Source organism: Diabrotica virgifera, chromosome 5 (genome assembly GCF_917563875.1).
Source record: "Diabrotica virgifera virgifera chromosome 5, PGI_DIABVI_V3a".
Classification (NCBI taxonomy): Eukaryota; Metazoa; Arthropoda; class Insecta; order Coleoptera; family Chrysomelidae; genus Diabrotica; species Diabrotica virgifera.
In genome coordinates, this window is record NC_065447.1 from 119,440,856 (window position 1) to 119,512,944 (window position 72,089).

General features: G+C 32.6%; 1 protein-coding gene and 1 long non-coding RNA gene across 2 annotated transcripts; both read left to right on the forward strand.

Annotated features, from left to right (window-relative positions):
• Positions 1 to 19,668: 19,668 nt before the first annotated feature.
• Positions 19,669 to 21,826, forward strand: LOC114326136 (uncharacterized). The gene is made up of 3 exons (XR_007697953.1): positions 19,669 to 19,911; positions 20,547 to 20,705; positions 21,621 to 21,826. It is a non-coding gene; the product is annotated as an uncharacterized LOC114326136 (long non-coding RNA).
• Positions 21,827 to 23,020: 1,194 nt separating this feature from the next.
• LOC126884324 (BRCA1-associated RING domain protein 1-like) lies at positions 23,021 to 57,288 on the forward strand. The gene is made up of 2 exons (XM_050650263.1): positions 23,021 to 23,627; positions 56,269 to 57,288. Exons 1-2 carry the CDS (start codon positions 23,130 to 23,132, stop codon positions 57,187 to 57,189), a joined length of 1,419 nt encoding a protein of 472 aa, XP_050506220.1. The 5' UTR covers positions 23,021 to 23,129; the 3' UTR covers positions 57,190 to 57,288.
• The last annotated feature ends 14,801 nt before the right edge of the window (positions 57,289 to 72,089 follow it).

Below are 72,089 nucleotides of genomic sequence, written 5' to 3' on the forward strand. Positions count from 1 at the left end.
GTTTGTTAATAAATTTATAAATAAATAGGTATATTATATTGGTGACTGATTTGATTTTAAGTATTTTACTATTATTAGCAGTTTAGTAATAAATTTATAAATACATGATATTGGTGTTGATTTTGAGTATCCTTTAAAATTTATTTTATATCTCATTCTGTTAAAAGGACTTCCATAACTAGCAAAAATGTATGAACAAAGAAGTTATTTTATAGGACAAAAATAATAATAGAAAAATTAGCTTTATAGTGTTTTTTTTATTATTTTTTTTGACAGTATGTTTAAGTAAACAAATGCTGATGACACGAAAATGAAAGTGTAATACATACTTTTGGCTCAAAACTTTATAGATTATGGGCCGGTACTTATGTCCCCGTTAAACCTCGGTTAGCTAATCGAGACAGAAAAGTACCTCTTTGGGCCTCTTGCGTTGTAATATAATGTATAATCATAATATCATCATCATTGGCTCCACAACCCATGGTGGGTCTTGACCTGTTCCAGAATCAGCTTCCTATCCCTCACCTTGGTTTTCCAATTTCGCACTCCTAATCATAATAATAAGTACAATTGTGTTTATGTCTATGTTATGCATACATTTCTGTCCTGATTAAACCCCGGTTAGCTAATGGCGGTTTAACCGGGACATAAAGTACCGGCCCTATATCTAATATAATAAAGGATTAAAATTCCAAAAACCTTTGTGTTATTGTATTAACCTGTTTATATTGTTAATACCATACATATATTATGTTACATCTGTTGAATTGAACTGTACTTTTGAATCCAGAATTTTAACAAATCCTAAACTTTTCCACAATTTCTCAAGCATGATATTTGTGCATTCAAATTAATTGAAATTACATCTTATATATCTATACCTACTAAAAATATTTATTTCTACACAAAAATGTCTAAATTAATAATTATAAAGAATGTCTATGTGATTCTTGTAATTAACAGTTTAAAATTATTTACAAATTATATAGCTTCAATAAAGGTCCTCCTTTCATATTAATTTGGGTCAAACCATGAATAATCTGTATCTGAGAATAAACTTTTATTTAGGAGTCCTTTTTAATGAATAAAACAGGAGATACACAACCAACTTAGCTTGGATCTCAGACCGAGCCAGGTCTCGTAAATTCCACGGCTTCGCGCAATCGTACTTGAGACACTGTGTCAGGTGTTTGGATTCTGTTTGAAAATTTACTGATATTCTATGTTGTGAATTTTTAAAATTTTAAGTGTGGTTTTTGACCGTTGTGAGAAATTATTTATTTAGTTTTGTGTTTATAATTTAAACTCTTGTTTTATTTTCAAAGTGTTCTTTTTGTTGTAACTTAAATAGGTCGAGCTTAAAATAGGTCGATTTAAGCTAACTTACCTTAGTACAAAAGTTGATAATATCCGAAATACAGGGTGTTAAAATGAAACTTTCAGCGCTCATTTAATACGTTCAATTTTTTTATCCCCTACTCTATATACTTTTTGAATAAAAATTTTTTTTCTCTCAATATTTTTACTTAAAAAAGGTATACTACATTCATCTCACTAAACTCAACTGTTTTCAGATATATGCATAAATCTGCGATACAACCCATATATAGCACACAACGTCCGATGAACGTCCATAATAACGTACATTTAAAGTCCAAACGTCCATGGACCAAAACTGGACGTAATATGTACGTCCATTACGCGACGTCCAATTGACGTTTGATTTCAAAATACATTGGATATCCATTTGTGGTCCATGGAAATTTTACACAAAACGCGTCTATTATTATCAGTAATTAATAGTAATTATATATAGCTTCTTGTTTTAATCAAAGCAATATTATTAGTAGAATACAAGAAGCTTCTAAAAATGTAGTCACATATTTTTTCATCATCGAATTAAAACACTGAACCACTAATAGTCCTGTCGCCAGGGGGGGTACAACGGCCTCGTTAATTCAGATGGACTTACTCAAGTTTTTTTTATGTATTTTGACCCGTAGAACACGAATTTTTTGGGTAACAGTTGATCCGGATGTCGATAAGATTGTTATAGACCAAGAACTTGAGGAATCAAATAACAGCGATTTTTGGCAAAACAAAACAATATTTTGTATTTTTTGGGCCATTTTAAGTAAAAAATATTTCTACAAGTTTTTTCGTAGGATGCACAGTTTTCGAGATAAACGCGGTCGAACTTTAAAAAAATCGAAAAATTGCAATTTTTGAACCCGAATAACTTTTGATTAAAAAATAAAATAGCAAGTCTGCTTACCGCATTTGAAAGTTTAAGTCAAATTATATCGGTTTTGATTATTTGCATTGGTAAAAATTTATTTTTTTATTGTTTAACAAAGCTATAAATACGTAGGGTTTCCCGTGCTTTTACATGCGTTTTAACGCATGTAACGTAGAAATAGTCTTGATTGCACTAGTACCTATTCTACCTACTCGTTCGATTTTAAATGAGAAATCATAGAAACATCACTCACGCACTAGTTGTTTGTAGCTTTGTTTAACAATAACACAATAAATTTTTAGCAATGCAAATAATCAAAACCGACATAATTTGACTTGAACTTTCAAAGGCGCTAAGCAGAATTGCTATTTTATTTTTTAATCAAAAGTTATTCGGGTTTAAAAATTGCAGTTTTTCGATTTTTTGAAAGTTCAACCGCGTTTATCTCGAAAACTGTGCATCCTACTAAAAAACTTGTAGAAATACTTTTTGCTTAAAATGACCCAAAAAATACAAAATATTGTTTTGTTTTGCCAAAAATCGCTGTTATTTGATTCCTCAAGTTCTTGGTCTATAACAATCTTATCGACATCCGGATCAACTGTTACCCAAAAAATTCGTGTTCTACGGGTCAAAATACATAAAAAAAACTTGGGTAAGTCCATCTGAATTAACGAGGCCGTTGTACCCCCCCTGGCGACAGGACTATAAAATTATTTTAATTAAACCTATATAATATTAAATGATGATAAAACGATGGTAAACTTTTTCAGAATAACGGAGCTACATCGCGCATCGGTAATTATAGAACTTACAATAATTAGACACTACCAATTTAAATCTTAAATGTGCATTTGTAACTGTTAAATTTCCCGCCAAACTAAATGAGAATCTTCTTGACAACGTTGTCGCTCTTCACGCTATCGCTCGTAAAAGGTAGTATTAGGTAGGTACTCTTAGGGGATTATCGCTGTTAATTGTGGAATACTGAAGGAGGATTTATTTATGATAATTCACAGAATGGCAAACCCGCTTGCAATATACAACCGTACTGACTCTAAGTTCTAAGAAATAATGTTTGGAAGGAAACAGAATACTCAGAACAGAACAGAAATAAACCTCTTTTAATGTGCATGCTTCATAGAGCGCCATTATCTGAATTTTGTCTTCATTAAGTTATTACATACAATATAATATATCCTGTGATATCTTTGTGTTTGCTGTTTATCGTGCAAGTGCAGTCGTGCATTAATGAAGTTCCTATAATAAAGTATACATAATTAAGTTATAATAAAGAGAAATAAAAAAGGTATTTTGTGTAATATTTTAAAGTATAAGTTTAGTATTATAGGAACTATTTCCTATACTTAAAGGCTTTTTGCCCATGGCCATGCCCATGCCCATGTATCCCACATAACAATGATGTTCGCATCATGTTCTAAGCATATCCTGCCAACATTCGTCGAAGTATATCCTTTTTAGTATATGCGTAGTACAAGCATAGCATGTACCATAAAAAACATTCTAAATTTCATGTTCTTTGCATGTGCTTCGAAGAATATTCTTGCACCGAATATACTGAGCACATTCGTGTACGTAGTATCTCGGAATGTTCGTAAAAGTTTATTCTTAGAATATACCTTAATCGAATATTCTTAGTATATGCGTAAGTATATGCAAAAGTATATGCTTAACACATACTTGTATATACTTTTAAAATATCTTAAAAAGAATATACTGTATGTACCTATAGGAAGAAGAATAATGTTAGCCTATAGATTATCAACTTCGCGTTAAGAATAATTAATAAAATTTAGGTACATATTTTGGTAGGTACTACTGAACTATCTAATTCATCATTTTTTTAAACCGTTTTAATTGTATGGTAAAAAAGTTTAAAACTTAATTCTATTAAAGAAAAATGAGAAATTCTCGTTTCGTTTTCAATTGAAATGAAAATTCCACACCTGTAATTTTGAACCAATCAAAATACGTTATTTTGACAGATCACCATGGCAACGGAGGTATTTTATCGGAAATTTTTTGCTCGTGGGGTACCCAACAGCGAATTATAGTGGAAATTTTTTGACGTTTACAATAACAGAACATTTTTGACAGACTGGTTTTTATTTGTTTACATAATTTAGTTTTGATTCATTTTCTATCACTTGTAGTTACTCAAAACTTATGTAAAATTGAAGAATATACTATTTTCTATCTTGAAATGGTATTCCCATTGTAGTAGAAATTACGAATTTGAAAGCCTAAATAATTGTTGACAAAGCTATGGCGCGCTATTAATCTGTTCATGCAGCTTTGGATTTTCAAATGCAAATTTGGTGTGGAATTTTCTTACCGAATACCACGCGAAGTCAAATTAATATCCGGAAATTTTTTTTTGATCATGAATATTTTTAGAAAATTTCCCTCGTCTGCGACTCGGGAAATTTTCAAAATATTCATGATCTCAAAAAAATTTCCGGAAATAATTTGACCTCTAGTGGTATTACTATAGTGAATACACCATTTTGATTTGAGTTTATACCATAAAAATATTTTTACCTATAATTTTCGGGAATCCGGAAACGGCCATTCATTGTTATTCTGACCCTTGCATTGCAAATTTTATACCTGCACAAGGGAAGGGGGTAGGTAACAAAAAGGCAAAATATGAAAATAGTTTCCAGTACAGTTAAGGCATTTATGGGCATTTATGTCTACGCTGTGAGGACGAAGCGACTGTATTTCTAGCTAGAAGGACTAAAACATTTTAAGAACATAAAAAGCAGCTTGAAAATAATAAATTCATATTGGTACTTCAATATTTCCTAAATACCTAGTAAGTAAAAGTATGTATAATGTATATAGATACCTATAAATTTTAGTAATTTACATACATATTATATTATATATTTGGCTATTATATAATTATATAAGCAGCATTTTTATTTTGATGTGCACATAATAACTAAATATATTACTTATATTTTATATATAGGCTACTTACCCATATAATATTTATTATACATAGGTACCTATATAACTAACTAAAGTTTATATATTTTATACTTACTTTTTACGTAATATTGTAGAATGTAATAACTATACATTCTCATATGCAATTAGAATATGTAAATATAATATATTAGTAGAACCTAGGATGAGATTGGGTGATGTTGAAAACATACTTCTGAGAAATATAGCACATCCTTGGAATATTCTTCCCATCCCATATACTAAAAATATGTGCGATAGTACATTCTAAGTATATACATAGAAGGTATATAGCACTTCCTTGGAATATTCTTCCCATATACTAGAAATATGTGTCCTAGTACATTCTAAGTATGTAACTAGAAGGTATATAGCACTTCCTTGGAATATTCTTCCCATATACTAAAAATATGTGCGATAGTACATTCTAAGTATATAAATAGAAGGTTTATAGCACCTCCTTAGAATCTTCTAAAAAGTATGTTCTTGGTATATACTGAAAAGAAGTGCGGTAGTACATTCTAAGTATATACATAGAACGTTTAAGTACTGTAATGTAGTATATACTCAGTATATGCTCTGCACATTCGCAATGGTAATTACGCATATTCTAAGTATATACTTTTTCTGAAAAGTATGTTCTATGAATCTACTAAGAACATGAAATTGTTATGTGGGATGTATTCAAAAAATTATGGACACTAGATTGCTTTTTGAAAAGTGCCCTACAAAAATGTCCATAAGACGTACATTGAATGTACATCAGATGTACATTGAATGTACATAAGATGTACACTGAAAGCTTCAACAACGTACACTATACGTTTGTAGCGGACGTTCTATGGACGTCCAATTTTGTAAACTCTGGACGTTCGTTGGACGTCCATCGGATGTCCATTGTACCTTAGCGGACGTTCCAATGTACACAGATGTACGTCCATTGGATGTCCATAAAACGTACTTGTGCTATCTGGGAACATAATTTTTTGCATATCATTGTAGTTAGACCCGAAAAATAAACTTGAAACCATAATAATTGTGCCAGTTCTCATATTTAATATGTCATTGCATCGCAAATTCCATTTGAAGAAATTTGCGATACTTACATTTTTGTCAATTTTTATGATTTTAAGTTATTTTTCGGGTGCAACTACAATGATATTAGGTACTTATGCAAAAAAGTATGTTGTCTCTCATATTTAAAATGCGTTTATCTCGATAACGGTTGAGTTTAGCGAGATGAATGTAGTATATATCTTTTTAAGTAAAAATATTAAGAGAATAAAGGTTTTGATTCAAGAAGTATGTAACCCCCGCTTATCAAATTTCGTGTTATTATCCCATGCCTGCTGTTAGGAAATAAAATAATGGAGTAGCTACTTTTGCTATAACTACTCAATCTCAACTCTTAGCTACTCTACCTACCTACATACAATTTGTATTATTTTATCAAAAAAACAAGCATTTACTCTGCAAATTGTATATTTTGCTTTGAATTTTCATATGAAAAAACCGCGGTATTTATCTTGTACTTTTTTGAACTAGGTGCAATACTTAGGTAATATTAGGGGAAAGTGACCTGTGATGGCCCTGTGCCTGTGTTGGCCCTGATTCTTTATTTTCTAGTATGTAACTCTGGTTGCCTAATTTGTTTACCGTATGCTTTCGATATCGGCCGCTTAGTTTGTAAACGAATTTTGTTGAAGCATCAGTGTCTAATGTGGCTGCTATAAAAAAAAATGAATCCGGTAAGTAAATGATGTTAAAAATTGATATTTGAAAATGCATGTTACGTTTGTATCTAAATGGATAATGGGATATCATTTGGAGAGAGAGATTTTAGTTAGTTCTTTGTTACATATACGATAGTAGTTTTACGGTTATGTTTTCATATATGGAAAGTTTTTAGTGTTTTTGTGTCACACTGCATTTTGCCTATGATGGCCCCAGGTTAGTATACCTACGATGGCCCCGGGGCCATCATAAGCATATGCACATTTGCACAGGGACCATCGTAGGAATAGATATAATAAAACTTTTTTATTTCAGAATAACAGACAGCAGTGGGATGAAGAAAATATGGCGCAAGCATTAGAAGCATTACGAAATAAAACAATGGGTTATACAACAGCAGTAAAAACCTTTAAAGTACCTCGAACTACTCTACGTAGAAGATTTAAAAATGAACAAGGCAGTATAAAAGGATATTTAGGTGGACATAAGCCTACATTTGATGTCGATGTTGAAGCCGAAATAGCAAAGCATGTTGTTAATTTAGAAACCAGGCTTTTTGGTCTTACCAGTACAGAATTAAGAAAGCTTGTTTTTCAAATAGCGGAGAAGCATAAAATTAACCACCGATTTAATAAAGAAAAAGGCATTGCTGGTAGAAAGTGGCTGAAGGGGTTTCTCGCAAGGAACCCACAGATAACTGTTAGAACTCCCGAGCAGACATCTATCGCAAGAGCAGAGGCTTTCAATAAAGAGAACATTAGGAAGTTTTTCAGTTCCATTATTATTATACTATTTTGTCTTCCGCCACATTGTTCCCATCGCGTCCAACCCCTTGATGTTGGCGTTTATGCACCACTACAAACTTTTTATAATGCTGAAATACAAAAATGGATGAGAGTTAACCCAGGACGGACTGTCACTCACTTCCAAGTGGCAAAACTTTTTAATAATGCATATCTTAAGGCTGCGACTCCATCAAATGCAATAAATTCTTTTACAAAAACTGGAATATATCCGTTTAATCCAGATGTTTTTCAAGACTGGGAATTTTCTGCTGCTTCTACAACAGATAAGGAGTTGGAAAATATAGCTGAAGAATCACAACTCATAAATTCAAACAGCCAAGAAAAACCGCAAAATGAAATCGAGGATCCTATCTTAAATGAAAGTCAGCTAGTGAGCAATAATTCCATTACAACAATCTTACATAATTCCCAGGGAAATGAAAATGACCACATTCCAAGCACATCCAAACACTACATACGCAGAGAGCAAATTGAAGAATTGTCCCCTCTTCCCAAGGCAACAATAATAAAGGAAAAGAAAAGAAAACGTGGAAAGACAGGTGTTATCAACAGCACCCCAGATATAGAAGAAATCAAGGAAACCAAAAAAGAAGTATTAGAAAGAGAGAGAAGAAAAACAGCAAATGCAGCCAGAAGAAAAATTGATAAACTAATAAAAGAAGATAGTCCTGAGGAAGTAATGTATGATCAGAACGATAGTGATGAATCAGATACAGCATGTCTATACTGCAACGAGCTCTATTTTCGTTCTCGTCCTAATGAATTTTGGCTAAAGTGCCAGAACTGCAATAGCTGGTGTCACTCGGAATGTGCTGGTGTTCCTAGGTCAACAAAGACTTTTATTTGTGATGTTTGTCAGCCAGAAAAGCATTTCTAGCTCTTTGCTGTTAATTTTTTTAACGTTTAAATATTTTTATTATAAAATAAAAGTACCTACCTATTTCGTAAATACGTTTTTTTATTTGACTGTTTTAAATAATTTTATTTATAAAACACGATTTCAAATTTTTTTTAAGGGGGCCATCATTTGATAACATGTGCCTATGACGGCCTCTTTATTTTTTAAAGTATTTTTATATTTTACTCTAAACTAGAAGTAAATAATAAAGTTGATTATGTAGCAATGACAACAACATATTATAACATCATTTTTCACCAAAGCTTGTTTTTATATTTCAACTAGTTTTAAAGTTATAACAAAAAATGTTTAGGGGGGCCATCACAGGTCACCTTCCCCTATTATTAATAAAAAAAAATTATATTAAAATACAATGTTAAAAACTTTAATAATATTGGCATTAAAAACTTTAACATATTATATTATAGTATATTATGAATCGGTAGAAACGATTATAATATTTAAATTTGGTAAATTATAACTCTACTCGAACTAACAGCAATAGTGCAAGCTATGAAATACGTACTCGGCTCTAACCACGACAAATTTATAATATGTACGGACAGCAAAAGTGCAGTAGATAAACTTAAAAATGTTAAAATAAATAGATCAGTTAATCATATTGAAGCAAAAATCCTGTATTTACATAATGAGATACAAATCAAGAATAAAGTCGTCATATATCTATGGGTAAAGGGACACGCAGGCATAACAGGTAATGAAATGGTGGATGCCTTAGCAAAAACAGCTCCAACATCAGGAGAAGAACTAAATCTTAAACTACCCCCGTCCGATTTATTCTTAAATCAAAGGAACAAAATAAATGAGATGTGGCAAAACCTATACAGTGCATCAACAACTGGAACAAACTTTTGTAAACACCAGCCAAGGATCCCCAGAAAACCATGGTTTCACAAAATACCAAACAGAAACTTTATCGCCACAATAAATCGAATACGTGCAAACCATGCACTAACACTTTATTATAAGCACAAAATAAAAATTACAGACGATCCACTGTGTAGTTGTGGTAAAATGGGTAGGGGAAGTATGCCTGAGACGGCATACTGGCTGAGATGGCATATCACGCGTTTTTCGTAAACTATTCCAAATTTGGTGCCTAGTGTGACAGTTTTCAGTTCCTCAAGTTAAAATTTGTCAACATTGTTGAACTTATGCATGTTAGATTTATTTTGACAGCAGTAGCCTTTGGAATGTTAATTAAGTAGGAAAAAATATTTAATAACTTTTTTTGTATCACATTATAATTCGCGACTCTTTACTCCTAAGTTAAGTGTTTAAATTTTGTGATGTTCTTTTACCTTATGCCTATCACGCCTGTATCGATTTATATCTTAAAAATATGCTTAAGAAAATTAGGTCAAAAATCGGTATGATTGCAATGTTGCCTGAGATGGCATAGTAAGCATGTGGATTAGATGGTATATGTATGCCATCTCACCCTAATGCGTTTTTACACTGCATTAATTTTGTTATATGATTGAAGTTTATCGTTACAGTTATGAGTCGTTTTAAGAGGAATTCGAACCGACAAAATCGATTTCGTCGATGTTGAGACAAGTGACGAGGAAGATGCTGCTTGCATTTTTTATAATGGCCTCTTTTCATTATCTCGTTCTCGAGAAACCTGACTAAGATACATTACAGATACTGACCAAGACTACAAAATAATTATTTGTGACTTATGTCGAGATTAGTGCCTTTATTTCAAGGGTATGCCATCTTACCCACATGTATGTGGGTGAGATGGCACATGTAATACTTTACAATTTATTTTTTCAGAAAAAAACTATAATATATAGGTTGTTAAAAAATAATATTATATTTATGTAAATGGTCCTAGCACTGACTTTGATTTTTATTACATGTCTAACTCTATCGGTTATCGATTACAAAACATTTAAAAAAAAGTATGCCGTCTCAGGCATATCTCCCCTACATTGGTACATGTTTTACTTGAATGCCCAATAAATATTGTAAACATTAATAATCTATATAAAAACTTAATTCACTACAAGATAAACCTTCCAATAGACCTAAATTGTATTATTTTTTCAGGAAATAATAATATACTTTATGTACTTCATCAACACATCATAAACTGTAAACTAAAATTGTAAAATTACTAACCAATTTTGTAAGCAATTCTGCAAAACAAACTAAATGTAAAGCATTAAAGGAAAAAAAAGGTGAATACAAAAAAAAATAAAAAAAGATAATAAAAAAAAATAAACCAATTAAAAAAAAATGAACCAATTAAAAAAAAACAAAAAAAAAAACAAAAAAAAACAAAAAAAAACAAAAAAAAACAAAAAAAAAACAAAAAAAAAGAAAACAAAAAAAATAAAAACATACACACAAAGAGGGCTAAAACCTCCGCGGCGTTGAACCGGGTTGAAGCTCCAGCGCGGAAGGAAAAAAAAATTAAACACCTTACACTTTACTAATGCTACATATTACTAACAAAACAAATGAATACATCATGCTCAAGTTTGATACTATGAAACAATTTACACAAACTATTTATACAATCTAACATAGTCTGGCTAATTGGTCCTCACCAAAGCCATAAATTCCACGAAAAAAAAAAAAAAACTCTACTCGACCAGCGCCCGACCACACAACTCGAAACACAAGTACGCAAATACGGTTGCGTGAAGCGTGGCTCGAAGCCGTGGAATTTACGAGACTAGCTCTGTCTGTAGACCCTTGTACCAACTTAGGTCCAAAATATAAAAAATATCCAATAATCCAATCAAAGATGTGACAAAAAAACAAAATACAAGTGAAGTTAGACGCGTTTCTTGTTTCTCAATGTAATTTGACAAATTTGTCCTTCAAACTATCTCGGAAACGGCAACGTTGGAGTTGAGGTCACGCATGCGCAAATTAGGGAGCACCACTGTATCTTTAGCCGCACCTCAAAAACTCTGCTTTTTAACGTTGCCGTAATCGTTATGCTTAATAAAGTTAACCATAGCGGAGCCAAAATCATCGGTTATTTTAACATATTAACTAATTAACATATTAACTAATTAACATATTAACTAATTAACATTGACATATTTTCCTATTCGACTCAAAAAATACTATAAATTTTACCAGAATTTGTACATTAAAATTGTGGTTTCGAAAGTGGAAAGTGGTAGGGTAGGTAGTCCAAGAATCAGACTACCAACGTCATTAATTACGACGTTGCCTTTTTCACTTCATTGCTTGTAAAGTAAAGGTGGCTATGGCTGTGCCATGGCATGGCCATGATGGACCATGGACCTGCTGATGGACAGGTACGATTAATTACAGGGACCCGATCCGTCAAATGTCCGTAAACTGCGCATGTGCGAGGCGACGGAGTTTGAATGTGTCAAACCCTGGTCAAACCACAGTATCATAGATAAGGGATAACAAATTTAACAGAATACATCACCCAATGTATTCTGTGTTAATACTGTGGTTCAACACTTCAACTGAAATTTTTAATTTAAGGTGCATTTAAGGGGGATCTTGTTTTGTAGTCGAAGGGTTATTATTGTACTTTAATCTTTGATATTGTTGTTTGTATGTCTTTAAAAATCACAATATAGTAGTTTATTAATAAAAAATTTAAAATATGTATTGTGATTATTTACAAATTTAACTACAGAGATATTTTATTCATATAGGTACCCCTAATTAAAAAAAGTATTGTGATTATTCACTAATATAACTACCAGGATATTTCATTCATCTACCATTAATTCCCCTCTGCTATTAGAGGGTAGGTACTGCAAATTTGTAAGTGCTGCACAAACTTGAAAAATAAAGCGAAGTTAGAATATTACCATAAATTGAAAAACAGTTAATTCTTCCGATTGCTTGTTCTACATGATTTCTTCCTCTGGTCACTGCCCTAATACAAGAAGTTACTTGTTCTTTAGTAAACTGTGGTACTACCCTTAACTGCAAGAATTAAATCACCAGGTCGCATTTGATGCACGATACCACCCTCCTGGACATTTTTTGTCTGATGTAAAAATAACTAATTAGGAGCAAACAAACCTTTGATACTATTTAGCTATTTGTTTATAAACCTATAAGTTGGTTTTTGATGTGCCAATAATGTTTGTTTTTGGTATGTCACTTCTGTACAATCCACAATAATATGTAAAAGTGCTGTAAACTATAGGTGAACATAATTTATTTTTAAGCTGTGATGGTATATTTTTTATTAGCTGGATGAACAAAGTTTCATGCATAACGATTAACAATGTATACATAATATTTGCAATAGTCCCTTTACTGCAGCCAGGTATGTCTGCAACAAATTTAAACGTAATTGCATCAATGTCATGAATAATTTTATTGATCTTATTTAAAGTTATACATACTGCTTTAGGCACGATTGGGGAAAATGTTGAGGATGAATTTTTATAAAAACGACAGTATGAAGTACATGCACTAACACACAGTATAAAGTTAGTTGCTAAATCTTTTAAGTTATGTATATATCAATACAAATAAAGTGTGAAAAAGATATATCAGTGTTTTTAGTAAATATATTTCTTGATAATTTTTGGTCTTTGGATTTGTCTTCTTCGGGAATATGATAATAAGTATTAAAATATGATGAAAAGAAAATTAAAAACAATCTTAATATTATTTGTAAAATCTGTCAAAATATTTCATTTTCTTATCAATTTTACAGCCATAACACACTGACTTACACGGTGGTCATGATTGATAACTATAGTCAAGCAATGTTGGCTGCTGTTATATTTTGGATAACATGTTGGTGACTGCTTAGGAACGTCTTATGTTGTTGTTTTGCCTTACTTTTTTTAATTTTTGGTATTTTAATAAAAAAATTTGGTAAGAAATAAGTATTAAAATTAGTTTAATATTTAAATAAAATACAAATTTTTTTTTATTACATATTTTCATTTACAATCTGCTTCATCGAAGCTATAAGCAAATAGTTTGAATGTTAAATACATGAGGGAGAAGCTGCCCTGTGGCAACCCTCCTATTATAATTTTTTACATTTGATCACAATATGTATATATTTAATTTATTAAATCTGTTGGCCATAGTTTCTTCAGTCGTCTTGCGAATTCGGGAGGAGTGTTCAGCAGTCTTGCTTCATCATTTGGATGACTTCTCAGTCCATCAAGGTAGCTCTTTGTGATCCTTGGAATTTCTTCCTCTACCAAGGGTGTAGCTGAGTCCTCGTGTAGGGTTTTATTGCTTACATACCAGGGTGCGTTGAATATCATCCTCAATATTTTTGATTGGACTCTTTGTATTATCTTGATATTTGATGGCTTTGAGCATCCCCAGAGTTGAACACCATAGGTCCAAATTGGTTTTATCATAGTTTTATACAGGAGCAGTTTATTTTCAATATTGAGTTTTGATTTTCGACCAATAAGCCAGCTCATTTGTCGTATTTTGATGTTGATCTGGGTTTTCTTGGCTTGGATGTGCGGCTTCCATGTTAATCTTTTGTCAAGGGTTAGTCCCAAATATTTAACTTGTGTGCTGGCTGGTAATTGTGTATCATTTAGTGTTATTGTTGCGCATACATCTCTTCGGTTTGTAAATGTAACTTGGGTTGACTTCGTTTCATTTACTTTCACCTTCCATTTGTTGAGCCATGTTCCCAATTGGTCAAGGTGGTTTTGCAGTTGTGCAGACGCGATAATAGGGTCCTCATTGACAGCGATTATGGTGGTGTCATCAGCGAATGTTGAGATTTGGGTTGTTTCAGTGGTCGGGATATCTGCGGTAAATAATAGGTAAAGGAGAGGGCCCAGGACACTACCCTGTGGTACACCTGATTTAATGGGAAAATATGTGGAAGTTGCTGTGTTATATTTTACTTGGAAGTAACGATCTTCAATGTAGGATTTCATGATTAGGTAGTAGGGGGTTGGAAGAATACATTTGAGTTTGTATAAAAGTCCAGTATGCCATACTCTATCAAATGCCTTTTCTACATCTAAGAATGCCGCTGTGCAATATTTTTTTCCTCAAAAGCAGTAAGGATTTTTGTTATAATTCTATGAGTCTGTTGTGTTGTGGAGTGTCTCTCTCTAAAACCAAACTGGTGTGTGGGTATTTCTACATCTAGGTTAATGTCATTCTTCAGTCTACCAAGTAGTAGTCTTTCGAAGATCTTAGACATTATCGGCAACAAGCTGATTGGCCGATAGGATGATGTTTTATTTGGAGGTTTACCCGGTTTGTGAATCATTATTATTTGCGCAAATTTCCATGTGATTGGGAAATATGTCAGTCTGATTGCACTATTGTATATTGTAGTTAGCATGACAAATGCTCTTCTCGGAAGATGTTTCAGTATTAATCCTGTTATTAGGTCAAATCCAGGTGCTTTGTGGTTATTGCATTTTTCTATTTCTAGTTTAACTTCTGATGTATTGAATGGTGTTATTGGAAGCGTCATAGGGCAAGCACTATCCAGGAAGTCTCTTATTAAGTTTCCATCATCATTATTCTCTACTTGGTGTTCTTTAAAAATACCAGCTAAGTATTCTGCAAATGCTGAAGCTTTTTCCTCGTCTGATCTTCCTTAAGTACCATCATCTTTCTTAATTGGCGAGTTGTGTTCTGTAGGTCTCTTTAAGTGTTTTGTTGCCTTCCATATTGAGTGATCTTCTTTAGACAAGGTACTAATGTAGTGTTCAAATGTGGCATTGCGTGCTTCATTTAGCGCTGTTTTTAATTGTCTGGTTAATCGATTATATTCGTGTTTGTCATTAATGTTGCGGCTTCTTTGCCATCTACCTCTTGCTCTTCGTTTTTCGACTATTAGTGGTCTAATATAATTCGAAGTGGTATTTTTGTTTTCTTGCTTTGGAGTTGATGGTGTAGCTCGATATGCAGCTTGCTGAATTTGACAGGTGAAGTGGTTTATAGCCTTATCTATGTCATCTTTTTCTTTGAGTCTGATTCCAAGATTTATATTCGTGTCAAGCTGGTACTTGAATTCACACCAATTAGTTTTAGGGGAAGTCAACTTGGGTATTTCAGGTCGTTTGATTATGTGGGTGCTGATTGTTGCTATGATTGGTGTGTGGTCCGACGAGAGATCCCAACTTGCTTCTATGTTTGTGTAGTTTGCTGCAATTCCTTTTAGGATAAAGAAGTCGAGTAGATCTGGTAGTCTATTTGTATCGGACGGCCAGTACGTTGGTTGTCCCGTCGATAAGTAGGTGCAGTTTGTGTTGTTGATGGCATCTAGTAGGCTTCTGCCTTTTGGTGTAATGAGTCGTGAACCCCAATTCGTATGCTTAGCATTCCAATCACCTCCAACAATGAATTTGTTACCTAGCTTGTTGAATAGTTCTTCGTATTCTTCAGTTGTGATTCTATGTCTAGGAGGGCTATATATTGCAGCAATTTCGAAGTTCCAAGGCCTGGCTTTTATATTAAGTATTGTTGCTTGTAGCTTATCTGTTTTATGTTCCGGCATTTGATGATGTTGTATATTGTTCCTTATAATTATTGCAGATCCTCCATGGGCTGTTCCATCTGGGTGACTAGTGTGGTAGACTGAGTATTGAGGTATTTTAATTACGCTTCTTTCTGTGAAATGCGTTTCGGATACAAAGAGGATGTCTATTATGTTGTCCTCTAGGAATTGGATTACTTCTGCTTTATGGTTTGCTAAACCATTTGCGTTCCATTCGGCTATTCGAACAGATCTAATGAATTTTATTAATTAATGTTGTTAGCGTGGTAAGGATCATGCTGTTTTGATTCATTAGTTAAGTGAACATTGCTTTAAATTTGTTTAAGAATAAGTTCATCTGAGACCCTATGTCGGCTACTTGATTTCCTGCTCTTACTGCTTGGGCATAGGATTGGGTTCCATTCTGTTGTTGGTACTGTGATTGTTGACTCTGATACTGTGAAGTTGGTGCTGGGTTAACATTTTGATGTGGGTTCTGATTATTATGGGTTGACTGATTTCCGCGTTGTCTATTATTTCTTACATTTTGCAAGTCCTTGTAAATTACGCAGCCTTTATAGTTTGCAGTGTGTTCTCCGTTACACAGGGCACATTTTGCTGGTGTATTTCTGGGTTTTGTACATTCTGGCGTTGGATGACTTCCTCCACATTTCACGCATGCGTAAGGTCTTGTACAATACGCTTTTGTGTGTCCATAACGTTGACAGCGCTGACACTGTGTTATATTTTTCTTTCTGTGAGGAGGTTTAAAGCTGACTTTCATATTGCCGATAGAATCCAGTGTATAGATGTGTTTGTTGTTTTCTTTCGGTTCTAGGTCCACATAGAACATTGACAGTGGTGATTTATTGACTCTGTGTAATACGTTAATGATATTACGGACAGTATGCCCTGATTTAGCTAGTTCACTTTTTATTTCTTCAACTGGCATCGAGTGGTGTAAATTTCTTATAACTACCCTATAAGCTCTATCTTGTTTTGCTTGGTATGTGTGGTGAACTATTTTGCTACTATTTAAATGCTGTATAAGTTTTCTGTATGACTCAATAGTTTTTGTGTTTATTTTTATTGTATCATTTGGGAGAGCTTTCGACTGGTAGTCTTCTGCTTTAATGACTGTCGATAGGTTTTCAGTCATCTTTTTGATATCATTTACCCCATAGATAAATATAGGTGGAGGTTTAGGTGTTACTGGTGTGTTATTATTATCAGTTAGGTTTTCTAATGGTTCAAATCTGTTGTTTGTACTCACTTGCATTGTTGTTGTGTTATCATCTTTGGGGTTTGCTTTTCTTTTTTTTGTAATTTTTTTGACTGTTTGCCAATCATGGACATTTTCTATGGTTTCGTCGTCTTCATCGCTTGAGTTTTCCATGACAAGTTCCTCTCCACTGAGGATGTATTGGGAAGCATTTGATGTATTTGGTTGATCCATTTGAGGTGCAGGGAGGTTTTGGTTATATTGGTGATTATTGTTTGGGAATGGAGTAGGCGGGATATATTGGTTTGTTGTCTGTTGGCTGCTCGGGAATCCATAAAATGGAGGCGATATTACTGGAGGTTGTTGAGGCTGTGTATATATTTGGGGCACATTATACAACCCCCCATTTGGCACTTGATTTTGGTGGTACATTTCCTTAATATAGTACGCCACTGAGTTAAAAATTAATCACATAAATAGTAATTTAGAATTAATCACTCAAATCGTTTTTTAATTATTATTTCACTAATTACCATAAACTAGTCCCGGCCGATAGCCGAGACCGGCACAAAAACTTGGAACTTGGATCTCGAGAGCGATATGGTACGTCTTTACTGCTCGGAATCCAAATACACACTAAAATACAAATAAACTGTTTAAAATGTTTATTTCATTGAAATCATATAATAGAAGTATAACTTCTTAGGTGCCTACAAAATACAACATTCTTTTTTTTTGTTAAAACTGTGATATTTCAACCATCCATGATCCATGATAATATTCTAACTGAATATTACTTAGCATATTAAATATTAAACAATATTTCAATATACAGTAGTTGTTATTCCCATGTACACTTTCACTAAATTGTGATCGTTATTGATATGCTGAAATGGAAATCTATACTAGAATGCTATGCTGAAACAACGTTGTAACCGCATTTTATAGTTATCAAAAAAGACAATAATACATTATTATTGTACCTGCGATATATTTTTTTATAAAGGCACAATCATTGTTAGTCATATCATATTGCTTTCAATTTTATAAATTACACAAAATCAAGGATTTACACACAACATAGTACTACTGCATTTCTTCAGCATCTTCACCAGTCCTATTTGAAAATATGGTGAGAAGATTTTCTTTATCTTCTTTATAAAAGTAGCAGGAACATAAAATGAGTAGTTTTACTCCGTTCAGCAGATTTCCTAAAAATATGGTGTCATTATACCCTAAATTTACAATTTTAGATATTTTAGTACTTACAATATCAATGATAACCATTCGGATACCCAACACATTACCATTTTATAGAAATTAAATAATAATAACGTACAAGCAATATAAAATATACCATTTCTACAAACAAAAATAAAACTTGACGTCTATCAAATGTCACAAATATCACGTGTGAATTTAACTGACACTGACAGTATTGGCGAGGAACCGCAAAGTGGGCGACGCCTGGTGGCGAAATTGAAAAGCATCAACTCAAGGAAAACATTGACTTTGCCATTAACTTGTGTACATATTTGCGGTCAGTTTATGTTGTAATTAACAATAATTTCGACTTAAAAAATCTATTGCAGTGTTCCTCAGTATTCATTCCTATTATACTCTACGTAATGACCTAAATTAACCAATGCCAAATCACACATTTTGTTAATTTAACGTTTGTATTAAACGTAGCATTTTTTAATGTTTAAGCGACTGCAAAATTAAATAAATGAATAACCCTAACAACACACAACATTCCAGGAATGTACTACCAAAGTTCTATCAATATTTGAATGTCCTGGACATTTAGGGAACATTCGGTGAACATCTGATTAAATTATTCCTGGAATGTTACCCTAAGACATTCTGTGAACATACTACCAATGTTCCTATATTTTAAGTTGCGAAATAATACATACGTGTAAGAGATACAACATTACTTATAACATACCAGACAAACTAAGTGACATTTTAGGCCTACAGTGCAATAATATGTCAAATTTAAAGAGTTTCCCAAGTTCAATGAATACAATATTATAAACATACAAATGTAATAAAAATTATTGTTCGCGAATATTCAATTTGGAATGCGATTTTGTTAATAAAAAAAATACTTATAACTTATGCAAAACCCAAGCGAGGCATTTATATTTATTTCTTTTGCGTTCATTTTCAAATTCGCCGTGCATATATTTTTGTGCATGGCGCTTGAGAGGGCATCACGTGACTAAAAACGACCAACCAACGACCTCGCTTCGGCCATCTTGGCATCTTAATCTTGGCGACCTTGCCGTTGCCCGGCCTTGCCTTGCCGTGGATTGTTGTTTGTATTTTGTATTATTTGTGCTTTTTAAGAATATTTTTTAATTCGGATACTTTTATAATAGCTTTAATAGTATTATTAACATAGTGCATAAAATGGTGTCCTGTTTTTAACGCAGTTGGAGTAGCAGAAACAAATGTAGATAAAAAAATCTGCAGGAATAACGTTTCAATTATGACAGAAGCTCAAAACAAATGACTGTGAATGAAAAGCCCTATTAAAAGGTTAGTATGCAAATATGTAAACGAAAGCATGCCCTGTATTTCAGAAAATAAATTAATACTATTAATACCCTAATAATACTATTCATAAAAAATCTTTTAAGTAACGTAGATATAACAAAGTGAATAAAAGGCATAAATCAGAAGAATTATTATTTTATTTTATAAGTTAATAATTGGTCATATCCATTTATTATTTTAATAATAATTGTGAATAAGCCACAAACTTCGCTTATTCCTAACTAAAATAGTAAATAGAGATAGGTAATAACAAAAGGATTTGTAAAACTAAAATAATTCTTTTTGCGTTTTTGCTAGTGTATGCGTTTATAAATAGGATGGTAGACCACACACTATAATATGCAGTACCAACTAATGAATACACAGAATATTATAGTCGATTTGCTAAACTCAGTCTCAGTACTAATTACTGTAATTTTGGCAAAATTGGCCAAAAACAAAAAAAATTACCTACTAAAATCACTAGCCAGTTGTGTCTGAGTTTGGGGAACCGACTATACTAATAAACAATTTCTAAGCTGTTTTATAATAATTTTGTGAGTTCATTAATCATATTTTTTATTTAAAACTAAAATTTGTTAATAATGCTTAGTAATGCATATATTTTGTATTTTTAGCTTTCCAGAAGATCCTGCGAAGAAGACAAGAAAGTATAGATTAGATTTGTTAATAGAGGAGTATGTTCAAAACACTTTTTAGAAAAAGATATTGACAGAACTTCACTTTCATCTGTTCGTTTGAGAGACTGTGCTGTTCCAATAGCTTATGTCACACAGGTATATGCATAACCTAATTAATAATACAGTCCGTACAATATAGATACTGTTGTAATTCATTATCTACATCGGAGATCTAAGTTGACATTGTTGCCCAACTACAAAAAATTTTTGAATTCATTTTAAGTCAAATATATCACATAATTATTGCGAAGTAGATTATACAACAAAACAGATTAATATTCAATGTAAATAAATAAAAACATCAGAAATCGAAAACAAGAATTAAGGTATAATCTTATGTTACAGTTATTAAGGTACCAAGGGTATTATAGGGATATACGTTGACCGAAAGCGTTATTATTATAATACCTGTGGTGCCTTCAACGTTTAATGTCCGACTAAATTATTCTTTATATGCGAAAAATTTGAATGAATTTTGAATTGATTAGTTTTTAAATAAGTACATTTACCAGTAACAGTAGTAACGTAATTGTGGTAACCATAGTTTTAGTTAGGTTGATATTTGTCAACTTGACAGTATCTAAGTCGTTATTTAAATTTAATGCCCAAGGGCGTTATATCGTACTTAACAGACTTCGAAATGTCATTATTTGTCAAATAATGTACCAGTAGGACATTAAAGTAAATAATAAAAACAATAAATATAATGAATACTAAATACTTATTTGTTTGTGAAAAATCTATTTCTTTGTGGCTTTTTTGTAATTAATTATTCTAATGGGGAAATAAGCCACAATTTACTTGAAAAAATAATTTTATTAAAGTTTCTACTTCCACATCGGATGTCGTTGTCAAAATACAAAATGTTCATTATTATTATTTTATTTATTAAATATTATTTAGTATTTATTTTTTTATTATTATTATTTATGCATATTATTACCTGTAAATAATATTTCTTCTGATTGTTAATTGTAAAGGATAGAAAAATTACCTTTTATTTTCTTTTAGAATCAGCTGAGAGAAGTGGTCTACAAAAAACCAGAAAGGAAACGGAATATGTGGCTACGAAAAGCAAAAGAAAGGTTTACAAAGCAAATGTGACACATTTTTTTATAATATTTAGGAATGTCAGCAAATTACATTAAAAAATGTATGTAAAGATTTTTTGCAATAAAAATGTTTATATTTATCAAGGATGTATTATTTGGTATGGCCATATATCGTCAGTGATGTGACAGTACCTCCTATCTGTTTTTTTTCAAGAGATTTGTAAGATAGACTAAAAACTTGTTTCGGCCACCTCCTGTTTTCATATATTTTTTGACTTGTTTTGCAGTAAATTCAACTATCTATTTACTACAAAAAAAAGTCAGAATACGTACGAAACCAGAAAGTGACCTTAAAAAATGTTTTTCGTCTCCTGCAAACCTCATGAAAAAACATATAGGAGGTATTGTCACATTACTGACGATATATTTCAGTGAATGTCTAAAAAATATACTGTGAATGTTCAAAGAACGTTCGTAGACATTCATGGAATGTTCTAACAAGACATTCAGTCTAAAAATATACTGTGAATGTCCAAAGAACATTCATGGAATGTTCCAACAAGACATTCAGTCTAAAAAATAGACTGTGAATGTCCAAAGAACATTCGTAGACATTCATGGAATGTTCCAACAGAACATTCTAAGAATATTTAAAATGCTGACACAGCACTTTCCTGGTACTTTCCAGGGACATTCGTGTGCATTTGGGGACATTCCAGGAATGTTTTCAATGTCCTGTGTGTACATTCTAGGAACATTCATGGAATGTTTTGTGTTATTAGGGAAAAAGTAGTATATATTATATACATAGAATGTACATTGTTATGAAAAATATCCCGACCACTTCGTAATTTCCAGAACACAATTATTATAAAATAAATTCACCTACTTAGTTTCCAAGTTTCCAGTTTTTATTTAATTAAAAATTGTTATCTGTCGGTGTAAAATAAACTATAGTGCACCTATTAATTAAATTAAAAACAAAATTAGAAATCCTAAGATAGATTAATAATTTTTAGTACGTTGTGTGATTATCGGGGGCCAGATTTTTTTATGAAAAAAAAAGGTAAAAACAAATCAGTAGTTATCATCAAATTTTAATGAATGCATACAGATTAAACATAATTTTGATTGTTTAACTTATAAGATGTCTTAGTTGCAAAACTTAGTGGTTACTTTGGCAAAACACTCCTGTAAATGATTTTAATTTAACGTTTTAGAACTGTGAATTCAAATGACAAAATGAATTGTTTTCCTAGCGTTGTCGTCCATCTTTGAAATTTTGAGCGACCTCTGTTGGAATTTAATTTTGCGAATACCTCTGATGGACAGGCGCAAAATATTCCCGCTTTTTTTAGATTTGGTTTTTAACCTAACAAATCGTAATTCTAGTAAAAAGATGTAAAGTCGAAGACAGTGTTAATCGTGTTAATTGAAGGATTATTAATTGTAAATTTGTATTTTTGTAATGGAGGTTAATGAACTTTTTGAAAAATTGAAACAAGTTCAAACTTTTCTTCAATGTCAAGAATGTAATGATCAAAACAAACAACTTGTTAGGCTCAAGATTTGTGGCCATTATATTTGCAAGGCTTGTTTTAAAGAAAGTAAACAAGCCTGTCCAGTATGCAAAACGGTTTTTAATGATAACAATATTGAATGGGATAATATTTACAGTGCAACAAAAGATATTCTTGAAAATCTTAACGATTGTATAAGTCACCTGTTAAACAAGGACTCTCCTAATGAACAAAAGAAATCTAGTTCCACATCAACCAGACCAGACAAACTTACATACAAAAATAAAACATACCACGTTAATTTTATTGATAAACAGAAAGTAAATAACAAAGGAGAAAGTGCTCTTCATGTCTCTTGCAGAAGAAAAAAAATTGAAGTAGTTTTTACTTTATTACAAAAAAAAGTAGATGTTAATGCTCAAGATTTTGCTGGTTGGGTTCCTCTTGTAAGTATTATAATGAAATAATTTTTTTTTATTTCTACTGATTTATTTGTTGTTTGTATATATTTTATATACATATACAGTCCGTCTAATTTACTTACCGTTGTACGTCATTATCTACGTTAGAGATCTAAGTTGACATTGTTGCCCAATTACATAAAAATTCTTCAATTGCATTTTAAATCAAATACCTCACACAATTTTGCGGAAGTGGATTATACAGCAAAACAAATTAATATTCAATGTAAATAAATAAAAACTTTAGAAATAGAAAACAAGAATTAAGTTATAATCTTACGTTAAAGTACATAATAAATACAGTAAATATAATGAAACAAATTATATTCAAATTATAATTATATTCAAATACTTATAGTAAAGAATATAAACAAATATGAAGTGTCATCACCGCAACTGTCAAATAAATGTTACCAATGTATGCCAAAATATCACCTTCGTTCGATTATAGCTACAGTGTATTCCGAACAAATGTGCTTCATAAAAACGCTTTATAATCCATTTATACAAATTAAATGAAACATATTATTGTGTATTTCTTTAAGTTAACATTTCAATGCGTATATAATAAAATATGTCTAGTGGCTGTAATGCCAGTGTACTCGGCAAAGTGATTCTAAAAAGAACACACCTACTGTCTAAATATTTTGTGGTGGTATCATGTGACGTCACAGGCTATGACGCGGATGACGTGCAACGGTAAGTAAAGTAGATGGAGTATAGTTTCAAAAGTGCATCACCTGAAACTATGCTCATTTTCAAAGTTGATTTTCTTGTGAACGGACTAAGGGATTTCGCTAATTTTTATTTATTATTTTAGATTTTTCTTTGGTATTTACACAGTTGGTCAAAGGTTTCTCAAACTTCTTTTTTGAACTTATACCAGGTAGAATATTAGTTATTAGTTTACATTGTTTCTTTCTGTTATTCAAGTTTTGTCAACCCTTTGAATGCTGATGACGCTTAAAATGTCATACTATTCTATTGTCAAGTGCTCATGATGGCTTCAGGCATCATATGCACAAAATTTATTTACAGCAACAAATTAGATATCACCCAGGTTACATTAGTCATATCTCATCAGTAATGTAACTGTCATCTGTTATTTATTGTTAAAGTTTCAGTTAAAAATTAAAACACATGTTAAAGAGCCGTCTATTTTCTTTGTTTTTAGAAATATCAGAGAAATTAAAAGAATAAAATGTTCACAAAATATGAGACTACAACATAATTTCAATGTACCTTTTCCTCTCTACATGGTGTCTCAAACTTAACATAAGAAAAACATTTATTTTCTTCCACCCGGTATAAGTAAAAAAAAGAAGTTTGAGTAAACGTTTGTAAACTGTGTAAGTACCACATAAAAATTTAAAATGATAAAAAAATTAGCGGAATTAGATGCTGCATAACTTTTGAAACTACGGTGGACTCTCTCTATAACAAACACGGATATTACAAGGTTTCGCTTATAACAAGGTACACTAGATATCCCATGAAATTCCTATTGAACTATAACACCTCTGTAACGAGGCATATTTGGTTATAACGAGGAAAAATGAAATCGAAGAATGTTTCTTTACCTGTTTTCAGCACAGCAATGGCTATAAATAAATACCCCTAACTGCCTGTATATAGAAATGCACAACATCTGTGATATTATCGAGGCCAGTGCTGTAATAAAATCCACCACCTGTAATAAACTTCTTCCTTTATCAACCAATATTGAATAGCTATTGTAGGAAATTTACAATTTTACGATGTTGAAGTCTGATTGTTCAGGTTGACCATCGACACCTAATAAACTACATAAGAGGCATCAAAACATTTCAATATTATTGTTGTCTGATATAACGAGATCCGCTTATAATGAGGTAATTAGTCCACCATTTCAGTTCTCATTATGGAGGGAGTCTACTGTATATGTAGTAGCAGTAGACCATGAATAATAATCTTAATAATAATTACGTACAACAACAAAACTAGTCCAAATTAAAATCTATTTGTCAATAAACCACAAACCTCTGTTTAATTCTTTATTTTTAACTACATATTCAGTTCAAATAACAAGAGTTCAAATTAAAAAATATCACTGGTCACCATTTACTTTGGGGACTGCGGTAGTACTCTTCGAACTTACTTTCGCCAAGAAACGTCCCTGGCGTGCTGCTGGAAGAGAGAGTGAGTTTAGTTGGTAGATGTTCGACCTAACCTCAGCAACATTCGAACGTTATAGCTCGGACGAATCCAACAGTATCTGGGTCCTCTTTCCAATCTCTTTAGAAGATTCTCACCTCAAAAAAAAATTAAAAAATATGCAGTGTGCTTCATTGTAAAACAAACCTTTTATTGGCTTTAACTCTTTTCAGCACTCCGGATTCAAATTTGAACCACCAAATTTTTGCTATATGTTACACAGTGGTCCACAAAATGAACCACTTACTAATCTATTTTTATCAATTAAACCTACGCAAGAGGTTTTTATTACTTACTCCCTCTGTCCCTATTAAGTATAATCATTAATTGGTAAAATTCGCATGGTTTAGTTATCAGCCAAACTCGAATGGTTATCAGTTGTTTCTTGAAAAGTGAGGTTCCTCTTCATTGATGAGATATCAATGACGCCTTACCAAATGTTGAGTAGGATTGAGTCACGTTGCAGACAGTTGAAGAATGGTGATGAGCTATTTGGTAATTTAAACGTTATTGTCTGTGGAGATTTGTTGCAATTGCCCTCCGTTCCTCCAGGCACTCCAATTTATAAGTAGCCATGTCGCTATTTTTCTGCTGTTAATATGTGGAGCACATTTAGCCTTGCAGAATTGACGGAAAATATGAGACAACAAAGAGACACAACATTTTGAGAAGAAAACTAGGTACCGTTAATACTGTGTTTTGCATGCACAGTACATAAAATACAAGGCTGTACCGTGGATTGTGCTATTGTCTATCTCGGTAAAAAACTCTTTGCCAAGGGACAGGCTTATGTCGCACTTAGCAGAGTGTGTTAAGTGCACTTAGCACTTAACAAATGCACAATCCGCAACCGAATGCTTATTAGTTCCAATGCTTATGGAATTCCAAATTAAATTTGAAAACCAAGTAGGCAATAGACATAAAATTTTATTAAATATATTTTGATGAATAATAATAATTTCCAATATTTTCCTTAAGTTATGTGTTAAACATTTTCTTTGATTTATATGAGTTTAAGGTCGATTACAAAATTCTTTTATGACATAGAAATTGAAACAACAAAATAGTTTATAATTTCATAGTGGGTCCTATAAATAATAAAAATGTTTTATTATAAAAAGTTCTTTTTTATAAAAGTATAATTATTGAATAGAGATCCGTGAAGTTAGCCCAAAAAAATCGGGAAAAAAATGTGACCGACGATATTCGATTGTCCATTGCTTGTCCACGTTTGTCCACTGTGTTATTTTGTTAGTCCACCCATCAATTTTTTTTATAAACAAAAATGTTTTTTCGGGCTAACTTCACAAATCCACAAATTTTCGAAAATTCAAAAACTCTCTTGCTATATTCAAGTCAAGTCATTTATTCATGTCAATGTACAAAAGTACTTACATATGTCAAAAAATAGTATACAACTTTGGTTCACAGATATAAAATACAAATATAAAAACACAAGATATAAAATACAAGTATAAAAACAAGGCATAATATGAAATAATACATACATCAATTAAGACAAACACTTTCTGGGTTCCTAAGAATAAACAAAGTACAATTCACCAATTCACAGCCCAGTTCCAAACATTAAAGTTAAAATTTAAAAATTCATCACTGCTGTAAAATGCTTGGCTTATGAGAAAATTCTTTAGTTGTTTTCTAAATTGTAAAGTTGGTAATCCAGTAATTTCATAATGTTGTTCTGAAGCTATTTTCTTGTGGCATTTTGACAATTTTAACTATTTAGAATGGGAAATAAGCCACAATATTATTAAAAAATGATTTTTATTAACGTTTCGACGCCCAAATCGGGTGCTGTTGTCAAAATACAAAATACTATTAACATAAACAAAAATGTTGTTGCTTAGTAAAAAAAATTCTTCTAATAATTTATTTAATTTGACTCATTTATATCGGCAATTCAGATACATATAATACATTTTAAAGTAGAAGACTTTAAAATGATATTGCCAATATTTATGAGTTGCGTTCCTGGGACGACTTTACTGAAAGATAGTTCATTCGATTACATGAAATCAACCTCAACTCAAGAATATCCGTCACCAAAAAAAAAAAATCATAGCATGTGATCTGTCTTTAAAAAGACAACCACATGCAACGGTGACATTAACATTCTCGCGTTAGAGATCTCATAGTAAATCACGAGGAAAAAACAGGAAAAACCTCATGATACTATCCTGAGTTATATAATATAGTAATACTATCACGAGGTTTTTCCTGGTTTTCCCTCGTGATTTACTATGAGATCTCTAACGTGAGAATGTTAATGTCACCGTTGCATGTGGTTGTCTTTTTAAAGACAGATCACATGCTCTGATTTTTTTTTGTGACGGATATTCTTGAGTTGAGGTTGATTTCATGTAATCGAATGAACTATCTTTCAGTAAAGTCGTCCCAGGAACGCAACTCATAAATATTGGCAATATCATTTTAAAGTCTTCTACTTTAAAATGTATTATTATGTATCTGAATTGCCGATATAAATGAGTCAAATTAAATAAATTATTAGAAGAATTTTTTTACTAAGTAACAACATTTTTGTTTATGTTAATAGTATTTTGTATTTTGACAACGGCACCCGATTTGGGCGTCGAAACGTTAATAAAAATCATTTTTTAATAATATTGTGGCTTATTTCCCATTCTAAATAGTTAAAATCAGTAATTTCAGTAGGCAACTTGTTGTAAAATGTTAAACCATATGAGTTTGGTCCGTCTCTACTTCTTTGGAGCCTGGTGTAGGGCAGTATTAAGGCATGCTTATTTCTGGTTTCATATTGGTGTACATCCTCATGTCTTTGATGACAATATATATTTTGTTTCACATGAACAAGACTTTCCAGAATAAATAGCGAAGGCAGAGTCAGTATGTGCAGTGCAACAAATGCTTGCCGACATTCTTTCTGATAGGACAGGCCAGCAATTATCCTTACTATTCTTCTCTGAATACGAAAGACATCTTTGGCTCCAGCACTGTGACCCCATGCCAAAATTGCATAGCTGATGTGTGAATGACACAGTGCAAAATAGGCCTGTTGTAAAGTGAACTGAGATACACACTCAGAAAGTCTTCTAATCAGAAAAGTTATAGTTCCTAACTTAGCAACAAGGGACCGTGTATGAGCCTTCCAACATAATCCTGCATCCAAGTAAACTCCCAAAAATTTCATTTGTTTGTCTGCATCTCCGGATGGAAGCTGTCTTGTTGAAAAAATCAAAGACTGGGTTTTATTGATGTTTAGAAGCAACATATTTGCTGCAAACCATTGTTCTGCCTTATCTTGTGCTTGCTTTGATGCCTCTATTGCTACCTTACAATCCCAATCTTTGCAGGTAATAGTAGTATCATCAGCAAAAAGAGTAAATGAACTGGTAAGGTCTATCTGTGGAAGATCGTTAATATAAATTAGAAACAAAAGTGGTCCCAATATTGAGCCTTGAGGTAATCCAATATTTATAGCTCTCTCTGTCGACCTCACTCTACCCACCTGCACACTCTGCTTTCTATCGGAGAGATAGCTGGAGATCATTGCAATGCTACTATCTCCAAACCCATATCTCTCCAATTTCCTAAGAAGCAGTTCATGTGAAACACAATCAAAAGCTTTGCTCAGGTCACAAAATGTAGCCGACAGATAGCAGCTCTGCTCAAAAGCCTCTTGAATCTTCATCACTAAGTCCATGATGGCTTTTGTCGTATTTAGACCCCTCCTAAAATCAAACTGACTATTTGTGAACAAATTTTTGGATTCAAAGTACTTAATAATCATTGCTGCCATACATTTCTCAAATACCTTTGATATTATAGGAAGGAGTGATATTGGCCTATAATTGGATGGGTCATCATTGTCACCCTTCTTATTGATCAGTACCACCACTGCTTTTTTGAGCAGATCAAGAAAGATGCTTTCCTTAAAGCAGTGATTTATAAGTGTTGTTAATGGACCAGCAATGAGATGTTTCACTCCTTTTATTATGTTAACCGAGAATCCAAAGTAGTCTCTACTTTTCTTGTTCACCATATTTGTTAAAATGTCTTTGGTTTCAACGAGAGAAACATCTTGGAAGAAAAATTCTTCCCCAAAGATGGTGACATTAAAATCCAAGGGATTGAAAAAGGAGGGTTGAATCTGGGTTTGAAAGTTACAGGCGACATTAGTGAAGAAGTCATTAAATTCATTAGGTGTAATTTTTGTTTCTAACTTACTTTTGGACTTGTTTCTGTGTTCATTGATATATCCCACATACACTTAACTGGATTGGATGCAGTTGAAATAAGGTTATCATTGGCCCTTTGTTTAGCAGATTTTATTGCTAATTTGTAATCTTTTTTGTGATTTGCTAATAGAGTTTTCTGAGCCAATGTAGGAAACTCATCATACTGCTCCTTTAGTAAGTACAGTGTTTCCCTCATGGACTTCAAATCATCGTTGAACCAGTTTATTAGTCGACTTTGATCTCTACGTTTTTTATAGGATTTTTCAGGAAGAGTGTAAGAAAGCCTTACTTAATTCATTATGAAATGCAAAGAATTTAGCTTCAGCAGGCAAGTCAGAATCTTTAAGAAACTCCCATTTTAAACCTTCAACATATCAGAAAAAAGAACATTTACCCTTTTGTGTAATTGGTCTAAAAACAGATCTAACAAGTGCTGGATCATTACCACTAGTAGGCACAAGGAAATCAAGAAACTGGCCACAATGATCAGAGAGTGCAGTCTCAACAACCTCCAGATTACAGTCATGATGATCCAAACTCAGAAATATATTGTCCAGACAATTATTCCCCCTTGTAGGTTCAAAGACCAACTGAGATAGTCCAAAAGAGGAAAACAAGCTACATACTTCAACACATTCTCGAGTCGCAGACAGTATATTGTTTGTCCATCGTTTAATGTTTGTTGCTCTCTTGCTATATTGTTTGACAAACGAATAGTTGGGATTCTGTCCCCGAATTAACGTTTAAATACGCATTTAAGCGGACGTGAAGTTAGCCCGAATTAAGAAATAAAAAAAATAATTACAATCTCCAGGGGGGTCGTTTCGCACTTTAAGGGGTTGGACAAACGCTGCGGAGGGGTGGACAAACGGGTAGTTGTGCTTCTGCCCCCAAATTAACGTTGAAATACGTATTTAAGCGGACGTGAAGTTAGCCCGAATTAAGAAATAAAAAAAATAATTACAATCTCCAGGGGGTCATTTCGAACTTTAAACAAACAGACAAACGTTGCGAAGGGGTGGACAAACGGCTACTTGGGATTCTGCCCCCGAATTAACGTTTAAATACGTATTTAAGTGGACGTGAAGTTAGCCCGAATTGAGAAATAAAAAAATTATTACAATCTCCAGGGGTGTCGATTTGCACTTAAGGATTTGGACAAAAGCTGCGAAGGGGTGGACAAACGTGTTGTTGGGATACTGTCCCCGAATTAACGTTTAAATACGCATTTAAGCGGACGTGAAGTTAGCCCGAATTAAGGAATAAAAAAAATAGTTACAATCTCCAGGGGGGTCGTTTCGCACTTTGAGCGGTTGAACAAACGCTGCGAAATGGTGGACAAACGAATAGTTGGGATTCTGTCCCCGAATTAATTTTTAAATACGTATTTAAGCTGATGTGAAGTTAGCCCGAATTAAGAAATAAAAAAATAGTTACAATCTCTAGGGGGTCGTTTCGCACTTTAAGCGGTTGGACAAACGCTGCGAAAGGGTGGACAAACGAATAGTTGGGATTCTGTCCCCGAATTAATTTTTAAATACGTATTTAAGCTGACGTGAAGTTAGCCCGAATTAAGAAATAAAAAAAATAATTACAATCTCGAGGGGTTGTTTCGCACTTTAAGCGGTTGGACAAACGCTGCGAAAGGGTGGACAAACGAATAGTTGGGATTCTGTCCCCGAATTAACGTTTAAATACGCATTTAAGCGGACGTGAAGTTAGTCCGAATTAAGAAATAAAAAAAATAATTACAATCTCCAGGGGGGTCGTTTCGCACTTTAAGGGGTTGGACAAACGCTGCAAAGGGGTGAACAAACGGGTAGTTGTGATTCTGTCCCTGAATTAACGTTTAAATACGCATTTAAGCGGACGTGAAGTTAGCCCGAATTAAGAAATAAAAAAAAATGATTATAATCTCCAGCGGGGTTGTTTCGCACTTTGAGCGGTTGGACAAACGAATAAGTAGTTGAGATTCTCTCCCCGAATTAATTTTTAAATACGTATTTAAGCTGATGTGAAGCTGGCCCGAATTAAGAAATAAAAATAATTACAATCTCTAGGGGGTCGTTTCGCACTTTAAGCGGTTGGACAAACGCTGCGAAAGGGTGGACAAACGAATAGTTGGGATTCTGTCCCCGAATTAATTTTTAAATACGTATTTAAGCTGACGTGAAGTTAGCCCGAATTAAGAAATAAAAAAAATAATTACAATCTCCAGGGGGTTGTTTCGCACTTTAAGCGGTTGGACAAACGCTGCGAAAGGGTGGACAAACGAATAGTTGGGATTCTGTCCCCGAATTAACGTTTAAATACGCATTTAAGCTGACGTGAAGTTAGCCCGAATTAAGAAATAAAAAAAATACAATCTCCAGGGTGGTCGTTTCGCACTTTAAGCGCTTGGACAAACGTTGCGAAAGGGTGGACAAAAGAATAGTTGGGATTCTGTCCCCGAATTAACGTTTAAATACGAATTTAAGCGGACGTGAAGTTAGCCCGAATTAAGAAATAAAAAAAAAAAATTACAATCTCCAGGAGGGTCGTTTCGCACTTTAAGTGGTTGGACAAACGCTGCGAAGTGGTGGATAAACGGCTAGTTGTGATTTTGTTCCCGAATTAATGTTTAAATACGCATTTAAGCTGACGTGAAGTTAGCCCGAATTAAGAAATAAAAAAAATAATTACAATCTCCAGGGGGTCATTTCGAACTTTAAACAAACAGACAAACGTTGCGAAGGGGTGGACAAACGGCTACTTGGGATTCTGCCCCCGAATTAACGTTTAAATACGTATTTAAGTGGACGTGATAGTTAGCCCGAATTGAGAAATAAAAAAATTATTACAATCTCCAGGGGTGTCGATTTGCACTTAAGGATTTGGACAAAAGCTGCGAAGGGGTGGACAAACGTGTTGTTGGGATACTGTCCCGAATTAACGTTTAAATACGCATTCAAGCGGACGTGAAGTTAGCCCGAATTAAGGAATAAAAAAAATAGTTACAATCTCCAGGGGGGTCGTTTCGCACTTTGAGCGGTTGAACAAACGCTGCGAAATGGTGGACAAACGAATAGTTGGGATTCTGTCCCCGAATTAATTTTTAAATACGTATTTAAGCTGATGTGAAGTTAGCCCGAATTAAGAAATAAAAACAATAATTACAATCTCTAGAGGGTTGTTTCGCACTTTAAGCGGTTGGACAAACGCTGCGAAAGGGTGGACAAACGAATAGTTGGGATTCTGTCCCCGAATTAATTTTTAAATACGTATTTAAGCTGACGTGAAGTTAGCCCTAATTAAGAAATAAAAAAAAATAATTACAATATCCAGGAGGGTCGTTTCGCACTTTAAGCGGTTGGACAAACGCTGCGAAAGGGTGGACAAACGAATAGTCGGGATTCTGTCCCCGAATTAACGTTTAAATACGCATTTAAGCGGACGTGAAGTTAGTTCGAATTAAGAAATAAAAAAATAATTACAATCTCCAGTGGACAAAAGAATAGTTGGGATTCTGTCCCCGAATTAACGTTTAAATACGAATTTAAGCGGACGTGAAGTTAGCCCGAATTAAGAAATAAAAAAAAATAATTACAATCTCCAGGAGGGTCGTTTCGCACTTTAAGGGGTTGGACAAACGCTGCGAAGTGGTGGATAAACGGCTAGTTGTGATTCTGTTCCCGAATTAATGTTTAAATACGCATTTAAGCTGACGTGAAGTTAGCCCGAATTAAGAAATAAAAAAAAATTACTATCTCCAGGGGGGTCGTTTCGCACTTTAAGGGGTTGGACAAACGATGCGAGGGGTGGACAAACGGGTAGTTGTGATTCTGCTCCAGAATTAACGTTTAAATAATTACAATCTCCAGGGGGGTCGTTTCGCATTTTAAGGGGTTTGACAAACGATGCGAAGGGGTGGACAAACGGGTAGTTGAGATTCTGCCTCCGCAGAAACTTTCATTCTAATGGAGGCTGAAGTACTTTTTCAGCAGTACTGTCCTATTATCCGTAAGCAATATATATATATATATATATATATATATATATATATATATATATATATATATATATATATATATATATATATATAATTTTTTTAAATATCTGTGGGTGGACAAATAAAATTATTTGGTGGACAAACGATGGACAAACAATATTCGCTCCGAGCGTTAACAAAGTGTCAAAGCAAAATCGACCGACCTGCTCATGGTGGCGGTTGCTTGAATATTTGTAAGGACGCTTTATTGTATGTTTAAATGGGGCATTTTAAAAAAAAATGCCATATCAGGTTATTTGTTGTGTTGTTCACTGTAAAAATACATGGAAAACTAGTGATGTGAAAAACTTTTATTTTTCTCATTTCCAAAGAAAAATTAGCTCAAAGAATAAAATTAATTAACGCTATTATAAGGATTAAGTGAGGTTAACTTTTTCATATATACAAAGGATATGCCAATATACACATGATATAATAATGTTATTTACGTTTTACACACACTTTTTAGCTCTGATAAATCCGAATTGCCTCCAAAAATACGGTATGTCCTATATAACCTCACTATTGCAAATTATGTCAATAAATCTTTATTAACGACAAGAAAGATTTTTGTTGAACTATAAATGACATTATAAAAGAACAACTAATGAATTCTAACAATTTGTATTCGTTTATTATCACTAGAAAATAAAATATTCAAGTTTAACAAAATAATCCCATAAGTCAATACTAAAACGTCCTTACAAAACTGACAGCGTGTCACGTGACTGTAAATTTCTGTAAAAAGAGGGGAGACGCATGGAGCCAATAGCAAGAGAGTTTTTGAATTTTCGAAAATTTGTGGATTGTGAAGTTAGCCTGAAAAAAAATTGTTGTTTATAAAAAAAAAATTGATGGGTGGACTAACGAAATAACACAGTGGACAATCAATAGACAATCGAATGGCGTCGGTCACATTTTTTTTCCTGACTTCGGGCTAACTTCACGGACCTATTGAATAGATAATAACAGCTGCATCCAAAGTTGAACACAGGCCTCACTAATTTCTTCCAGTTATGTTGGTCTTGGGCTTCTTGTAACCAATTCCCAGCAACCCTTTTGACATTGTCTGTCCATTGTGTTTTTAAAACTTTAAAAGGGTAAACCCTGTAGTTGGCTGTATACCTTTGTTAAGACAACGTAGAATGAAGTAAACACTTCTGTTGTATGTAGGTATATAATTTATTAAAAAATTCTTAAAATTTATCCACAAGGGAGTGGAAGTACAACAAAACGTTTTCGGTCAAACTGGCCATCCTCAGTGTAAACGTCCAGTGTACAAGTAATTGAAACTAGCCACTTGAATAGGTGTAAAACCTCAAAATAACATTATTGCTACATTATGAGCTGTGTAGTAATCGACAATAAGTCGATGTCTTAAGATTAAAAATATATCACATGTGGATGTATGTCATCCTTGCTCGGAATTTACACAAGGTTGTGATCAGGTGAGAGGTGGTTGTTAACCTGGTGTATAATATTGATAAAATATAATATTTTATATTTGCATATTAAGTGTTAGACCATGCACAGCTATTTATGACGAATAACTTTCTTCATAAAATTAATAATAAAACAGTTATCATAAATAATAAGTGAACATTTAATGATGTTGGGTATAATTAATTTGAAACAATATTTAAAAAAAAACAAATTTTCGATTAGAAGGATATGATTACATATTGGGACAAAGTTTTTAATTCCAAACAACTTTTCTTTATAAAAATTTTCGATATTGTGGAATATAAAGGTACTTTACTCTTGAGTGAAATTCATATTTTTTGACATACCTCGTACAAAATTAACAAAATTTGATATTTGATGATTGCATCTTATATGATATTATATACGATGCAGAGTATTTTATTAAGAACAACTTTTTTTTTTTTCGTAAAACTGATATTAAAAAAAGTTATCAATAGGTTCCAAGTTACGCAGACATACTGTATAAGAGCTAAAAAAAATTTTTTTGTTGAACATTTATTATTGTTGAAGCTTATTATTGAATGTATTTTAGGTAAGTTTTACAGAAAAAAGTTTTGATCACTCTGTATATACATTTTTTCAGCTGGCAATTTTCGGTTTTTGTAATACAGTTTTGTTATCTTTCTTAGTTTTCTCAAAAAGAAATTGTTTATTTCATTTTTAAACTAAAATAATTCAGTGTTTTTTAAAGAATACCTCCTAAGCTTTAAAAAAATATCAAACAAATTGTATTAGATTTATTCAAACTTGAGTAATAACGTCTTAAAGTGGTGGGAATTCTGTAAAACTACGAAGTTTTCAAAAATTACATTTTTTGAGACATCGTATTATTTGAATTAAATTTTTGAGATTTTTTTTGAATGAAACATCGTTTAGTAAGATGATTGAGAGGTAAGTTGTGCAAATTTGAGAGTTTTATAAGTAAAATTGTATTAGTTACACATTTTTAAATCATTTTTAAACAAAATTCATGTAAGGCTCACTTTCCGCCCACACCGTACTTATGTCCATACATTTTATTTCTTTTTATTACAACCATAAGATAGCTTATTTCATCTTCTTTCATGTCCAATTTGTAAAATTTCATTTGATCCATTAGCTAAAGAATTACATTAAAAAAACTCAACCGTGCACTTCTTCCAACGCTAGTTTACAGTGCGCCAATATGTGTGAGAAGGGTGACTTTAGCGCTATAAATAAAAAATTACAGAAGCTAGAGATTTAATTTTAGAAAAATCTTTAGATAAGGGTTTTTTTGTAAAATTTTCTGAATTTTTCAATGGTCAAGTCAGTTTTTTTCTAAAAATTATATTTTCGGGGTTATTTAAAAAAACATCTAACTTCGCTGTTCATTTGTTTAATAAAAAATGAAGCACCCACTTCTCGAGTAGAATTTTTTGATATGTTGTTTATTAAACATTTCTTAAGAGGATCGGTACGTATTTTCGGCTGCAATGCTATTCAAATGGGGATTCATTTTTTTCGAATCCTGAGAAAACTAATAAGTATTTTTGAAAAATGTAAACGCAGAATGAAAGATCACGTTATTAGCGAGGGCCGAAAGTCCCTGAGAACTTCTATAATGTTTATTTTAATAAGTTACAGGGGTGAAAAACTAAGAGAAAATTTAGTGTGATTTTTAATTTCAAATATATCATTCAAAATAAACTTTTTATTTATTCTAAGGGACTTTCGGCCCTCGGTAATAATTTAGTCTTTCATTCTGCGTTTAAAATTTTCAAAAATATTTATTAGTTTTTTCAGGATTCGAAAAAAATAAACACAATGCCGTGGTAATATTTTCCAAATCTATCTTTGTCTTACAACGCACTCAGCCGAATATAATATTGTCAGCATATATTGTCAGTCAGACACTGACAATCAGTGACAATTTTAAATATTTGACATTGCATCGGGAATATGTTGAGTTATTGATTAAATATTATTGATATATAATGTATTTGATAAATAATTGATTTAAGACGTGAACTTAATAAAAAGTTATTTATTGTGTATTATTTGTGGAAGATCCAAGCAGAGAATACATCAGGATAATATATTCTGTGATCCAAGTATTTTGTTGTTAAAGATGTTCAAAATTGTAAGCGTTCCATAACAATATATTATTAAAAAATCACTTTAACACTTTTTCTCTTTTTTTTTGATTGTGTCTTTGTTGTACAAATAAATTATTACAATCACTGAATACATAGTTAGTGAAACAATTATCACATTTTTTAACTGAATTAATAATTTGCAATTATAAAAATAACAGCTATCCAAGAACATTCAAAACCCATCTCTTTAAATTAATGATGACATTTTCAAGTAGAATGACATTCTAGTAATGTTTACATATCCATACCAGTGTGAATTTTACTACACGTAATTTGCCGTGTAAAGACAGAAAAAGTAGGGATACACGTAAAATATTTGCGAATTATGTACCCATAGCCTTAATGAAATTACAAAAATTTTTATCTTGTTTGATTTTTTCCGAAGTGAAAATCTAAATGCACTCCCCTAATATGTTTCTCAATACAAACACAAATACAATAGTACAATAGGTACACAACAATAATTACAATAGTTTTGAAATTAAGCTATATTTAATATGAAGGTATTTATAAAAACAGTACTTACAGTGTTTTAAAGCTGTATTTTGAATCAAATTGTGTACGAAATGAAGTAAAAATACAGCAACACAGAACTGTCATATCAGTAGCGTACGATTGTCTAATATATTTAAATACAATTATTATTTTCTGAAGTATTTAACTTACTGTTTCATAAAATGTATATTATTAATAATAAAAAATGTTTTCGGATATTCAATTAATATAGTTCTAAAATTCTCAATGTAATCGCGATTACGTTTTTCTTATTATAATACCATGTTGACACTTTTGCAAGATCGGTCAAGAGAAATGTCAATTTTAAAGATGATGTTTATTTACATTAATTAAGATTACAAATATTTCGGCGCATTATTAATATATTTCGGCAAGAAATGAAAACCGATTGACATCATTAATTAGCATAAAGAATTAGAGATATTATTTGTACAGTAACCAAAAACAAAGAAAATATCTGACAAGTACTTAATGACATTAACGTGGCCATGATGAAAAGTCACATTCTAATAATTTGGCAGTGCTCTGACGTCAGAAATTTTGACCTACGCAATCTTGTTTTTGTAGTAAAAAGACTATACCCCTACTTCTTCTGTCTGCTTGTGGTCTCCACACTATAATTTTTTAGGCCCACCTCCCGTCTCTAAGTTTGGTTGCTGTGGCCTGGGCTAACTACAGTGTTTCATAGTAAGTCATGACTGGAAGCACACATTGGTTGAATGTCTTCTTTTTCAGATAATTTGGCATGTTACTCTTGAAGATGTCGGATAGAGCTCCAAATGCGGCCCATGCTAAGGTGATTCTTCTTTGTAGTTCGCCAGTTTGATTGTTCTTGGCAATTTGGATTTCATGCCCTTAGTATTTATATTTATATGGACCAATGCTGTTTCGTTAAAGTCGACTTTTGGATTTTCGCTTCGTACCAGGTTTGTCATGTATTGTGTCTTTTCAAAATTTATTTTTAAACCAAATTTCCCACAGATGTGTCTTTACCCATGAGTAATAGCTCATTACTCAGTAATAATTTATTACTCACGGATTCAATTATTAATCATGTGATGAATGTCTAGTGACATATGTGACCGATACACTTCTCCAAGAAATTAACGCATCACCTTAAAAATGGTTAATTTTTGATGTCTTGAATTTCCTAAACCTGTTGTCCGATTTACTATATCTATATTTACTTTTATCTATACTACGGGAATCATCCCTAGAGAAATGTTGACATCAGCATTTGTGTGTTTGCCAAAGAAAGTGAATGCCAAAGAATGCAGTGACTACTGAACCATAAGCTTAATGTCACATACCTTGAAAATTCTGCTGAAAATTATCCACACCAGAATACACTCTAAACTGGAGCTGGATATTAGTGACACTTAATATGGGTTCCGCAATGGTATGGGTACCAGAGAGGCATTATTCTCCTTCAACGTGCTGACAGAGATGTTTGGATGTTAACCGTCCTCTTTACGTCTGTTTTACAGACTACAATAAAGCGTTTGATAAAGTAAAACATGATCGACTCAAGGAAATTCTGAAAACTAAAAACCTAGATGAAAGAGATTTAAGACTAATAACACACCTCTATTACAATCAGCGAGCAATAGTAAGAATTGAAAAAGAAACATCTGAAGAAATGGAAATAAAGAGAGGAGTCAGGCAAGGTTGCATACTATCACCTCTATTATTTAACGCTTATTCTGAAGAGGTAATGCGAGAAACTCTGGAAGATGAAACAGTCGGCATAAGAGTAAATGGAGTCTTAGTTAACAACATCGGATATGCAGATGATACAGTACTAATAGCCGATAGTTTACAAGACGTGCAAAGACTCATGAGTAAAATAGTAAGGTGTAGTAGGGAGTACGGACCCTCTCTCAATTTTAAAAAGACGAAGTTTATGAAAATTAGTAAAAAAACCATAATAATAACGAAATCTTGATAGTAGAGAGCCAGCAGATCGAAAGAGTAAAAAAGTACACTTACCTAGGAACACTTATAACAGAAAATAATGACTACACTGCAGAAATCAAGGTCAGAATCGAAAAAGCACATTCTTATTTTATGAAAATGAAAAAGGTCCTATGTAGCAAAGATTTAACATTAGCTCTTAAGGCTGATTCTCATTATAACGCAAGGCAAGTGCTCGGCATGTGCAAGGCATCGGCTCGGCAAGATACATTTTACATAAAATCTTATGCACTGCACGGGATGTAATTCACACTATGCGTGACAGGCACCGGCAAGCGACGGGCTTTGCATGCGACGTTCTTTTCGAAACAATCTTTGCCTAGCACGTGCCGTGAAGGTCACGACAGTGTGAATACCTTACCGGCAAGCAATCTGCAATATTGGTTGTTTAAAATTGGATCTACGAAAAAAGGTCGCCAACAATTGGTCGAGCGAAAAAATGTCGCGCACATTTGAGCGCGTATCAAAAGGTCGCCGGCGAAAAAACAGCGCCGACGAAATAAGGTCGCGTGCAATTGATCGCGCGAAAAAAGATCGCGTCAGAAAATATGTTTTCATTTGCATACTTTAACTTTCCTTCACACTTAATCCAGGCTTAGGTCAGATTTAGATGATGCAATAGAACTAAAGGATTGCTGTTAAATAATGACCCAAACAGTTAAATATTTTCTTATTAGTCATTTTAACCTATTGGTAAAAAATATTTCGTCAACCCAATATTGACTTCTAAATGACTTTAGTTTTATTTTCCACTTTAAATAATAGGAAAATAATTGGAAGTAAATAATCCTATTTGAAATTGATCATGTAAAATGTTCGACCAATTTAATGGTCGAATTAAGGTAATTTTAACTGTAAATGTTGTAGGGAAAGTACCTAGAGGTATTATTTCACGACTTGGCAGTGTCGCAAAATTTACCCTTGGTTATTTAAGAGTAAGTTTTAATATAAGCTTAATATATTTTACAGGGTATATACTACATATAGATAGGGTAGGTTAAGGGCTACCATCTTTATTAAAATAAAATTTCCCAAATAAAATAATGATATTGTGGTTAAAAATTATGTAACAGGCACAATTTCATTAATACATTGTCACTGGTGAGTACTTATTGAAGATATCATAGTTAAAGAATACATTTATATTAATAACAGATTTGCATACTTTAACTTTCCTTCACACTTTATCCAGGCTTAGGACTGGCAGTTAGTAACTGGCGTGTTTAAAAGTTTTTTTAATTTTAATTTTTTTATTTTTTTCTAATTTTTATTTTTTTTTTTTTAATTTTTATTTTTTTTTGTTTTTTTTTAAAATTTTTTTTTTAATTGTTTTTTAGTTTTTTATACTTGCAGTTGAAAATTTTGGGCAATTCCTCTTAAATATTCTAGATTTGGCCGGTTCCCGTATTGCAAACAAATCGTTTTTATTCGCCGCGCTGTATCTTTATAAATTTTTTTTGAGGTTGTTGGTTTCCAGCTATGTATTGCTCCACTTTTAATCGATTTAAACTCTCTTCTTTCTTTAGCCCCGTAATAAACTTCCATAGATTTGGGTGTGCTGCATTTAATATCGAGGAGAAGCTGTTGTGCCAACCTTCGACAGCATTATTAGTACGCGGTAGATCTTCCTCTATAAATTCGAAGCAATTCCAAAGATTCCTTGGAAACATTGGCGGTCTTCTTTGTTGTCGTCGATCCAATCTGCCTATCCATACATCCTCAAAGTAGTTTATTAAAGGTGTTAGTAAATTTTCATTTTGAGTGTAAAACTCGCTGTCCAGTAGCTCTCCGAATGTTGCAACAACATCTACTTCAGGTACGAAGGCTAGGGCTGCCAATTGTCGCAGATGTAGAGCAAAATTCGCGTCTTCTGTATAAACTTGTTGCAGTCCTGTACCTTGCATGTTTCTCCACAAACATTGTGTGAAATGAAAGAAACATCCACGGATTCTGACTTCAGGAAACTCTTGTTGTAAAGCATTAATTGCTGCTTTTTCATAATCCACCATTATTGTTGTAGGACGTAAACCTGGTCGTAACGTTTTTAATTCATGGAAGAGTCGAGTGTATGTTGCCTGAGTTTTATTAGGAAGTAGAGCAAAAACAGTTGGAATAACGTTGCTATACTGTACGCCATGTATTGTATACAGCTGACCAAACAATAGAGGAGTACATGTGAATGTTCCATCGGCATACCAGTGTTCACAGCTCGCCATCAAAGTTAAATTTCTTTCAGTGGAAAATATTAAAATTCTCTGTTCGTTTGGACCACTGTCAAATAAAAGAAACGGTTCGCCGTTATTGTTTCTGGTGTATTCTTCCGGAATAATAAGCTCTGTTAAGCTTCTTGGATTTGCCGGGATAGCTTCCACTCTTTGGCGTGTGTTCTGAATAGTTCGCTTTAGGGATGAAATAGAAGGTAGCTGCCCAGTTGCACCCACAGACACTTCTTGTGAAACGGTAGCTATGATTCCTTGTGTTGTTAGTTCAACTTGATGAGCCAGTTCTTTCATTCTGTTACAAGCCTTTTTTGCTTCTAATATTGACGCATCGGCAACGTGGTTGTGACTTGTACTTTTCACTACTTCATCTCCCACTGTGTGAACTCTCCCGGTACATTTATGCTTATTGTACTGAGCGCACTTCCAAATTGTCTTTTGATCAATCGTTTTTTCCTTTCTATGGATATATCCATTATACACCAACATATTGGCACCTTTTTGACTCTTTACGTAAGTTAAGACCATCTTGACAAATCGACAAGCTAATGAATAATGAGATATACGATATTTTTCCCATCTTCTTATACATCCAAAATACATTAAAAAGTAATAAAAGTACGTTTCACGAATATGGAATAATAATTACCACATTAGTGAATAACGCACAATTAGACAAAGAACTTTTGTACAATATTTATTTTAGCATTTCCAATAATGTCTTATCGTAATGACTTCATGGAATTCCTAATAAATACCTACACAATAAGGTGCCCTTATCTAAACTACTTATTCTTCACTAATCTGCATAACGACTTTCTACTAAGAACCAATTATGCTAATTACCGGTCTCTGAAAATACCAAAAATAGGTAAACTGGTACCTGGTATTCGTTTGTATGTAATATATACTGTAAATAGAACTATTATTACTGTACATTTTTAACGATATCCGATTAGGAAGAGCAAACACTTTTAAACACGCCAGTTTTTTGCTGACAGTCCTAAGCCTGTAAAAAGTGTGAAGGAAAGTACCTTTCTGAATTTAGATCCATATATTAAAATTATTCACGTAAAACAAAAAAAATACTTTCTTCATGTTAAAAATTGTTCAATTTTCAAGTATATTCACTTGAATAACCTGAAAATACCATATGAAATAATTTCCCATTCTCCTATATTTCCCATCTTCCTACACATCCAAAATACATTAAAAAGTATTTAGATATACGTTATTTTTCCCATCTTCTTATACATCCAAAATACATTAAAAAGTAATTAGATGGAATTCCAAGACTAATCGGCTCATAATGCATAAAGTTAAAGTATGCAAATAGAATTTCTTTAGAACCTTTTTGAAAACCAATTGAATGGTTTTAATAATGTAAAACATGACGCGATCTTTTTTCGCGCGATCAATTGCACGCGACCTTATTTCGTCGGCGCTGTTTTTTCGCCGGCGACCTTTTGATACGCGCTCAAATGTGCGCGACATTTTTTCGCTCGACCAATTGTTGGCGACCTTTTTTCGCGACACCTTTAAAATTAGTTTTAAAAGACGATAGAGAAAAGAAGTATTTTGTTTTTGAGGTCCCTGAATATGCGCCTATTTTTCTTCTTTTTTGGCATCCTAACTCTGAATGGGTCTTTGCCTGTCTGGCTATGTCCTTCCATTCGGATTTCTCTTGTGTACTTTTTCTCCATTGTCTTATGTTCATGGTTTTCATGTTGTCTTCCACATCATCCATCCCTCTCGTTTTGGCCCTTTCTTTTTTTTGCCTTTCTATCGGCTCCATTGTAATATTTTCTTTGTTGTTTATTCATTGTATTTTCTCTTGCTATGTCGCAGCCATGACAGTCTTTGACTTTTCACATATTGTACAATATCGTAACCTTCATTAAATTCATTAACCTCGTTGTTTCTACTGATTCTCGACTTCCGTCTTCCTCTTGCATCGGGCCATATACTTTTCTCAGTATTTTTCTCTCGAATGTACTGAATTGGGCTTCATCTCTTTTCCTCAGTTCTTAGGTTTCACAACCATACGGGTCTAATCGATGTTCTGTAGATAGTCATTTTGGTTCTTTTGTCTAATACTTTCGGTGTCATCAATATTTTAATAACATACCCCTCTGGAAATACGGGCATTAATTTCGATCCTTACGGAATTCTTCTGATTTCGGTGGCCAGATATGTGAAGGCATAAGGCATCCACACGTTCAAGAGTATAGTTGTCTATTGTGATATAATTTTCATTGTCAGGTGTTCTTTTGACGGTCATGCAATTCGCTTTTGCTTCGTTTATTTAAAGCTCCCTTTTTCATGCTTCAGTATCAATGTTTTTGAACACTTCAGTTAGTCGTGCTAAAGTGTAGAACTACATCGTCTGCATATGCAGTAATTTGTACTGTCTTGGTGTTTCATTGGTTTTTCTGATGAGTGACTCAAGAACTAGGTTGAATATTATGGTTCAATATGCAGCCATAAGTTGTTAAATTCATCCACTGTCATTCGGTTATATTTAAAAAAAATTGTCTGATCGTCTAAAAGTTCGGAGTGTAAGGTTGCAAATTCTCCTTCTTTTGTGCGTTTCTTTAGCATTTTAAGCACTCAACAACGTCTTTTTCTATTTCTGCACTATTTGTTTCCATTTTCTGTTTCTTCGTCTAATATTAGAGCAATTTTTATTAACGTTCAATTTCAACATTTTTCACTACACAAAGCAACCAAGCCGCGGCCAGCCTTTCGCAGTGTGAATTGGCTGCGAAAACCTTGCCCGTGCCTTGCCGTTGCCGGTCCGGTTCCTTGCACGTCTAATGAGAATCAAGCTTTAAAGTACGCCTAACAAAATGTTACGTATACAGTTTACTATACTATGGAGTGGAATCATGGACGTTAAATGTAGAGACAATGAGACCACTTAACGCCTTTGAAATGTGGACCTATAGAAGAATTGTGAGGGTTTCCTGGGTAGAATCTCGGACATGTGATGCGGGGCGAGAAGTATGGCATCCTGCGACTCATAATGCAAGGAAAGATAGATGGCAGAAGCATCGGAAGAAGACGAATTTCACGGCTGAAGAACCTGAGAGAATGGTTTGGATGCAGCTCAAAACAACTATTTAGAGCTACTGCCTCAAAAATTAAAATAGCTATGATGATTGCCAACCTCCGTAGCGGAGATGGCACCTGAAGAAGAAGAAGTTGTCCGATTTAAGTGATTTTTTTAATACATGATATAGCGTTATTCTTTAACAATATTGCTATACTGATATTGTTGCTAGATAGGTAAATTGTCATTGTATACCGTATACCGAGTGTACCAACCAAACTGTGTTTTTTCTTAAAGTCGCAACACCCAGTGGAATATTCTAGCATTTATAAAATACTGAAATTACGGTACTAGTACATTTTAGAAGACCAAAAATAATCATTTTTTCTCAGAACCTTTATTATATAAAAAATATATCTTTTTTCATTTATGCACACTGTCTAATATTGTAGATCGCGCCACAGTCAAGGCCTCGAAAAACAGTAATTCCGATGGCGGACAGTTAATCTCAGGATTGGGATCTCTGAAAAAAAAATCGTACGGCAATTGAAAAATAAAGGTTTCTTACGTGAAAATTTATTACCGTTGGTGAAAAATCCCGCAAAAAAATATTTTACGGAAATTTGAAAAAATTTTGTGAAAAAATCGCCCATTTTTCTTCACTTTTTCATGGTTAAAAAATTTTTATTTTTTATTTTTTGATCAAATTGTGGTAAATTGTCACGTAAGAAACATTCCTTTTTCAAATGCCGTACGATTTTTTTGTTTCAGACATCCCAATCCTGGGATTAACTGTTCGCCATCGGAACTACTTTTTTTCGAGGCCTCGACTTTTGCGCCCTCTACAATATTAGTGTACGTGCATAAATGAAAAAAGATATATTTTTTTGTACTCTCTAAGAGTTAGATATCAATATGTAAAAAGTTTTATGTTCCTTTTTAATAAAGGTTCGAGAAAAAGATTCTTGAAAAAAATGCTTATTTTTGGTCTTCTAAAGAGTACTAGTATGTACCTTAAAACCCAAATGGGGTTTTCTTAACATTTTGTTTATTTAATCATTGGCTTATGTTGGATAATAAAAAAGTTACATAGTTTAACAACTAGCCATGTTTTTCATCAATATATCCTCATTTTCTGCTTAGTTTAATAAACAAGCTATGAGAAATTATCAATTTGATAAAAGTCAAATTGTTAATAATTTCTCAATAGCTAAATTTCATTTGCTCTATTCTAGGGTGGAATACTTACAAATTGTTATTGAGCTTTTGCCTTAACCTCTTCAGTCCCAAGAAAAAAGTTTTTATTATTTTAACAATATTTTCTATTTTCTCTCCTCATTTGTGAAAAAAATAAATGAAAATCTATGAAAACTATAAAAAAATTATTTGACAGACATAATATGACATGTCCAGCATAATTGACATCAGGACTTAGCTTTCATTTAATTTAAGTATGAAACTGAAAAAACATTCTGGTTCAGGAGAAATACACATATATATTTTTCATTTTGTACAAAATAATCTCGTCTTCCTAGTGCATTCAAGAGGTTTAGGCAACGCAATAAGAATTTCTATTGCTGACAGAGCATATTGACAAATGGTCATTACTGGTTTTTCTTACATCTATAGGCGGTAACTGGAAAACTGTAGATCTTTTTACAGGAATTATGGGCACTTCATCTTCAGATGTCTCCGGTTTTCTTGAAATAGACGCACTAGCTTGTCTCCCACTTGCAGGCTTACCACTTAGAGCTAGTGACCTTCCAACATACAGCTTAAATTCCTGTAAATCCATTTCCTTTGATCATTATCGCTATCTTCACTGACGAAAAAATCGTTATCTGTCAAAATAGCCTCCGATGCACTTTCCATCAATATCCTTTTACTATCTGGAACTAAACTTAAAAAATGTGAGTATGGTAACATATTTGGCTAACTAAGTCCCAATGTCCAAAATGCTGGACAACAAGTTTAGAGGGCCGCTAACGTGCCCAGTTGTAATTATTTTCAAATATATATTTACCACAAATACGTCCAATCATCAAGTAACATACATTAAAAACAATCAATACTTTAAAGTACAGAAAAGCACTACAACTTACTGTATTTTTGTGGAGCCACCATCATAACTTAAAAAGTTTCACCACGTGTAACAACAGACTACCGAGGTAGGCGCTATTGTCGAATTTTTCAAATGAGTAAATTTGACTGATAAATAGGAAGTCCAATATGCTGCAATATAGGACGCAGCGATGCCCAACCCGAATAGTCACCGTGTAATAAATTAGTAAACATTGTCCAGCTGGCTGGACCTATGGACTGAGGAGGTTAAACAAGACTATTTAAAAAATACAGAGCTAAATATGTTGCAACATAGAAATCCACAACCACATAACGGATACATGCAGTTTTGATGAGACAAATCTGGTTCGGACGAACGAAATCTTTGAGAGCCCACCAACCAATATTCAATATACCAAACACACGAATCAGATCTGCAATGCGCTCGACGTATCAAATTCGCACGTTAGTGGAGTAAAATATTGTATTATATATGGTGTAGATCTGGTTCGTGGTATTTTAGTTGAGCTAGAATATCTGAGTGCGGACTGACCTTTTAAAAATGTTTTCTGAAAACAACAAATGTAAAGCAATTGCTTGCAAAATTGCACCATTTTGTCGTATGCTTTATTTTTCATATTTTTGTTTGTATATTCCGTGTTACCGTGTTTTTGATTTTTCATAAGCAGGGATGGTTACGGTCTATTAATTCTGATTTGTTCATCTGTAAATTTGTTTTGTCCACTCTGTCATGTTATTGAAACTCGTATTGCTCGTATTTGAACGGCTCACGGCTCGTCTCAAGCCCATTAACGGACAGGTCAAAACCTGCAGATTAAATTTGCTCACATTTTATGAAGCACCATACTTCGCTTACGACCAACCATAGACGTACGGATATCTTTACGAATTTGATCAAATTCGACGGATAATTCGCTTTTGCATGGGTCCTTTTGAAGCTATTTATTTAGGTCCAAAAGTAACTCTTGCAATTGCTAACAACAATTTACCAAAGCCAGTAATACATTCTCTTCAACTAAATTGTTTAAAATTTTACACAGAGGCATCCAAACAAATTTACAAACACGTTCCATTTTTTTATTTATCTAATGCCTCGACAACTAATGGCCATTGGCATGGTAGGTACGGTGAATTTTTGCAGTTAGGTACCTAGTGTCATGTGTAGTGTGTGTGTTGAGTAAGTGCCTTGTTACTTTGCAAAGCCGACGTCATTGTCTTTGCAAAGAGACGCTAATTGTATCCGAACGTCTGCGGTCCCTCCGGTGAGTACCGATCCCACAAGGACAGAAACTATTTTCATTCATTAATTTATAATAAACGAAAAATCTCTGACCCTGGTGAGATTCGAACTCACGACCATTCGGACCTTTCGATCCAAAGGTAGGCGCTCTTACCACTGAGCCACAGAGGGGGTCCACGTTCCATTTAATTCACGTGAAGATGGTGTTTTAAAACTTCTAACTTTTTTAAATTCAAAAAATATTAAAAACATCGTGAGTCTGGCTCCCGACAATTTTCCGAATGTTATTGTAGATAATAATTCCATAAATAGAGAGTACATACGTATAACCTACTTATGCCTAGTTGCACCAGTAGATCTTAAGCTCCAGTTTAGCTAAGCTCAGCTTATACTTTAATACTGATCATCTACACTACATCTATTTATTCAATACTAGCATCTAATACGGTTAATTATCGCATTATCTACATTAGAAATATGTCAAATAATGGGATAATTAACGGCATTAGACGCTAGTGTGGCATCAGCATTTACCTGCACCAAAGGATTTACATTTATATTTAAGCTTAAGGTACGTCTTGTATTTAAGCTTAATAACTGTTGGTGCAACCAGGCATTAAAGCTTCCGAAAAGGATGTGAATTTAGACGAAATCCAATTTTGGAAGAAAATGTGTGGTACACTTAAAGGAGATGGAAGTTTAGTTTACCCCGAACTTTCAAAGCTTGTTACAACCCTATTCATACTTCCTCATAGTATTGCGTGTGTAGAGAGAATTTTTAGTTCTATTAATTTAAACAAAACAAAAATAAGAAATATAGATTTATCTACAAAAGCTTTAGAATTTTACACGCAAAAAGAATTTTATCTGCTAAAACTTGTTACAATTTCGACGTCACAAATGAATTAATAAAAACAACAAATATGAAACAACATAATTAACACAATATGTATTAGCTATACCTACAGTATGGTTCAAATGAAAGTAATAAATTAGTTATTTCGTAAGCCGGCGACTTTAAAGAAAAATCCCAAAACAGGTCGATTTTTATTTTTAAATTATGATCTTTTAATATACCGTAAAATGGGGTTACTTTGACCGCTGGGGTGAATTTGACCAAAAACATAGAAAAATATCTATTGTGATATACTTCAGCCACCCTGTATAATTTTTAAAATTATTTTAACGATTAAAATTTATAAATATCTAAGAATTCATTTTTAAATAAGAAAAAAGAATTAATATTCCAAGGGTTGTTAAATCCACCGATATACCGAATTAAGAAAAAATGGTTTAAAAAACGGTCAAATTAACCCCACCTAAAAGAAAAATAACTTTAACAGGCAAAAAGCATATACGGTCAACTTCCCCCCAGATGGGGTGAACTTGACCAAAGGCATTTTTTATTTTTTTTTTCTAAGTCATGATTATTTTCTTGTAATTATAATCTAAGCTACTGAAAGTAGACGCCTAAACCCATAACATATTTGCATATACAAAAATGTAGCAAAATTTAAAATATGATTTTTATAGGATTAAAGTACAAAATCCGTCAAAGTCACCTCATTTTACGGTAATGAAACTTTAAACAAGTGTCCTGGAATAAGAGAGATAAAGATTTTCATAAATATTACAATAGGTAGAAAATATCCAATATTGAACTGGGTCAAGATTGTGTAATATCGACTAACATTTACCTTGATTGTTTATTTAAATATTTAGTGTACGAATCTTTGAGCCACGGGTGCTGAATAAGCAACCCGTGTATTTGTAAAAATAACATAGTTCGATTGTCAAATAATACAATGCAAAGATTAGAATAAACTTGGTGTTCGTCGAGGTAAGATGTTTCATTCTCCCTTAACTACTTAACATTGAAAAGAACCTGAAGATTAGAACCACTTTAGTTACCAGAAGTTCCACGTATATTACCTGGCGATCCCTGCGATCCAAATATATTACATGGCGATCCTGCCAGGATCCATTCTGGCGGTCCAGAAGGTCTTTGTTAAGTAGTTATTGTACTTAGTTAAGTGTAAATTTTAAGAAGAAGTTAATTAAGAAATAAGAAGATGGAAAATAAAAGAAAAATTAAAATAAGGGAAACTTAAGTTAGAAAAAGTTAAGTAAATCTAAACTAAAACAATGGGAGCGACGAGAAACTGGAAGAAAAAAAGAAAATTGGGGTAAAGTATCTATCCCCCATAGATATTATTAGCTGATAGATGGAATTTGCGATGCCCACCAGACTAGACATTGGAGACACGTCGACATGGACGAAAATTGGGAATTCTGGAACCATGGAACCAGCCGACGCGGCGTCAGGAGGACGCACATCCACGAAATGGACAGTGGTGGACAAGGACAAAAGTACGTGATGTGTGAGTAATTTGACTATATTGTATTTATTGCTTTAATATTTCTCATATATTGCATATAGCCTAACATAAGAATAATTTTTATTTTGGAATGCAATAATTATTATTAAATTAGGTCATCAATTAAATTTTCGAGTTTTTACTAAGTACATATATAAATATATTCAATAATTTAGATTTAGATGGTTTTTGATCAACTACATTGATACTTGAGATTAAGTTTTATTGTTAACGAAAATAAAAGGTTATTTTGCAATTCTTTTAATAGAAAGAATGCAACTATTTGATGATACTATGATACGTAAAAATAATGATTTAATTTTCAATTTTTTTTCTATCAAGCAAAATATGCCATTTAAAGATTTTTATTTGTGCGAAGGTATATTTATATTTACATATTTTCAAATGTTGACGTTATTTGACCGTGAAAACACGGATAAAGAAATACTATGATAAGGAATTTTGCTGACAGAAGATATATACACGATTTAAAATTATGAATTGTATTATTATACACTAGAAAAAGGTGTAGAAACAGTTTTATAATAAAACAAGATACCTATTGAGAGTATAATCGAAAGAATTATTATTTGGATTATTTATAAGAAAAGGAAAGAAAATATTTTTAAGAAGTTGGAACAAAATGGAAAATCCAACATAATGGACAAGAATAATTTCGACGGAATATTGAGTTCCCGAATAAACTCAAGGATTAAGAAGCAAGATTTAGAGATTTTTTTATTTACCGATGATATGACAAAGAAATAAAACCTAGAAAGGAAAAAATATAGCAAAGAAACTATGAAAAATTATGTAAGACTGAAATGATCGACAATTGATATGATTTTAAATGAATCGATTTTATAATTACAAAGAATATTATCCCATACAGTGACTAACGAAGATTCAAACAGCATTCATAGATGCAATCGGAATAAACTATGAATATTTTGACAAAACGAAAATTTAAGGACAAGTTAGTAAGATGTTACAAAAAAAAAATGAAATACTGAATGACAAAAGTTATTGATAAAATAATGAAGTACCTATCTAGGGAGACATTATTCAGAGACATATGCATATTATATATAAATATACTTTAAATTTTTATATTAGAAATATATTTAAATATTTGAATGAATAATATAATTTATGTAAGGCTTTATAACAGGTATAACTAGAGAAATAGAGATAAGACTATTGTGTTGTGACGTAAAAGTGACTATACGCGTGAAGAAACTGAACTTCTATTTAACTAGTAACAAAAATTTAAATTAACTATTTAGCTATTGTAGGTTTTTCTCATTAGTAGTTTTTATGTAATTATTTTAATGGACGTCCAGACTTAATATTAATTACTCAGCAATTGCAAGCTGAAATTTTCTTTATGTTTATAGGAGATTTTCATGATATTTTAGGAGATTTTCATGATATTTTTTTTAACAGAATATAGTCTATTTTTATTACCACTTTCTTTCGAATTTTTTCATTAATGAATACTGAAGTTTTTAGATACCGATAACAATCCTTTTTGTTTTGATTTAGTTTTAAAAATTTTTAGATTTCGATTTTTTAATATCGGTCGAATTTTAGTACAAATATGATGTTTAATGTTTTATGATAAATTATTGAGATAACTGATTTTTTTAATATATTAAAAGCATAATTAATTTAAGACAATCTAGACAAACCAAAAAAAAAACACACTCTTGTCAAGAAAAAGGTACAAAATGAAGATCAGAAGATTTTAGCATACCCAGTTTTTGTTTTGAAGTAATCCTATTCTCAACTAAGGGGGAGCACTAGGTTCAGACAGGAATTTGGGGATGCGAGAAGTAGAAAAAGATTTTTTAAGCGCACAACTATCCATTTTGTCTTTTTGGAACTAACCTTCTCACGACTAAGGACGTGCAAAAGGACCGGAAGCAAAGTCAAGGGTATAAAGTTGCGGAAAAATACCCACCAAGTAGGTAAGGGTTAGAAAATGAAGAATTTTTAAAGTAAATGATATATAAATGAATAATTATGAAAAATGATATGAATATGTATGAAGGAAGATATTATATGAAATATGAACTAAATGATATAAAGAAGAAATATGAATAAGAAGAAGATTTATGTTTAATAGTACACTATGAAGAAAGTACTAAGTATAAAGAAAATAAAGAAAAATATTATTAGTGTGAAGTAGGTACCTGACAAGAAGAAAAAGAAAAAGTAGAAGAAGAAGAAGAAAAAAGAGAGAATTTTTAAAAGAAGAATATATAAAAATTTGAGAACATCAAAAGAATTGTCTTATAAAAGTCTAGTAACAGAATAAGAATTAAGAGAGTAAATTAAATTTTAAGAGTTTAAGCTGTAATTTCTTTTTAAATCTTTGAGTTAAAGTAAAGTATAAAATATAATTTCTGAGTGTAGAATTTCGCGAGTAATAAGAACAGAAATATGTAAGAATAGACAATATTTTACATTATCGAAGTTTGTGTTTATAAATTATGTATATGTATTTATGTTTAGGTTTAATTTTTCAAGGTAATGTTTGTGTTTTATTGGCGTATAGGAGTGAAAGTGTAAAATAAGCAAACTTGTACATAGTTTCACTTTCATTTGGATAGGTCAGTATAATAATATGACACAATTTTGACGAAGTATAAAAAATATATTTGTTAGTAAACACACCGTAAAATTTATCCTTATACCAATTAAGATTTTTTTTTCATTTCGTAAATCAGATAATAAAAAAAAATCTTAAAGAGAGGAAGGATGGTGTCCTGGAATAAGAGAGATAAAGATTTTCATAAATATTACAATAGGTAGAAAATATCCAATATCGAACTGGGTCAAGATTGTGTAATATCGACTAATATTTACCTTGATTGTTTATTTAAATATTTAGTGTACGAATCTTTGAGCCACGGGTGCTGAATAAGCAACCCGTGTATTTGTAAAAATAACATAGTTCGATTGTCAAATAATACAATGCAAAGATTAGAATAAACTTGGTGTTCGTCGAGGTAAGATGTTTCATTCTCCCTTAACTACTTAACATTGAAAAGAACCTGAAGATTAGAACCACTTTAGTTACCAGAAGTTCCACGTATATTACCTGGCGATCCCTGCGATCCAAATATATTACACAAGGTTAATCAAACAATATGACCAAAACGTCTAGAAAAGCTCGTCATTCATCTGCACGACAATGCTCGTCCTCATGCCGCCGAAAAAGTAAAAAAATCTACAACGAAAAAATAGAGGATATTAGAATATCCACGCTATAGTTCCGATTTATCGCTCTACGATTTTCACATATTTGGGCCACTGAAAATGGCGTTAAAAGGTAATCGTTTTCAGATGGACGAAGAAACAGAGTAGGTATGCAGCGGTTGGTGAAACAATGGACTAGGAGGTCCTTAAGGAGGGGAGTATGGTATTTTTTATTATTTAAATGAAACTGCATAACTTCAAGAATACTCTCTGAACATTTCAGATTGATCGGAGTAAAATTACCAGAGATACAGCATATTGAACATTCCTTCCTTCGACTAGGCGTTTCGAGCGAGCACGCTTGAACGTAGTGAGAAACGTTCAACAACTGTTCGCCTTCTCTTTTGTAGATAACTCCACGATCCAGAAACATATTCAGATATGCAACACTTTACGATTTAACAGACAAATAAAAAGGCAAAGACGAAGTTGTCAAAACTTTAAACTCGTTTTTTCTCAAAACTGCTTTTTCAAAGGCGGTGGATATTGTCACTCAAAAACTACTTGACCGATCCACCTGAAATTTTGCTGTCGAGATAAATTTGTTTTTATGCTTATTTTTTGTTTAGCAATAATAAATATGTTGATTTTCACCGTTTTGTTACAAAGAATTTCGTTTTTTGACTTTCAAGCGATACCAAGAACTCAAACATCGTTAAACATAAAAAACTCGACAGCGTTACTTCCAGAAACTCATAAGCTAATAAAATATTTTTGAATTTTTTGTTCGACATAATCCAGTGATGAGTTCTGATGTCCACCGCAAAATCCATTTTTTTCGGAGGTGTCTGTAAAAATTTGCCACCGTTGGCTTATTTTTCAATATTTTTCCTTGAATTTTTTTTTAATATTCTTTGAATTGTATGTACTTAATATGCTTATTTAATTTAAAAATAAAATAATTGTACCATAGTTTCAAAAAAAATCACGAAAATGTGCTTGATATGTGGATTTCAAACCATACCCCCCTTAAATATAGTTGTGATTATGTTTACCGATAATTTTTTTCTGGATCAAAGAAACGTTTATAAATTGAACAAGCCTACAGCGTATTTCAAACATACGATGCAGTATATACAAGGATAGCCCTATGCTAACCAAATGAGAATTATCTTGACAACGTTGCTGCTCTTCACGGCAGCGGCCGTAAAAGGTGCTATTGGCAAGTACTTTTAGAGGATTATCGCTGTTAACTGCTGTGGAATACTAAAGCAGGACTTATTTATGATAATTCACAGAATGGCAAACTCGCTTGCAATATCATCATCATCAACTAGCCTATATTTGTCCACTGCTGAACGTAGGCCTCCCGTAAAAATTTCCACCTATTTCTATCTTGAGCTTCTTGCATCCAATTTGTGGTGATGCGCTTGATATCATCCGTCCATCTAGTCGGTGGTCGTCCTCTGCTTCGATATGCCTCCTGCCTTGGTCGCCATTCCAGAATCTTTTTGGTCCATCTGTCATCCGTCAGTCTGGCAACATGTCCTGCCCAAGCCCATTTAGCCATGGCTATTCTTTCAACTGCCTCCGTGACTCCTGTTCTTCTTCTTATTTCTAGGTTCGGTACTTTATCTCTGATGGTAATACCTAACATTGATCTTTCCATAGCGCGTTGTGTAACTCTTATTTTATTTATTGTTCTTTTTGTCAGAGTTAGTGTTTCTGCACCATATGTAAGAACCGGCAAAACACACTGGTCAAAAACCTTTCTTTCTAGCAATATACGACCTTACTAATTCTAACCTTTGAAGCGGAGAGTAGTCTATTTTATATCTTATATTTTACTTTTTATCACGTATCACTCTTTATTAAAACTTATTATTTGAATTATTTTTCAGCATGAAGCTATAGAAAGCGGAAGTTTAGAAATTGTAGAAATGTTACTGAAGCATGGTGCTTTGACTAACGTACCTGGTCAAGATTACACAACACCCCTTCACAAAGCTGTTTCTTGTCGAAATAAGTCAATTATACGTTTATTGCTTCAATATGGAGCTGATAGAAATGCAGTCGATTACTTTGGGAAAAAGCCTTTAGAATGCATAGATGATCCAAATGAATTTAAATCGATATTTCTAGAGCAGGTAGATCTAATACGTCAAGAGCCTCAACTTTTTTGTTTAAAGCAAATGGTAGCGTTCTGTTACTACACGGACACCATATATAAAAACAAATTAAAGCAGAACAAAATAAAAATTGAAGAAAAATACGATTGCAAGAAAGTAACACATTTCATAATAAAAAAGACACATAAAATATCGGTTAAAATCTTAACTGCTATGTTGGAGGGTTGTACAATAATTCCCCAAGAATATATAGACGATTATGTTGACAATAATTACTTTATACCAATAACTGATTACAAATTTGTAGATCTACCTTTACTTAATATCGGAATACAAAAGTCTATAATGAATGACATGCTAAAACTGCCGAAACTTTTTGATGGCATAAGTTTTTACATTACTGGACATGTGGATATGGTGAATATGAATGGATGTAACGTTCAAAAGGATAATTTGGCAACGATAATAAAAGCAGGTGGTGGACAAATATTACAAAGAGCTCCTACGCCTTCTACTTGTGAAAAAAAAGTTTACTTTCCATTCCATGCTGCTAAATCCAACGCAAAATGTTGTAATTATATAGTGTATGAAGAATCTAATCCACCTGTGTTAATGTATCATATGCCAGAGTTAAAGCACAAATCCTCTAAATGGCTTATCGATTGTGTTGTTAATTTTGCTATTCTTGATTAGGTTGTTATTGTAAATTTAAATTTGTATTTAACATAAAGACAATTTGTTTTTACTATTATTATTAATGTTGAATAGAAAAATATGAAAGTTAAAGAATAAGCCGACTATTTTATTTATACCTATCTTTCAGAATATAACATTTCGATGGCATAGAAGACACATGAGGTAAGTGTGTTAAAACAAATCTTTCAGTACAGCTTTTTACAGGGTCAATGCTTTTTAAATGCGTAAACATTATTTTTTCGAATCCTGAGAAAAGTAATAAGTACCTACCTATTTTTGAATAATTTAAATGCAGAATGAAAGATTACGTTATTACCGAAAGACCCTGAAAACTTCTATAATGTTTATTTTAATAAGTCACAGGGCTGAAAAAGAATAGAAAATTGAGTGCGATTTTTAATTTCAAATATTTCATTCGGCGTTTAATACATTTTTTTAAAATATTTATTAGTTTTTTCAGGATTCGAAAAATGAATGCATTCAAAAAGCATTAGCCTGAAATTTTGCGCCTATATCCTTAAAGTATCGACTCCTAGTTTCTGTAGACCGTTATAATGCAGTCACTAAAAGTGGATATGAGCAAATATGAGCTATTACCCCAATATATATATATATATATATATATATATATAAAATCTTGTTAATTTTGAGGTTGCAGTCATAAATTTTCAGGGGGCAGGATATTACAAGATTTTACATAGTCAATATTACCTAACTGCTTTATATATATATATATATATATATATATATATATCAATTTACAAACTGGTGAGTTATTTTTTAATACCCAGTTTCACTATTATACCTTTAATATTATTTCAGCGTCCCTGATGTTAACGACTGTTAACGAAATATTGGAATCGTAGAAAAGAGTACACTGAGTCTTCCATTTCAGCTGTTAACCCAATAATTTGTAAATTGATAATTACTAATCAGCTGTGATCATTTCTAGTTTATATATATATATATATATATATATATATATATATATATATATATATATATATATATACATCCTTCATACAAAGTCAGTCCATTAGACAAAGCAGTCATCCCGAGCCATCGATTTCTGATAGAGTTAGAGGAGTATATCTTTCAAATTTAAACTTAGGTGATATATGACGTAATGAATTATAAAATATATACTTGACATATTTTGCAAATAAAAGTTTTGTAGAAAAAAAATATATCGCCTAAAAATTTCTAACATTCCTGAGCCAAACGTAGTTTCGTACAAATCGAGTCCATCTTTATACTCCAATAGGTATCCCCACGGTAAATCCGGAGCCAGGCAATGTTGCCGTAATATTAAAACGTATAAAAAGTGTAGACTTTTAAATAATTTTACATTTGGCCCTTTTCGGTTAGAAAATCATCTTCACAGTCTTGTCTACAAATTTTCAGCCTGAAAATTTTAAGTATATCGTAGTTACATAATATAATGGAATGCAAAAATTACGAAAATCAAATCAAATCTTGTAAAACCGATGAACAAATTGCTTATTATAAAATTGTTAAAGCGCAACCGCTATTAGGGAGAACCTATTTCTGCTTTTAAATAAAGAATTAAAATTAACTGATCAAATAATGCAAAGTTAATTTATTTAAATTGATTAATAATTATAAGTGTAAAGATAAAACTATGGTTATTTTACATAAAACAGCATTATTTATAGACCTGGATCCCACGGAAAAAGTTTATTAATAGCAAGCTGAAAATTTGTCAATAGCTTAACGGTGTCTAGTCGGACAAACTTTGATGTATGGGAACACTGGAACAGGGGAAGTTTTAATTGTGGAACAGGTTAAAAATTTGGAACGTCAGACTACGAAAGCGTTCCATGTATTTTGTCGGACAGAAATTCCAATTGATTTGTTACCATTTCATTAAACTCTCATGCAAAAATCAGACTGGTGTTTATAACCAACTGGGTATTTTAATAAGTGGAACATGAAGAACATGTCAAATTACAGGAATCATGTTGGTTAGTAATAGCAGTCTGATTTTTGCATGAGAGTTCAATGAAAGTGTAACAAATCAATTGGATGTTCTGTCCGACAAAATACATGGGACGTTTTCGTACTCTAACGTTCCAAATTTTTAAACTGTTTCACAATTAAAACTTCACCTGGTCCAGTGTTCCCGTACATCAAAGTTTGTCCGTGTAGACAAGGTTAAGCGTTAAGCTATTAACAAATTTTCAGCTTGCTATTAATAACTTTTTTTTGATACGCGGGATCCAGGCCAGTTAGTTATTTTAAGTTATTTAGGTAATTTTCGGTGGCATGACTGTTTAATTGTAGTTTTATTGACATTTGTAAATTATAGGATAGTAGTCAAAAATAACTGACTTGATTCTGTTTTTAGGTTTATATTTGTTAAGATATTTGACTTAAATTACTCTTGTTAATCTTGATTGTACATATTGTAAATCAGAGGTGGCCAACTTAGTGGGACTCAAGATCTACTGTCTGTCTTTCTAATTTTTGGCTATCTATCGACTAAAAATTTTTTAAATATACTGGCGAGCAATAAAACTTTTAATCCAGAATTTTAACGTTAAAAGTGAGTTAAATATCTATATCTCAGTATATCTCAGAAAATCAATCACTGATTTTGAAAGACAATTTGTTCAGCTTTCGAGATCTTAAACAATTTTTAATGTGAGTAAAACCGATTCTGAAATATTTGATTCGGCTTTGAACGCTAAAATTCTGGATGGGCCAGTTTTATTGCTCGCCAGTGTATATTAGTAATACCTAAATAAAACACAAGTAGTAATTCTTATTTATTTATTTATTTTTCCAACTATGTATATTAAATTAAAAAACACATTATGAGACTTGCGTTTGAACAGTTATTGTGAGGTTCTTAAAGTCTGACCTAAAGAATCCAACGTATGCGGATCAAATAAATATCTTTGCAAATTGTTTGGATGTTTCAAAGGTGCCACGAATAGTATCATTAAATGGATAATTGATAAAGTTGACCAACTTTTCAAATTTATTGAAATATCTGAAATGGATATCAAAGTCTGACACTACTGACTAAATTTCTGCTCCATATTTCTGTGGCTAGGGTGTTTTTCCATCTGATGTTGGCGCAATGGTATCAAATTATTGAAATTTCAGAACGCATCTATTCATGTAAATTTTGTTTCATTTGAGTCAGATTATATTTTTCATAAGATGTGTGCTGTGTCCTTTGGTAAGGGGGGATTTTTGGGATGAGAAATCTAAATTCGCTACCAAAAATAATCTATTACCCAGAGGGCGCCACATACTTTTTTCAGCGCTCATTAAATACGTTAAATTTTTTTATCCCCCACTCTACACACTTTTTGAATCAAAACTTTTATTCTAAATATTCAAAATGTTTTTACTTAAAAAAGGTATCCTACATTTTTATCTCGCTAAACTCATTTGTTTTTGAGATAAACGCATTTTAAATCTGCGATACAACATAATTTTTTGCCTATCATTGTAGTTACCTTACCTACACCAGAAAAATAATTTTGAAACCATAATAATTGTGCCAGTTCTCATATTTATGTCATTGAATCGCAAATTCCATTTGAAGTGCGGTACATTTTTGGAAATTTTTATGGTATTAAATTATTTTCCGGGTGTAACTACAATGATATATGCAAAAAATTATGTTGCCTCGCAGATTTAAAATGCGTTTATTTCGAAAACGGTTGAGTAGCAAGATACATGTAGGACGTAGGATCCATTTTTTAAGTAAAAATATTAAGAGAATAAAAGTTATGGTTAAAAAAGTATGTAGAGTGGGTAGTAACAAAAATTTAACCTATTAAATGAGCGCTGCTGAAAGGCATATGTGGCGCCCTCTGGGTAATACATCATTTTTGGTGGCGAATATATATTTCTTGTCCCAAAAAACCCCCGCTTACCAAATTTCGTGTTATTATTCCATGCTTGTTAGGAAATATTCAAATAAAAGTTGAACTTTGACACCCTGTATTTCGGTTATTATCAACTTTCGTACTAAGGTAAGTTAGCTTAAATCGACCTATTTTAACCGCCGGAATCTAAGATTCATCTATGGCCTATTCTTTACCAAACACCCTGTATAAGTATTTACTTATACAGCACATGTATTATGTTAGCACAATTTTTTCGATTATTTGATCTGTACCTACCTATTTTATATATTTTGTGTAATATTTTCAACTTCTACAATTTTAAATTGATTTTTTTGCATAATTTACGATTTTTCGACAGTTTTGTTGAATTTTTAAGTAAAACCAACCTCGGATTTGGATCACAGGCGACCCACATCGGCTGGCTTTGTTCTACTCACGTTCATATCTTTACCTGCATCCGTCCTTATACTGGACTGGGTTTGGGTTGCTAAATATAATATTTTTTATTTTATTGTAAAAGGCGTGTACCTACTGATATTAAAATACCTACCGACTTTATACTCTATACCAGGGTGACCAAACGTCCCATAAAAACGAGATTGCGGCTGTAAATAATTTTGAATATTTTTTCGAGATATTTGGCACATGTATTCGTAAGATAATAAAGAATGGCGGTACAGAGCCCAATTTGAAAAATATATTAATATGTGGAAATTACTCTGTAATTAAATACAATATTAAAAAAACGAGACTGTACCGCCATTAAGAAGAACAAAGAAATACACTTTCTTTAAATAAACTTTTTTATCCGATGCCTAGATTTTGTGTCATTTTGGAACTACTAATGAAATAAAAAATTTTAGTAGTTCCAAAATGACACAAAATCTAGGCATCGGATAAAAAAGTTTATTTGAGGAAAGTGTATTTTTTTTGTTCTTCTTAATGGCGGTACAGGCTCGTTTTTTTAATATTTTATTTAATTACAGAGTAATTTCCACATATTAATATATTTTTCAAATTGGGCTCTGTACCGCCATTCTTTATTATATTACGAATACGTGTGCCAGATATTTGGAAAAAATATTCAAAATTACAGCCGCAATCTTGGAACGCGTTTTTGCTACCTGTTGATCGCTACTGTTTCCTCTTAAGAGCAAGAGTCAGGTTCATATTATACTTAGAGTATTGCTTCTCAGCAGATTTCTACCGTGTAGATTATTTTTCTGTCCTTCAGGATTCTTTCCTTTGTTCGCTCTTTTCCGGTTTTCCCTATTTTTACATCAAGTAGCTAAAGGTGGATACAGTTTCAAATTTATGGTTCTGTGTTATTAGATATTTCTGAGTTGGCTCATCTTTCCCTATCGCCATGTATTTTGCTGTGAGCTGGTTTATCTCTAGTCCTATTATTCTCTTCGCTTCCTTATGTAATTTTTCAACTGCAAGTGTTATCTTCGTCTTCGCTGTGATGACTGAATCATCTGAATATGTTACTATTTGAAGTTGATCTGTAATAATGTTTTTTGCAAGTTTGTCATCCTCATGATTACTGATTATGTCAATATCTGATATTGTCAATATCAGATTAAATACTATCGGAGAGATAGAGTCACCTTGTTTCACGCCTTTGTGTACATTAATCTTCTTACAAGTTGTTCCGTTGAAACTGATCCTTGCTTTAGTGTTCTTTAGGCTCACTGTTAGCATATGTTAAATTTATTTAAAAAAAAATGGATGCATTTAAATAGCATTGGAGTAACATTTTGCGTCTACCCACTTAAATCATAATTACTAACGTTTAAATAAATTGTTTTAATCTAAATTTATAATAAAATAATATTTGTCTACTTGTTAAAAACATTTTTTTAACCCTAGGATACAAAACGTGAGTCTAATGCTGGCCACTCACTTACGGATATCGAAGAGGCCATGGCATGCAGGCCAGGACTGAAGGCCGTTATTTGAGTAGTTAAGTTAATGAACTGCTGTTGAGACGCCACACACATGCAGTTTTGTGATCGAGCTTGCCAACGCCTTTACGAAAACTGCGTGTATGTGGTGATTTTGGCTTCAATTAACCGCCTGTCAGTCGCCCGGCCTCTTCGATATCCGTAAGTGAGTGGCCAGCATAAGAGACTGAAGCGCACATTTACATCTTCGTAAAATGTCATTTCGATCATTGCCTATTTAGGAATTCGTTTTTGACATGTATGATTGTTTGTTAGTATATAAAAATTTAAATAGTATTCATAAAAAACTAAAAAAAAATTTCCGTTCATACCCCTATAATGCATACAATTAGTCCGGGAAACACTTATCGACTTAATGTTCAAAGGTTTGTTGAGAATGACCGCGATCCTTCGGTACTATCCCATTAAGCATATTTATCTATATTATCTGAAATCTGAAATGGTTGAAGGCATAAAATATGTACCAATAGAGAAACCAACCAAGTATTGGAGGCCAAGGGAAAGGTATGTAGACCAGAGTAAGGATCTGCGAAAAAACGTCTATTTTTGGATGTGAGAGGTGGCATTCGGATTTTTGCAGATAAAGTTAGGTGACACCTTCAGTAATAATAATTGACTTATGCTCCTTCTCAAATATGCCCGGAACATTAATAAAAAATTAAAATATTTAAAAATTTTGAAACACATCGATTTTTTTCTACTCTCTTTGCTTATAACTTTAAAACGATTCGTTTTGAAACAAAGTAGTAGAAAAATAAACAAAGATAATTGAATTTTGCATGATGTACGACTGGTAAAAAATGTCTTAAGGTATTACCTTTTCTGCCATATAGCAATAAATACAAAATAAGGGGGCAAAATAAGTCTGTTGTTATTTAATATTTTTTAATTACTTTGGTGGCACTTAGAACCTTAGTAATTCGCTTAGGAAATTCCTTGTAACATACTTAAATCGTGTACCAAATTTTATTAAAATCGACCTAATAAATTTTGCATAATAAATTTGCAATCTAAATGTTTTTAAAAAAGTTCAATTTTTTTAAAATCTTTCTGAACAAAAAGTAGACCATTTGGAAGTAGGCTAATTTTTTTACATATAAAGAGGTGCTCTACCTATCTAATACACTTTACAGAATTAAAATCGTATTATTTAAGGGGCCCCAGCAATGTTTTAAATTTATAAACAATTTTTTGGCTTATAAACAAATAGCTTTGTTTAATAATAAAAAAATTAATTTTTAGCAATGCAAATAATTAAAACCGGTATAATTTGAAAAGTTTCAAATGCTGTCAGCAGAATTGCTATTTTATTTTTTAATCAAACGTTATTCGTGTTCAAAAATTGCAATTTATCGATTTTTTGAAAGTTCCACCGCGTTTATCTCGAAAACTATGCATTCTACGAAAAAACTTGTAAGTGCATTTTTTGCTTAGAATTATCCAAGTAATACAAAAAAATGTTTTATTTTGCGAAAAAATCGATGTTATGTAATTAACCTTCGGAGTACGAAGATTATTTGACTTACTTAGATTACGATGATGGGTCAAGCGTGACCCATTGTCATTTTATTTATAGGGATGTTTTAAATAGTCAGTATTATTAAACAATATTTTTAATTCAACCAAAAACAAACAAACATAACAATTATAATCCTAAATTATTGTATTTAAATTTTTTAAGATGGTTCCCATGGGCATATACTAGTTCGCTCCGGCGGCCAGATTTTAATACCTTACAGAAAACGGGCATAGGTAAATTCGCTCCGGCCATATATTTGAATACGTATACCCGTAAACAGAGACGGCTGCGATTTACGTGTACCTAGAAACATATTGAAAATATTCTTCGAAATCCGAAGACCGGGTCAGAACTGACCCGGCATCATATATGTTACGTAGAGGAAAAACTGTTATTTGCATGTTCACGAATTATATACGAAAAAATAGATTGAAACAAATAAGGAGAACTTACGAACAAACGGATTTGTAAAAAAATTATTTCATAAAATATTAAGAAATAAGTGAATTTCGGGTCACGCTTGACCCAGTCTTCGTACTCCGAAGGTTAACTGTTACTGTTACCCAAAAAATTCGTGTTCTACGGGTCAAAATACATAAAAAAACTTGGGTAAGTCCATCTAAATAAAGGAGCCCGTAGCACCCTTCCTGGTTACAGCACTAATTTGTTTATAAGCCAAAAAATTGTTTATAATTTTAAAACATTGCTGAGGCTGCCCAAATAATCCGATTTCAATTCTGTAAAGTGCATTAGATAGGTAGGAGTACTTCGTTATATGTAAAAAAATTGACAAATCCTTGTATGTTCTAGTTTTTGTTGTGCAAGATTTTAAAAAATTTTAATTTTTATAAAAAAGTTTAGATTGCAAAATTATCATGCAAAATCTAGTTAGTAAATTTTAATGAATTATGGTGTACGGTTTTAGCACATTACAAAAATTTTCTAAGCGAATTAGGAAGGTTCCAAGTGTAACCTAAGTGATGGAACATCATTGAATAAGGACAGGCTTGTTTTGCTCCCTTATTTATATTTATTGCTATTTTGAAGCAAGGGTGATAAATTAAGACATTTTTAACCAATCGCATCTGATAGAAAATTTAATAATCTTTGTTTTATTCCTATACGACTTTGTTCTAAAATGAATAGTTTTTAAGTTATAAGCAAAAAAATTATAAAAAAAAACGAAAATTTTTGAAATTTTTAAATATTTTATTTTTTTTATTAATGTTCCGGGCATATTTGTGAAGGAGCATAAATCAATTATTATTAACGAAGTTATCACCTAACTTTATCCGCAAAAATCTGAATGCCACCTCTCACATCTACCTAAAAACAGATCTTTACTAGTCTAATGGCCAAAAATTGAACAGGACGAAATAAAAGCATTTTTTGGCTTGCTGCTGCTGGCTGGTGTCGAGCAGAAGTGGAATACCCCTGTCAGAGACTTGTTCTTAGATAAATCATCAAACCCACTGTATAAAGCTACAATGGCAGTAAATTGTTTTGAAAATAAAGACGATTCATCTGATTTGACGACCCATGAACGCGTTCAACTAGGTTGGAAACTGAAAAATTTACTTATGTCCGATATGTATGGGAGTTGTTTGTGAAACAGTGGCGAACAGTAATGGTAGCAGAATTGAATGTAACCATTGACGAACAGTTACTTGCATTTAGAGGTCGTTGTAATTTTATTCAATACATGCCATCGAAACCTGCAAAATGCGGCATTAAATTTTTTTGGCTTTGTGAAAGTGAAACAAGATATGCAGTTAATGGGCAGATATACTTAGTTCGTCAACCTGGTGAAAATATTCAACAAAATGTAGGAGAAAGTCTTGTAAGGTTCTTGGCAGCTTCCATAAACAATTCTGGTCGCAGCTTGACAATTGACAAGTTTTTTACTAGAATCCCTTTAACACAACATTTACTGTCTACAGAAATAACTTGTGATGGGACATTACGAAAAATAATTAAAGAAATTTGCTACGAATTTCAAGCTTCAAAAGAAAGCTGCGTTTTTCCTATATTTTTAGATTCAATGATAATTTGACTTTGGTAAGTTACGTGCCAAAAAAATAAAGCTGTCATTATTAGGTCAATGCAACATAATCAATCTGCAGATATTAAGAGTCCAGCAAAGAAGCCCGAAATTATCAAATTTTACAACAAAACAAAAGGTGGGGTTGATCAAATGGAACGAATAATACCTTACCGTTTGGTACAACATTATGGTTGTAGCAATTTTTAACGCGTTTCTCCTTTATACAAATTAAGATCAACATTTTGCTGAATCAGGAAAAACAAATAAAAGAAGATACTTTCTCAAAGATTATTAAATAAGTTAGTTTTACCATTTATAAAAAGAAGAGCTGGAAACTCTAAACTTACAATAACCATCCGAAGACATATGGGTAATTTTATCGAGTTGCCTCAAGAAAATTTAGGGATATATTTGGCTTATAGAAAATAAAAGGAGATGTTCCGAGTGTCAGTGCCGGATTAAGAATCTTGAGGCCCCTAGGCAACCAAAGCTATGAGGACCCTTAAGAAAAAGTTACTTTTTTTATGGTTTGAGATTTTTGGTATCTCTAATAATTTTTAAGTTATTTTGAGAAAAAAGCATTTTTTTCAAAATTAAAAATTCTACTTTAAAACCAATTTGTTTAAAAAATAAGCACTTTAAATATATGAAACTTACAGATCTGATCATATAAACAGAGGCGGTTTGCACCCCTTTTTTAAGGGGTGAAAATTATTTTATTAAAAGTAACCTCATAAATGGATAGAGGGACAAATTTTTAGCAAAATATGTTATATCAAGTGATCAAAATAAATCAATACTTTTTGGGTTATTAAAGAACAAATATTTTAATTGTTAACTTTATATAACAAATTAATGTTCTTTTTAATAATATATTTTTTAACCCCCAGGGTAAAATTTTACTTTCGTTTCTTGACGTATCCTCTAACTCCTCACCAATTTGAATGAAAATCGATAGAGGTTCAACGAAATCGGAGGTAATGGTTGTTTTTTAATACCTTCAGTGACTGCTGATGTATAACAGGAATAAAAATATTGTTATTGCTATTACGGCCTACTAAAAATTTTTCCATTTTTTTTATAGCGAAAATTGGTTAAATCCATTGAGTGTATACATCTTTTGTTAACTGGGTAACAATGCATTTAATTTTGAGATTGACTATAAATTATTTTGATTGAATTTTCTTTAATTAGATAATATTGTGACGTCTGATGAAATAATTGTGTCAGATATCTCAATAGATGTTTGACCTTTCTTTAAAGAATAACGTATATTATTTTTATTTTATTTCGGGCATCATTGAAGCCTACAACTATTTATGATGGTGATCGTGCAGTATTATGGGGGGGCCTGGTGAACAACTTTACGGGGGGCCTGCGGGATCTTAGTGCCACCACTGATTCCTCTGACGAAGTAACGCACAGCCGGTAATAGCCGGACTTACGCTAATTACACACATACACCGACTTTGGACGGTCGATTTTATATCGGCCTTCCTAATTCCTATAGTGAAGCACATGTGAGAATGGGACATTACACACACGCACGACCTTCGTTCATCGTTCGGCGTATGTGCAATGTCCTCTTCTCAGATGTGGTTCACTATATGAATTTGGAAGGTCTGTATAAAAATCGACCGTCCAAAATCGGCGTGTGTAATTAGCGTTACAGGGATTGTATATTAGACCAGGGTAATAAGACAAAAATATACCCTGTTCGACGTTTTTCGACAGCTCGACGTAAAGCGTTTTTTCGACAGGTAATACCTATAAGAACAAATTGTAACTATTTCCTGCGTAGGGTCTGGCGGCCATTTTTAATTATAAACAATTTAGTGTCAAGAAACGGGCATTTTTCCTTTTTTTAAAATCAATAGAAAATATGGTTTTTCTAATATAAACATCTTCGATAGTATGGAAAAAGCTTTAAAATGGCGTATTATAAAGTTTGATATGCTCATTTATTCTTAATATAATTGCGAAAAAAGTCGAGATTGCAAAATAAATAATTTCACAATAACTTTTATAAAAATTAGTGTACAGCTTTAAAATATTTGTCAAATGAGGGTTCTTTGGTGCTTAATAGGTGATAAAATTTTTACAGGTGTCAAATGAAAGAGCATGAGCTAGACCTTCAAATTGGTTTAAAAACAGTGAATAAACAACGCATTTATTAGTAATAAATAATTATACAAAAGTATCGTCAATGTTTTCTTATAAACTTTTTGAATAACTTTTTTAAAAAAATCTATTTTTTACTCTGTTTTAGATGCACAACTAATAAGTAATATTATTTATATGTAATTGATAAAAAATTGCCATAATATATATAATTTATTCTATAAAGAAATAAAAAGTTTATAAGGAAAGATTGATGATTTTTTTTTCTATTTTGGCCTTGGTTTAGAACTAGAACCTTTAGCCACGTAATTATATAACTTATCACTAAGTCAGGGGAGTAATGTGTAGTGTGTGTGTTGAGTAAGTGTCTTGTTACTTTGCAAAGTCGACGTCATTGTCTTTGCAAAGAGACGCTAATTGTATCCGAACGTCTGCGGTCCCTCCGGTGAGTACCGATCCCACAAGGACAGAAACTATATTCATTTATTAATTTATAATAATTGGAAAATTTCTGACCCTGGTGAGATTGCCACAACCTTTCGGATTTTTTCCATCCAAAGGCAGACGCTCTTACCACTGAGCCACGGAAAGATTGATGATACTTTTGCATAATTATTTATTACTAATAAATGCATTTTTATTTACTTTTTTTTTAAACCAAGTTGAAAATATAGCTCATGCTCTTTCATTGTGGATTGGTTCTAACACCATTTTTTTTCTGACATGTTATTGCAAAAAAATGCTCTCTGGGATAAACAATTTGAATAAAATTTAAAGAATTTAATGAATCGATTTGAAATTTTTGTCACATATTAAGCACCAAAGAACCCTCATTTGACAATAATTTCAAAGCTCTACATTCATTTTTACAATAGTTATGCGAAATTAATTTTTTTGCAATTTTGACCTTTTTCACAATTATATTAACCTTTGTAATAATCTATTAGTACCTATATCAAACTTTGAGTATCAATTGAGTGTATCAAACTTTGTAATACATAATCCATTTTAAAGCTTTTTTCCATACTCTCGAAGATGTTTGTACTAAAAACCCATAAGTTTCACTGTTTTCACTTGATTTGAAAAAAAAAAGGAAAAATGCCGTTTTTTGACACTAAATTGTTTATAAATAAAAATGGATGCCAGATCCTACGCAGGAAATAGTTACAATTTGCTCTTATATGCATTACTTGTCGAAAAAACGCTTCAGTGTCCTTGCTCTTGAATTGTCATGGAAAAAACCTTAGGTATTACCCTGGACTATATACATTTTATTGAAAATAACTTACCTGATTTAAATATTGTAGAGATCAAAACAAATGCTTAAATTCCAATATTATACCAAGCACAACAGATAAATACACTAGTCAAAAATTAAGGTGTCTGTTGATCACTTAAAAGTGCCCTGGCACTTGTAACGGGTAGTTGTTTTAAGGACGACAGACTCAGTAAAACACAATTTAAAAATAAAGCAAATATATTAAAGGTAATTATATACAGTTTAAAACAAATAAAATAAAATATAATTCCATCTTCTGCAAAGGAAAAACAATATTAAACTTTATTATAGTTATCCGATCATAATAGCAACATCGAAATAATACGATAATCAATATATACAATAATAATCTCGCTACGTTAAAACAACGTAGCCTGGAGACGGCATTTCACTTCAATGCAGTCACTCGTTCCTCGCTACTACCGCCTACTGCGATAACGATTGTGGCAAGACTCCACGTCACTACGGTGGCGTCTACCTAGGCATAGTTCCGCCTCACAAACGGCGCATCTTTGCCAGGCCAGCTGAAGCTCGTTCAATACGCGAGGCATCAGCTGTTGAGCCATAGTAAGTTCAATACACGAACCATGACTGATTTTCTCATTCTCCTAGCTCGCCTTAAATATGCTCTCGATGCCCTCTCCTTCGGTTTCCCCCAGCGGTGCCGTGAAGAAGGAATGCGCAAACACGGACACTCCATCAGTCCCCTCCGGTAACAGCAGCTCATCGCCCGCCGAGGCATCACATCGTTACACCCCCTTCTCTTTGGAAAACAAAAAAAAATGTAGCATACATTTTTTTTTTGTGCCGTGTGTGCAACACGGCTTGGGCTCATCATCGGTGTGGTCTTGGTCGGTTCTTCCTTACTTCGTAAACTGGTCCTGGATGGCTGTCAAGAAGATGCTTCCCTCTGTAGATCTTGGTCGTGGTCCCCTCATATCCATTGGGACAGTGTACCAAGGCTTTTCTACAGAAATGGTCACATTCTTCCTGCTGGCTGCATCTGCGACGGTTTACCCTTAAGGCATGAAGAAGATGCTTCCCTCTGTAGATCTTGATCGTGGTCCCCTCATATCCATTGGGACAGTGTACCAAGGCTTTTCTACAGCAAATGGTCACATTCTTCCTGCTGGCTGCATCTGCGACGGTTTACCCTTAAGGCATGTACTTTCTGTCGATTTTCTTTCACAAACTGGTCTGGGATGATTGTCAAGAGGATGTTTCCTTCTGTAGATCTTGCTCGTGGTCCCCTCAAATCCATTGGGACAGCTTATCAAGGTTTTTCTACAGCAGATGGTCACATTTTTCTTGCTGGTTTCATCTTTGACGGTTCCATCAACAATGTCGTATTTTTCGGTGATTCGTAAATTGGTCTCGGATGACTGGCTAGAAGGTGCTTCCTTCTGTAGATCTTGGGCGTGATCCCCTCAACTCCATTGGGACAGTATGCCAAGGTTTTTCTACAGCGAACGGTCGCAACTCTTCCTGCTCGTTGCATCGGCGACGTTTATTTTCGGTTCCTTCTCGGTTTCGGTTCCTTAAGAATCTGAAAACAAAGAAGCTTAATCATCTTTGAACGGGTTCTATTTATTTATCCACGACGTGGACCTGGTACTGAGTCTGTGTCTTTGTATGGTTCTAATTATTGCTCGGGTGCCAATTTGTAACGGGTAGTTACAAACTGCGTAGCTTTTATTTTGCTCGGGCGCCATTTTGTAACGGGTAGTTGTTTTAAGGACGACAGACTCAGTAAAACACAATTTAAAAATAAAGCAAATATATTAAAGGTAATTATATACAGTTTAAAACAAATAAAATAAAATATAATTCCATCTTCTGCAAAGGAAAAACAATATTAAACTTTATTATAGTTATCCGATCATAATAGCAACATCGAAATAATACGATAATCAATATATACAATAATAATCTCGCTACGTTAAAACAACGTAGCCTGGAGACGGCATTTCACTTCAATGCAGTCACTCGTTCCTCGCTACTACCGCCTACTGCGATAACGATTGTGGCAAGACTCCACGTCACTACGGTGGCGTCTACCTAGGCATAGTTCCGCCTCACA

Bases quoted from the DNA above. Each gene is read 5' to 3' on its own strand.
- LOC126884324 (XM_050650263.1), top strand. From the start codon at position 23,130: ATGGAGGTTAATGAACTTTTTGAAAAATTGAAACAAGTTCAAACTTTT. The intron at 23,628-56,268 runs GTAAGTATTATA...ATTATTTTTCAG, and splicing joins TTGCTGGTTGGGTTCCTCTT to CATGAAGCTATAGAAAGCGG.